Source organism: Neofelis nebulosa, chromosome 8 (genome assembly GCF_028018385.1).
Source record: "Neofelis nebulosa isolate mNeoNeb1 chromosome 8, mNeoNeb1.pri, whole genome shotgun sequence".
In the NCBI taxonomy this organism is placed as follows: Eukaryota; Metazoa; Chordata; class Mammalia; order Carnivora; family Felidae; genus Neofelis; species Neofelis nebulosa.
The window spans coordinates 60,466,926-60,537,158 of record NC_080789.1 but is presented as its reverse complement, the minus strand read 5'-3'; the positions used below and the strand labels follow the sequence as shown (position 1 = coordinate 60,537,158).

Genomic DNA, 70,233 nt, shown 5'->3' with positions numbered 1-70,233 from the left:
CATGGCACATATCCAGGAAAGAAGAGACATAAGACTGCATTATGCTGAACTTTGAAATGAGCGCATCCATCAGAAATTCTGGGTTTGCTACGCCACCTTAGATAGATAGGAAAGTTCCACTAGATTCTCATGTGACTACTGAATTCATGGTTCAAAGTTAACCTATAACAAAAAACTGAAATGCCATAAATTCCTTAATATGAAGTTTACAATCAATAGACTGATGATACAGATAGTTTGGAAAGCATTCATCATGCTCAAGCTACTCATTAGCCTCTAAACTCTATTCCCTAAGACACCAAGAATTGAAACAAATACAATGACCTTTTCCTTTCTTAAAAACAAGGAAAAGAGGAAGAGGGGTTAATGATTAAAGTGGGATATGTTGTTATTAAAGCATCCCTTAAATATCGCCACTAATGTCTCCTTTCAGTCTTCAAATGATGAGAGCAACTTATTACACAATATGGAAGCATGTGTAGAGTGGCAATAAAAATGACCATCCACCAAAGTTTGCTTTGTTTTAGGAGATTCAACACAGAAGTCTAGGACAGAATTAAAATGGCCAGCCCACTGAGGTGATTCTTACTCATTAACAACAGCAGGAGCAACCACAATAATCAGAATGTCTTATTATGGAAGCCTGACTTGAATCATCATGAGGAATCACAAACTTTCATCCAAGGCAGATTCAAATTAGTTTCTAGAAAAACACCATCCTCTGTGAAGCAGAAAGTATTCTGTTACAGTTTAAGAGTGACTCTACATTCCAGTTGGTTAACATATAGTCTAATATTAGCATCAGGAGAATTTAGTGATTCATCACATGTTAACTAACTGGAATTTAAAAACTTGAAACTACCAAAAAAAAAAAAAAAGAATATATGCATCTTTAGAAACAGAAATTAGACAGTGATCACCTATGGCTGACTGGACTGAGAAGAATGGAGATGACTGATAATGGGTATGGAGTTTCTTTGTAAGTATACAAATTCTCTAAAATTGATTGTGGTAATCGTTTTACAACGCTCTGAACGTACTAACAAATACTTCAAATGAGTGAATTGTAGGGGCACCTGGGTTCCTCAGTCGGTTGAGCATCTGACTTCGGCTCAGGTCATGATCTCGCGGATCGTGACTTTGAGCCCCACATCGGGCCTAGAGCCTGCTTCGAATTCTGTGTCTCCCTCTCTCTCTGCTCCTCCCCCTCTCATGCTCTGTCTCTCTCTCTCCTTCAAAAATACATAAAAAAAACATTAAAAAAAATTTTAAATGAGTGAATTGTATGATACATGATTTATTTTTAAAACTTAACAAGTACATCACAAGTAAAACAAACAAACAAAAAGAATGATCCTACAGGTTTATGACATGCATACGGTGAATTTCATGGTTAATTTAAAATGGCTAGTTACTAGAGGAAGAAAAATTGAGCCTGCTTCACAGATAGTTCTACCTTATATAATATAATTGCTACAGATAATCTGCTGAGTCAATGAATCCCATTTAGGAATGGCCCTAAACCACAGTTAGGATACAATGTTTTTCCAGTGGGAAAAATTCAAGGGGTATATCTTGTCCTTGTTTCTAAGAAGTTTGCAGCTGGTTAGATGTAAGATGTTACACTGTTTCATGAACATTAGTCAATGATGTGTTGGATAGCAAGGGGCTTAGAAATATCAGAGTATCAATAACAAAGAGAATTAGGAAAGTGGTACTTGAATGAGCCTCTCATAGTGGAGCCAAAATATGGTTTGTGGCCCATGTGACTTTCCAACAAATACTCATCTGAAAAGAGATTTATAGTGATCAAGAGGATAAGATGCCCCATTTTATGAAAGCTATGCAGTTTTCCTTAATCATTTACTTCAATATTTGATTAGTAGGCTCATGGATCAGAATATTTAGGGAAGGCTGGGTGGCTCAGTCTGTTAAGCATCTGACTTCAGCTCAGATCATGATCTCGTGGTTGGTAGGTTCAAGCCATGTGTCGGGCTCTGCCCAGAGCGTGCCTTGGATTCTGTGTCTCCCTCTCTCTCTGCCCCTCCCCAACTCGGGCTTGCTCTCTGTTGCTCTCTCTCTCTGTGTGTCTCTCAAAAATAAACAAACATTAAAAAAATGTTTTTATTGTATTTTTACTATATTTATTTTTGACAGAGAGAGCAAGCAGGGGAGGGGCAAAAACAGAAGACGACACAGAATCTGAAGCAAGCTCCAGGCTCTGAGCTGTCAGCACAGAGCCCAACACAGGGCTCAAACTCATGAACTGCGGGATCGTGACCTGAACAGAAGTTGGACACTTAACCCACCCAGGCGCCTCACATTAAAAAAATTATTTAAGATTATTTAGGTGTTTGTGTCCCAAGTGACTTATTAACAAATACTCATCTGAAATGAGGATAACATGACCCATTTTGTGAAAGCTATTCAGTTTTCTTAAACCATTTATTTCAATATTTGATTAGCAGGCTCATGGAAAATATGGCTATGGGGCAATGATTACATTTATGTATAAGTTACCTGGATGTCAAACCTGTTAGTACTTGGGACCAATGTTGAGCTTTTGATATTGCTCAAAAGCTAGAGGGAATAATCAACTACCATACAGAAAACTAGTAAGTTTAGACTCCTTTCTTCATGGAGGGGACTACAATGTGCCCCTCAGAAGAGATATTTATTCTAAATATATATTTGTTTTTGCTTTGCACAGGATTCCTTCCAGCAATACAATCTGTAGGTACCTATTTGTTTTCTCGAGTCATGATGACCTAAAAAAAAATTTATTCTGAAAATGGAACTCATTTGACAGTAAAAGAAGTGAGACAACACATTGATTTGTCTTACTATGTACTATGTCATCCAGAAATAACAAACATAAAAGTAGCTATGATGATAAATTTGGGGAAATATAAGAAATATGAGTACTAATTTAACAATTGGGGCTTGTAGGAAATGTCTACATGCCAAATATCCCCAGGGATCTTATTAGAATCACTGTTTAACTGGTATATTAGAATGGAACATACATGAGAGACAGATCAAGTATACCTTTATGCAAGAATATTTTGTTTCCTCAAAAATGAGGTTTAGGTCATCATGCCAATAACCAAATAAAGTGCTGACTGACAGAAAAAAAAATATATATATATATATATGAATATGTAATAAAAGGATATGTATCCAGAATATATAAAAAAGAAGTCTCAAGATGCAATAATAAAACAAAGTTTAAACAATGGATAAATATCTAAATATAAGTGTTATCAAAGATAATATACAAATGTCAAGTTAGCACAAAGATACTCAACATTATTGGTCATTAGAAAAATAAAAATTAAACCCTAATGGGGTACTGCCATGTATCTGTTACAATGAGTATTTTAGTCATTTAGCAAACTGTCTTTTTTCAAAGACAATATCAAATGCTTGAGGCAAAACTACAGAACTTTCCAAACTGTGGATGGATTACAAAATGGTGCAGTCCCTTTAGAAAGCAGTATAAGTTGCTGATAACATCCAACATACAATTAACAAAAATCCCAGCAATCCCACTTCTAGTTATTTTACTCAAGCGTTTTGAAGTAATTTCACACAAAGCATCATTATTCCTAGTCACCATAAATTGGAGACCACCCACATGTTCTTCAGTATGTAAATACATACACTAACTGTGATGTAGCCATCTAAGAGAACACTCCTTGGACTAGAAAGGAACCACACACTGATTGAGCAATAAACATGGATGAAACATAACTTCAGTTTATGTGAAATAATCCTGATCCAGAGACTACTTATTAGATAGTTCTATCTGTATGACATTCTGGAATGGCAAATCCGTGAGGACAGAAAGCAAATCCATTGTTGTCAGGGTTGAGAGAGACAAAGGGTTGACTACAAAGGTGCATCATGAGGGGATTCGTGAGATAATGCACCGATCCCATGTGGTTCTATGGGGTGGACACATGACCCTATGCAATTTTAAACACCCATAGAACCTAAAACAGCCCTAAGTGTGTGCGTTTCCTAAATGCAAATTACAAATAATCATCTAGGATGTTGGTGGGACTCAAGAGGAGCACACACTGTGATATGAATCTCACAATCTTACAAAGAATAAACTCTAGACTAGAGGACTGAGTTGGAAGGATCAGGAACTTATGTTCATTTTATATAAATTACTCATTACTCACTCATTACTCACAGAGTCCTTATTTACACATTTTCTTACTCTCTAGCATGTATTTATAAACCCGAAATCAATTCAAGGGACACTTTTTTGAGCTAGTCCAGGACATGGGCAGAGCAACAAAGGTTTTGAGTTACCCATCACACCTGTTTCCAGCTAAGTTTAAACAAGGTGATGCTCTGCCTTCTTGTTTCAGTTCTTGTACCTTAGGCAGAGTCCTTTTCATGGCCAATATGATGCCATACTTTTCACATCTTTCTGTTTTAATGATGGTTATTTCACCGCTTCTAATGGCCCCAAAGCACAGTACTATACCACTCAGTATTGAGAGCAAGAAGGGTGACTTACAGAGAAAATACCTATTGGGTGAGTTTGGGCCGGGCATGAGTTCTACGGTGTTTGGCTTGATGTTAATGAATCAACAACATACTACACTCAGAAAAAGAAAGAGGAAATTTATTTCTCTGCATGTGAGGCCTCTCCTAAAAGTGCTAAAGTAAAAGCCTTACTGTGTTATGAAGCCATAAAGAAGATGCAAAGCAGATAAATTTGTAGATTCATAACATGAAAACAGATTTTTTTTTTAAGTGATAATGACAGGGGTGCCTAGGTGGCTCAGTCGGTTGAGCATCTGACTCTTGATTTCAGCTCAGGTCACGGATCTCGCAATTCGTGGGACTGAGCTCCTTGTCTGGCTCTGTGCTAACAGCATGGAGCCTGCCTGGATTCTCTCTGCCACCTTATCTTTCAAAAGAAATAAATAAACTTTTAAAAAGTCATAATGACAGCATTATTGCCAACTGGAACAAGTCAAAGATATTTATGGTCCTGTTACCCATGGTTAGGAAATGGGAAAATTCTCAAAGAGTGACAAAGTGTGAAAAAATATTAAACTTACAGGTGAGGCAAGTTATGCAGATCAAGAGGCTGTGAAAGTATTTATTAAATATATCCAAGATGTTATTGAGGGGTTGGATTATGTAAAAGAGCAAGGTTTTAGTGCTGATGAGACTGGTCTGTTTTATAAGGACATTGGAAAACTAAGCCATATAGCACAAACTACATATATAATAACAAATAGTTTTTGTTGGTGGAGATACTGTGACAGAGGCTTGAAGGAATTTAACTTCCTGTTTCCCCTAGGAACAAAAATTCAATATTGCTAATTCACTGTTGTGGCAAATTTATGGACCATAAGCACCTGGAATAATGAGAATCCACACTCTCTACAAATATACTTGTGTATACACAGATATATGGATATAAACCTGTGTAGATGTGCATACGTAGATTAGTTCATACAAAGGTCTCCCATAACTGCCTACTGACAGACACTAGGAAAACCTCCAAAATTTTTTTTACAGATGGAATCAGGTTGAATGGACCCAGGAGCCAATTGAAAGGGTAGCCAATAGCCAAAACTGGAAACTATGAAAAACAAAAGAAAGAATGTAGTATTGAATTACAACCTAAAGAATAAAAATCATATTCAGTACTGCATACTGAAATAAATAAATGTATAATTAAATGGAAGTGGAAAGGGTTAATTTTTTTCTTACAGAAGAATGACAATTAGTAAACAGAAAAAAATAAAAAAACATACAAAACCACTGTCTTAAAATTGTTAGAGGAGGCAGTTAATTAGGTTCTAACAGGATGCCTGGAGACCAGCAGAGAGGAAGACATGGACAACTCTGAAGAAGTCAGAGGCCCATCTTGGCAGCACTCCAATACAAAATCACAAGGAACCAGATCAAACCAGACAGGCCCAAGATGGTTGACATACCAGGCCAAAGTTTACACTATTCCTTCGTTATACCACATTGCCATACTAAAATCTTCTACCTAACAGTGCCATGAACAAATGAGGAAGAAAAAGCACGTACAACCAACATTCCTGAAGAGACCACCCTGCCTCCAAGAAATCCTTGCCTCAAGTAATGAATATCCCAACTCCTTGTTAACAACTGTCAATAAAAGATAGAGACCCAAACCCAGGGATGTAGCTCTCCTTTGACCTCTCCTGCTTTCACATCTCAAGAGTGTACTATTTTAAACTTTTTTTAATCTTTATTTATTTTTGAGAGAGAGACAGCATGTGAGCAGGGGAAGAGCAGAGAGAGGGGAGATACAGAATCCGAAGCAGGCTCCAGGTTCTGTGCTGTCAGCACAGAGCCCGATGCGGGGCTCGAACTCATGAACCGTGAGATCATGACCTGAGCCGAAGTCGGACGCTTAACTGACTGAGCCACCTAGGTGCCCCGTCAAGAGTGTACTCTCACTTTAATAAACTTTCCTGCTTGTACTGCTAATAAGCTATGTTGTGTCTGTCCTTGAATTTTCTTTTTTTTTTTTTATTTTTTTAATGTTTATTCATTTTTGAGAGAGAGCGCGCACATGCTCACACACACGCACGTGAGTGGGGGGGGGGGGGCGGGGGAGGGGCAGAGACAGAGAGGGAGACACAGAATCCGAAGCAGGCTCCAGGTTCTGAGCTATCAGCACCAAACCTGGTGGGGGGCTCGAACCCACAGACTGTGAGATCATGACCTGAGCTGAAGTTGGCCGCTTAACCAACTGAGCCATGCAGGCGCCCCTGTCCTTGAATTCTTTCTCATGATGAGACCAAGAGCTTCTGGTGGCATCTTTTGGATGGACTGGGTAAAGGCCTTAGGACCCAAGGTCTCCTCATTTCTCACCAGGAACAAAATCACAATAATAGTTCTGAAGCAAGATCACTGTCAAATGTGAAAATTAGGGAAATATTTTATAAGACATTTGATCTGATTGAGGAAAAGCCCTTAAGATGTGCTACAAAGCATGGCTTCGTTTATGACAGAAGATAAAATGAACTAGGAGAGCCACACAAGCAGAAAGGAGTGTATTAATCATATGCCATATATAAATTTTGCTTGTTTTTTTTTCAGTTTTCATTTGTTCCTTTATAATTTTACATATATTTATTATTTTCCATTTGTATTTCTTTTGTAAAATGAAGGCAAACACTAGATATTCTCGTTTTTTCTTTTTTCTTTTTTTTCTTTTCTCTGCATACTGGATAACCAACTGATGAATAGTAACTTTCAATCACTGGGGGAAAATATGGTCTCAGGTGTGAATTTCAAAGTCAACTAAAGCTAAAATACAAACATGCGGGTCCTATCATGAGTAAAGTGATATGACATACCAAAAGTGTAACAGTCTTCAACCTTTAATGGATTTTTTTTTAAAGAATAAAAGATTAAGTTACTTGTTTATTTGGTTATTCTTAATTAACAGATTTATTACGTATATTCCATCAATCTTTATGCACGTTGCTATCTGTTACTATTGAAAAAGATCATTGTAGAGAGCAAATGGAGTCACTCATGTCAAGCAGTGACCCATGTCAAGCAATGACAAAGCATCCAAGGACACTGTAGCTGATACCAGACATCACTGACACCAGCACCGACTGACAACACCCAGAAACGAAAACCAGCAGAACCAGAAGAGGCCTACAAAACCCCAAGACTGATTAAAGTCCTTTAAAAGGGCAAGACTTTTGCAGGGAACTGTCAGACTCTCCAGACGCTGACCCTTTTATGTCTGACCACATTGAAAATGCAACCGCCGTCAGAGTTTCTGCCAACTGAAATCTGAACATAATAGATATGCTCCACTGCTTGAATTGTGCCTAGAGCTGACCTGGCCCAGACCAAGGCCTCATCTCAACTGCATGTTCATGGACTGACTTTGCATTTTGGTTCCTCTATTTATTACCCCTTGTTGTATATCTTGTTTGTTTTATGACTTTGTATTGTGCTTTGCTTTGTGTGACTTGTATGAAGCCAAGTTAAATGTGTACTGAAATGTCAGTGAGTTTGGAATCTGAAACCTGCTTTAACCTTGCTTTATGATTGAATAAAGCTGGTATTATGGAAAACACAATCATGAACAAACCTTTATAGTGTGCTGGCATCACTGACATGAAAACAGATTCTGCTAAAAGTTTTGAAAGCACATAAATTGTTATGCTAACTGGAGATATGGTATTGTTTAAAAGTGTCTTTCTTCTGGGAAAAAAGTGTATTTCTTTTGGAAACTGTACTTTGCATAGTGCCCTTCAGAAATCCATGCACACCTGGAACCTATACTTAGGGCGTTATGTGGAAACAGGGTCTTTGCAGAGATAACTGACAGAGAGCAGACTATACCACCCCAAAATATGTCTCTCTTGTGTAGGATTATTTTGAGCTTTTTTTTTTTTTTTTTAAGAAATAGCAAAAGTAAAGCTCTGAAAACTGAGAAGTCAATTTTTCTAAGACATGTACATTTATAAGGGAAATCTCTATTTATAAGGGTGTCTCTGTACCTTTCTGTACCAGAAAGTAGAGGATGATCAAATCTCTGGAAATTCTTATCAAATGAGAAGGTGGCCATTCAAATCTACATAACAACCATACCCTCTATTATCCTGCTTTGCCTGGTCCCTCTCCACTCCAGAACATCATCTTCTGTCTTTAACTGAAGAAGTTAGTTAAAGTGGTGTCATTGGGCCATTCTAAAGAGTCATTTAGTTTTCCTGAATCTCTCCCATGTATACAGGCGGTATACATGTTATTAAATTTCTGTTTGTTTTTCTTTTGTTAACCTTTTATTACAACGTGGTCTCAGCCAAGAATCTAGAAGAGTAGAGGGAAAGGTATCTTTCCACCCCTACATAATCAAGTTAAGATGAGGTCATATACATTAAAGCAATTTTCCATGGATCTTAATGCAATAACAGTTTCCCAATAGTGTATAATTGAAATAATATTTTGGCCTATATGTAAACATCATATAAATATTATTGTGACAATGTTTGTAATCAAACGAGCGTATTTATGGCACATCCTTGAAGTTCTTGATTTTTATCATTAATAGATTAATATACTTTGAGCTTAAAATAGCTGGTCTCTGAACAGTGTCTTCCTACAGTGTGTGCATTCTGTACTACTTAGTCACATACCTTAAAAAACTTCATGTTTCCCAAAGAAACAGTAAAAAGATTGTAAAATTTTTCTTCAGAATCTCTAGCAACAAGATTATTAAATAAGCCTAATTTCCATTTAATTTTAACTATTTATATGATTTATGGAATTCCAGAACTAAGTAGCAAAAGAGGACTTCAACTACTTCCACTTTAACTTCAAACTTTCTAACTGATGAAATTCTTCTTTCCAGCTTATCTCTTAACTCACACAAAGGCCCTGTGGGCAAAGCAGTCTTGAGGGGAACCAAAACTAACCCCTCAAGCAATAAGAACTGCCCTGAGTCAGCACTACTCTGCATGAATGGCCCCAAGACAATGATTGATTTCAATGGACTGCTTACCTGCACTTACCCACCCACTTTTGCCCACATTTCCCTGGCATAGATCTAGAAGTATTTTTGGCACTTTGGAGACAGACTAGCGGATGCTAGTCCACTGTCTTCCTGGTGTTGGGCTCACTGAAATAAATTCATTTCTTGTTTCACCACTATTCACTTGTTTGCTTTTGGATTTTGTCAGTGGTGAGTGGTCAAACTTGGTCTGCTTGGGAGCCCTGGAGCCAGGTGCCCATGTACCCTTGCACTCTGGCTCCACTAGAAACTAAATAGAAGTCTCAAAGAATTAATATAAATGGAATATTATAGATGTCTTTTCAGATCAATGCAATGAACAACAAGATGATGTGTAGGGTGAAGTCTATTGCTTGTACTTGACGTGAGAAAAGGAATCTAAGATTTCTAAGATAATATAGAATTCCCACCCATTGCTGTAAGAAGTGAAAATTATGCACACATACAGAGTCTTTGTCTCTGTATTTTCAAAACCTAAGCTTGAGACCAACACATAATAAACATCTATAAAGTTATTATTGAATGAATAAATGATAATGATTCTAATCATGGTCAGGTTTTCTATGTCATCATTTGGTCGTAAGATGTAAAACCTTAAAGACAAGCCTGACATCTCTTACAGTGTAGAATAATAAAGACTTCAGCTCCAGTCTAAAACATTGCAATTCTTTTTTTTTTTCAATATATGAAGTTTATTGTCAAATTGGTTTCCATACAACACCCAGTGCTCATCCCAAAAGGTGCCCTCCTCAATATCCATCACCCACCCTCCCCTCCCTCCCACCCGCCATCAACCCTCAGTTTGTTCTCAGTTTTTAACCGTCTCTTATGCTTTGGCTCTCTCCCACTCTAACCTCCTTTTTTTTTTTCCTTCCCCTCCCCCATGGGTTTCTGTTAAGTTTCTCAGGATCCACCTAAGAGTGAAAACATATGGTATCTGTCTTTCTCTGTATGGCTTATTTCACTTAGCATCACACTCTCCAGTTCCATCCATGTTGCTACAAAGGGCCATATTTCATTCTTTCTCATTGCCACGTAGTACTCCATTGTGTATATAAACCACAATTTCTTTATCCATTCATCAGTTGATGGACATTTAGGCTCTTTCCATAATTTGGCTACTGTTGAGAGTGCTGCTATAAACATTGGGGTACAAGTGCCCCTATGCATTAGTACTCCTGTATCCCTTGGGTAAATTCCTAGCAGTGCTATTGCTGGGTCGTAGGGTAGGTCTATTTTTAATTTTTTGAGGAACCACCACACTGTTTTCCAGAGTGGCTGCACCAATTTGCATTCCCACCAACAGTGCAAGAGGGTTCCCGTTTCTCCACATCCTCTCTAGCAGCTATAGTCTCCTGATTTGTTCATTTTGGCCACTCTGACTGGCGTGAGGTGATATCTGAGTGTGGTTTTGATTTGTATTTCCCTGATGAGGAGCGATGTTGAGCATCTTTTCATGTGCCTGTTGGCCATCTGGATGTTCTCTTTAGAGAGGTGTCTACTCATGTTTTCTGCCCATTTCTTCACTGGGTTATTTGTTTTTCGGGTGTGGAGTTTGGTGAGCTCTTTACAGATTTTGGATACAAGGCATTTGTCCAATATGTCATTTGCAAATATCTTTTCCCATTCCTAAAACATTGCAATTCTTAATAGTTTCGTCAGATTAGAGAAAAAAGTCACCCGTTCACAATTTAATCTGTTGCCATTATGAAACTGCTACTCTCTGTTACTTGATTACGTTTCTTCTCCTTACGCAGTTATGGATTATTATAAACATTTCAGGCCATTATCACTGAAATAGTCTATTCTAAATTTTACACTATTTGAACTATTGTTTAATGCTGGTGTCTTGAGAACACCAAACTCCATGGTACTTTTCATTTATTCATTCAACGAATCCCCCAACTCCATTGTGAAGACAGCAGATAAAATTATGACTAGCCTGAATAACATTCCCAAGATCATATCATATTGTCCACCAGCTTGTAAAGACATTGCATGAGCCTTCATTTTAACATAACTTATTTCATTTCAAATGTAAGGATAATATTTCTTTAGGTAGCAATACATAAGTTATCTTGGGGCCTCAGATCCTTAGAGAAATGTGAGTTGATATATAGAAATTAGTTGATGTATGTCCTTTTTGTAAAAATTGTACAGTGGATCCCGGAATTATTCTTTATTATCAGTATTTTGTGTATTTGCTTACAAATAGAAGATGACATACAGGAAACAGATTGCAAAGACCTTTGAAAAATACCAAAGTACTTACATTTAAACAAATTAAAGAAGCTATTAGAAATGGCATTGTCTAGGGGCACCTGGGTGGCTCAGTTGGTTAAGCAAGTGACTTCAGCTCAGGTCATGATCTCACGGTTCGTGGGTTCCAGCCCTGCGATGGGTGCTGTGCTGACAGCTCAAAGCCTGGAGCCAGCTTTGGAGTCTGTGTCTCCCTCTCTCTCTGCCCCTCCCCCACTTGTGCTCTGTCTCTCTCTCTCAAAAATAAATAAAATGCAAAAAAAAAAATTTAAAGAAATGGCATTGTCCAAACCAGGCATATTTACCATACTTATCATAAAAGTAAGTATGTCTTTAATATTTTCTCTCAGGAATACAATTTTGCTTTAATAAGATAAATTTATGCTTTGTACAAGTAATGTCAATTATGCATAATGCTATATATGAATAAAATTAAACCACACAAATTTATAGGAAATATAAAATTGAAGAACATTTTTTAAAAAGTTATTTATTTATTTTAAGAGAGAGACAGACAAACAGACCATGAGCAGGGGAGGGGCCTGACTCGGGGCTCCATCCCAGGAACTGTGAGATCATGATCTGAGCTGAACAAAGAGTCAGACACTCAACCAACTGAGCCACCTACGTCCCCCTAAAAGAAAAACATTTTTAAAATGCTACAATTTGAGAGTTTTGTGTGACATTTCTGTTCATTATAACATAAATATTTTGTGACTGACAGGACTACATGATGTTTTGTGTTCTTATATAGAAATCTTTTAATAACTATTTTCATATAGTCTATATCAGACACCAAGTAATCATTTTTGTACAAGATTCAAAATAATTTATTTCATGTGTTAACACTAAAGAGATATGTTTTACTTTTGCACAATGTGAATTTTATATAGTGAAGGTTAGCATCTATTATACAAAGGCAGAAGCCAAAAACATACATATCTGTGACCACAACGACTATAGATGATGGAAAGTAGAAATAATTCCCTCCCACCAATTTTGTAGGTAAAGCACTATGGTAAGATCATTAACATATTAAATTAACTAATTTATTGTGTAATTGTGAGTAAATATCAATCCTTTTAACAGCTCTGAAACCTCTGATGGATATAGAAAACAAAGGAGACATTACAGACTTAACCAAACTGTCTGGGCAGTTAAGCTTTTCTTTTTATTCTTTTTTTAATGTTTGTTTATTTTTGAGAGAGAGAGACAGAGTGTGAGTGGGGGAGGGGCAGAGAGAGAGGCAGACACAGAATCTGAAGCAGGCTCCAGGCTCTGAGCTGTCAACACAGAGCCCGACGCAGGGCTCGAACTCACAAACTGTGAGATCATGACCTGAGCCAAAGTCGGACATGCAACCAACTGAGCCACCCAGGCACCCCCAGTTAAACTTTTCTTAAGATGATCTTAGAGGATAGCATCAGTCCCAGAATGGAAAGACCCTTTCCCTGAGGAGAAGCACAGGTCCCATCACACCAGGTCCCTGAAGTTTGGAGTTTTAAAAGACAGCAGGCCCAGCTAGTGTAGAGCTCAAGGTGTACTGCATTGCTCCAGGCAGGCAAGTGACCCAGATACAGTGTGAATTCAGCGATCTAAAAAATGCCTGGGATGCCACAGAGGAAACAATTCACTCCTCTGAAACTGCAAGCAGTTTCACTGCTTAATAATTCACTCCCTGAGAGCAGCAAGCATGGACTCCCCTCACTAGGAACAAAGGAGCAGACTGGTGCCAGTTCCCTCCCCCACCCCTCAGCAAAAACCAACTTCAGTAAACAGCACAGCACCAATACTGGCAATTCAACCTGCTTACACCAAGTCCCAAGTCACTGTGATCCACCAGGACTGCTTTTCTAGGCCCAGTCTGCCTTAGGACGAGCAAAGCAGGCCCCTCCACAAGAAAACCAGCACAAACCACCACATACGCCACATCTACTGACCACAGAGTTGTGCAAAGTTTCAGCTTTAGTGGAAATACTGTGAAGTCTCTTTTAGCAAGCAGATCAGAGCACATCTACTTAAAACTTACCACACTCTGGCCAAGGCTCAAATACTTCCCACTGCAGGCAAGGAGAAACTCTGCAGAGAACTGACCTGAGGGATAGAGCAGCCATAACACAACAGCAGAGTGCACGAAGCATACACCAGAGACACTTCCTGAAAGATCAGGCCTGGGCAATATATGGCATCTTCTTCATAAAACCATTCCTCTCAGGAGCAGGGAACATAAAAAGGCTTTTCTAACTCATAGAAGAAGACAGATGCCTAAAGAAAATGCCAAGGCTGACAAATTCCTCCAAAAAGAAAGAAAAACAAAAGGTCATGGCCATGGATGAAATTGAAACAGATATAAGTAACATACAACATCCAGAATTTACAGCAACAAGGATAAGGGTACTAGCTGTCCTTGAGAAAAGCATAGAAGACACCAGGGAATCCCTTACCACAGAGATAAAAAAAAAGCTAAAGACTAACTAGGCCAAAATGAAAAATGCAATAACTGAGATTCAAAACCTGCTGAACGTGATGACCACAAGGATGGAAGAAGTAGAGAAATGAATAAGTGATACAGAAGATAGAATTATGGAAAATAATGAGCTTCACAAAAGGGGGAAACAAAAATTTGGATAACTAAAGTAGACTTAGGGAGCTCAGTGATACCATCAAGGGTAACAACATTCATATTATAGCAGCCCCAGAAGAATAAGAGAGGGAAAAGGGGGCAGAATATTTACTAGAGGAAATTATAGCTGAAACCTTCCATCATCTGGGGAGGGTAACAAACATCCAAATCCAGGAGGCATGGAGAACTCCCATCAAAATCAACAAAATCAGGCCAACACCAAGACATACTGTAAATTTGCAAAATATAGAGATAAAGAAAAAGTCTTAAAAACAGTAAGAAGTCCCTAACTTATAAGGGAAGACCCATAAGGTTAGCAGCAGACCTCTCCACAGAAACATGGCAGGCTGGAAGGGAGTGGCATGATATATTCAAAGTGCTGAATGGGAAAAAAAAATCTACAGCCAAGAATACTCTATCCAGCAAGACCATTATTCAGAATAGAAGGAGAGATAAAGAGTTTCCTAGACCAAAAAAACAAATAAAAAAAACAACTAAAGGAGTTCATGACCACTACACCAGTTCCGCAAGAAATATTAAAGGGGACCCTGAAAGGAAAAGAAAGACCAAAAGCAACAAGGACTATAAAGGAACAAAGAAAACCTCCAGAAACAATGACAAAACAAATAACAAAATGGCACTAAATTCATATCTATCAATAATCCCTCTGAATGTGGGAGCTCTGGGTGGCTCAGCTGGTTAAGTGTCTGACTTCCTACGAGGTCTTGATCTCACAGTTTGTGAGTTCGAGCCCCACATCGGGTTCTCTGCTGTGCACAGTCCTCTTCGGCTTCAGATCCTCTACCCCCCTCTCTGCCTCTCCCCTGCTCTCTTTCTCTCCCCACCCCCCCCCAAAAAAAACAATCACTCTGAATGCAAATGGACTAACTGCTCCAATCAAAAGACTTAGGGTGTCAGAGTGGATTAAAAAATAACACCCATCTATATGCCGCCTACAAGAGATTCATTTTAGATCTAAGGACACCTGCAGATTGAAAGGGAGGGGACAGAGAAACATTTATCATGCAAACAGATGTAAAAAGGAAACCAGGGTAGTCATATGTATATCACATAAACCAGATTATAAACCAAAGACTAACAAGAGATGAAGCAGGGCACTATAATAAAGGGGTCTATCTAACAAGAAGATCTAATGATTATAAATATTTATGCTCCCAAATTGGAACACCCGAATATATAAACCAATTCATAAAAAACATAAAGGAACTAATTGATAATAATACAATAATAGTAGAAGACTTTAACTCCCCAATTACATCAATGGGCAGATCATCTAGATAGAAAATCAACAGGGAAAGAATGACTGTGAATGACACACCAGACCAGATGGACTGAACACATATATTCAGAACATTTCATTCCAAAGCAGAATACACATTCTCTTCAAGTGCACATGGGACATTGTCCAGAAGAGATCACATACTGGATCGCAAATCAGGTCTCAATCAGTACAAAAAGATTGAGATAATACCATGCACATTTTCAGACCACAATGCTGTGAAACTTGAAGTCAACCACAAGAAAGAAATTGGAAAGACCACAAATACATGGAGGTTAAGAACATTTTACTAAAGGGGCGCCTGGGTGGCGCAGTCGGTTAAGCATCCGACTTCAGCCAGGTCACGATCTCGCGGTCTGTGAGTTCGAGCCCCGCGTCAGGCTCTGGGCTGATGGCTCGGAGCCTGGAGCCTGTTTCCGATTCTGTGTCTCCCTCTCTCTCTGCCCCTCCCCCGTTCATGCTCTGTCTCTCTCTGTCCCAAAAATAAATTAAAAACGTTGAAAAAAAAATTAAAAAAAAAAGAACATTCTACTAAAGAATAAAGGGGTCGGGGTGCCCGGCTGGCTCAGTCACTTAAATATCTGACTCTTTTGAGAGACAGAGACAGAGTGTGAGCAGGGGAGGGGCAGAGAGAGAGAGAGAAAGACACAGAATCTGTAGAAGCTCCAGGCTGAGCTGTCAGCACAGAGCCCGATGTGGCGCACGAACTCACAAGCCATGAGATCATGACCTGAGCTGAATCAGACGCTTAACCGGCTGAGCCACCCAGGTGCCCTATATCTGACTCTTAATATTGGCTCAGGTCATGATTTCATAGTTCATTAGATCAAGCCTCCATGCTGACAGAGCAGAGTTTCACTGGGATTCTCTCTCCTTTTCTCTCTGCTTCTCTCTCTCTCTCTCTCTCTCTCTCTCAAAATTAATAAATAATCTTTAAAAAAAAAAATGAATGAATCAGCCAGGAAATTAAAGAAGAAATTTTAAAAATAAATGGAAACAAATGAAAACGAAAACATGACAGTCCAAAACCTTTGAGATGCAGCAAATGTGGTCCTAAGAGGGAAGTATATGGCAATACGGGTCTTCCTCAAGAAGGAGAAAAATCTCAAACAAGCAACCTAAACTTATACCTATGAGAGAAAGAAAATAAACAACAAATGAAGCCTAAAGCCAGCAGCTGAAGGGAAATAATAAATATTAAACCAAAAAAAAGATATAGAAAAAAAATAGAACAGATCAATGAAACCAAGAGCTCCTTCTTTGAAAAATTAATAAAATTGATAAAACTTTAGCCAGATTCATCCAAGAAAAAGGACTGAAATAAACAAAGTCACGAATGAGAGAGGAGAAATCACAACAGAAATAGAAATAATTTTAAGAGAATATTATGAAAACTACATGCCAGCAAAATGAACAAGTTGAAAAAAATGGATAAATTCCTAAAAACATATAAATTACCAAAAGTTCAACAGGAAGAAATAGAAAAGTTGACCAGACTGATAACCAGCAAAGAAATTGAATCAGTAATCCATTATCTCTCAACTATCAAAAGTCCATGGCTTCACAGATGAATTCTACAAAACATTTAAAGATGAGTAAATACCTATTTTTCTAAAATTATTCCAAAAACTAGAAATGGAAATGAAACTTCCAAATTTACTCTATGAGGCTTTGCTTTATTTTACAATATATTTGGCTTAAAGAAAATAAAAATCTGTATGAGAAACCATACAATGATTACAGAGTTTGTTCTCTTGGGCATCTCAGCTGACCCAAAGCTTCAGGTTAACTTTATTTATGGCTTATGTATTAAATGTCACCAGAAACCTAAACACCATTAACAGAATGTCACCTTGACAAAATGTCATCTCAAGATTACTATGTATTACTTCCTGAGGAATTTCTGCTTCTTAGAAATTACATTCACCAGTGTATCTATCCCCAGATTTGGGGGGACAATCATTACTAAAGTTAAGACATTTCCTATAACAATTGTTTAGCTCAGCTATTTTACTTCACCGTCATGGGTATGTCAGAGATTTTTCTTCTCAGGGCCACGTCTTTTGATCATTACATTGCCATCTGCAGGCCTCTTCATTTCACCACCATCATGAACAAGAATATCTTCACCCTTCTGGTCTTTGGGTCATGGCTGGGGGGATTCCTTACCATTTTCCCACTACTCATGCTCATCCTCCAGCTAGGTTTCTGTGCTGCCAATGTAACTGATCATTTCTCCTGTGACTATTTCCCCATTTTACAATTTCATGCTCAGATACATGTCAGCTCAGTGTTAGGAGATGATTGGCCTTTACTTTGCTTTTGCTACTCTGCTCTTCACATTGGCATTAGTGATTCTTTCCTACATGTGCATTCTTAGCACCATTCTGAGAATCCCGTCTGCTACTCAGAGGAAAAAGGCTTTTCCACATGTTCTTCTCTCTTGATTGTCATTTCCATCTCTTATGGGAGCTGCATATTCATGTATGTCAAGCCTTCAGCAAAAGAAAGAGCATCACTGACCAAAGGGGTAGCTATTCTCAACACCTCAATTGCCCCCATGTTGAACCCTTTTATTTATACCCTGAGGAACCAGCAAGTAAAACAAGCTTTCCAAAACTTGCTTCATAAAGTAGTGTTTTCTAGAAACAAATGAAAGTATGTATTAACATGAAAGGATGTTATTGGGAAGATCCACTAAAGGAAAAAAAAATTTTGACTTCTACAATATGCTTCCATATCCATCTCACAGATACTTGCAAGGCTGTGCTCATTTGCTTAAGCTTTCTTGTACACTGAAAGGAATTATGTTGTGTTTTTTCAAACTGTGTGTGGGTTCCATTTTCTCATTGATTTACAATTCTAAATAGAAATCCAGTGACTATAAAATGTAAATCATTTTCCTGATTGTTCTGAATGATATAATTTTGTATATTGTAATGGCTAAAGGAGTAAACACTGTTTTCATCAACTTACACTTTTTGTTAACAATATCACAGATTCTTTTGTAAAGTTTAAAAGTATGAAATTATCTGTAACAACCATATTTTTTGCACACTATGTGCAGTATCTAATTCTTCCAAATCATTTAGTTGACTTGAGCGTTTATTTTACTACGTATGATTTGAACATCGTACGTCTTCTGTTTTCCAGTTATCCTTAAGGCATGCATTATGTATCTTTTTTAACATACTTTCCTTGTTTATTTGTATTTTTTTTTAAAATATTTAACACATGAATATTTAGGCAATTATCACTAAACTTAAGCCACCAGGAAGTTTGATAAAAATTTAATAAAATTTGTTCTATAGAGAACATTTGTATTGTGCTGTATGCTGAACTACGTATGTCCTCAATCATATCATATTTAATCTTCACAGCTAGATAGTAAATTAGACTAATTATCTCTTTTTTTACAAGTGAATAAATAGATGCTCAGAAAAGTTGTATAAGTTGCCTGCGGTCTTCTGCTATAACAGCCAATATCATAACTTGATTTGAAAAACAAACTGACAAAAACTTGTTTGCTTGCATAGCTTTTACTAAGGACCTACACAATCTTTTTTTTTTAATTTTTTTTTAACGTTTATTTATTTTTGAGAAAGAGAGAGACAGAGCATGAACGGGGGAGAGTCAGAGAGACAGAGGAAGACACAGAATCTGAAACAGGCTCCAGGCTCTGAGCTGTCAGCACAGAGCCTGATGCGAGGCTTGAACTCACGAACCGCAAGATCATGACCTGAGCCAAAGCCAGACGCTTAACCGACTGAGCCACCCAGGAGCCCCAGTACCTACACAATCTTACGGGTGTTTTTCACTCACATTTTCTCATTTGGACATGATCATATTATTATAGTGTAGTCCACGTCAGTACTAACTCCTAATATTATACTTGGCATATAAATTAGAACACTAATCAAAACAAGAAATTCTTCAACTGCTGTTGCTAGTGAGAAAAAGAATGATCAAGAAAAAATCTAAAGTATTAGCAGTATTACGATACCCAGACTTCCTATTAGAAGTTAGACTTCTAAAAATGGGGCGCCTGGGTGGCTTGGTCGGTTAAGCGTCTGACTTCGGCTCAGGTCATGATCTCACGGTCTGTGAGTTCGAGCCCTGCATCGGGCTCTGTGCTGACAGCTCAGAGTCAGGAGCCTGCTTCCGATTCTGTGTCTCCCTCTCTCTCTGACCCTCCCCCGCTCATGCTCTGTCTCTCTCTGTCTCAAAAATAAATAAACGTTAAAAAAAATTAAAAAAAAAAAAGAAGACTAAAAAAATGGAGTTAATGAATAGACTTAGTACAATGTAGTAGATTACCAGTTTAAAAAATGGCATTGAGTAGAGATGCATTCAGTAAAGATCTGCATTAGGAATTTAGATATGTGGTTGCTAATCTCTAAATAACAATGTCAAGGGAAAAAATATATTGCGGTTACAATTTACAACTGGATATATCAAAAAGTATAAAAATAAAATAGTATATTTTGTTTTATTATATCAATTAATTCATCCTCAGTTAAAAAAGGAACTTACTATCTACGTGTGTTGCCAATTGGATATAGTCCATGTGGTATTGTGTTTAAGAAAACAGACTTTAATTTTAGGAAGTCTAAGATCATATTGGACACTTGCTAGCTGTGTGAATTTGTGGAAGGTATACAACTGTATCAGCCTCAGATCTTCACGTGGGAATGTAGAATCAGAGAATAAAATTTCATAGCTGTGTTTAAAGGACTAAATGAAATAAATAATAAAAGTCCTTAAGTATCACTGAAATAAATAACGCCTTTGTGAAATCACAACTACCATGAATATCCTTCCTAAAGTTAGGAATTAATTCCAACTAAAAAAAAAAATAAGTAAAGAGGCTATTCATGTATGTTAGTAAGTGTTACATAAAAGAGCACATTAGTTATGCTATTTCAATTAATTGTCAAAAACACTGTTGAGGGGTGCCTGGGTGGCTCAGTTGGAATAAACGTCCCACTTCGGCTCAGGTCATGATCTCGCAGTTCGTGAGTTAAAGTGTCATGTCCGTCTCTGTGCTGACAGCTCAGAGCCTGGAGCCTGCTTCAGATTCTGTCTCCCTCTCTCTCTGCCTCTCCCCCATTCACACACTGTCTCTCTCTCTCTCCCGAAAATAAATAAAAATTGAAAATTAAAACACTCTTGAAATTTCAACTCCATGTCAAAGAAAACCGAAGCCTAAAAAAATCAAGTAACATCCAAAGTCACAAATTCTATTAAGTGGTTCATTTGCCTTTTCAGTCCATGTCTTCCTAATGGCAAAAGCCATACATGTTCTATGATAATAAACTCACCCTATAATGTCCTAAGCACAAGTTAGTAGTAAGTTTAAATGCCATAACTTTATTAACAATTTATTTACTTTTCCTTCCTTGTTCATATTTCAGATAGCTAGTTAACAAACCAAAAGCATGAGCCCTGGGTGTCATATGTAAGACGTGCATCACTGGGTTCTATGCCTGAAGCCAAGACTACACTGTATGTTAACTAACTTGAAAATAAAAAAAAAAAAGAAAAACAAACAAATAAATAAATAATAAACCAAAAGCATGAGGTTATGTATTGATATTCAGCATAAACTCTTATAGGTATGATGTTACTATTTCTGAAAACATTATTAAATGTGATTTGGTGATCTCTCTTTCCCTTGATCTGTCACTATACACAACTGTATGAATTCTAAAAACTGAATCTGCTCATTTTTAATGAAATGAATAAACGTAAAGTATTCTGATTTCTCCAGGGAAAAGGGTACTTAAAATAATTATGAAGAGAGTAAAAGACAATTCTAATAATTGTTCCAACCACTCAGTGGAGTCAACTGTGGAGATTTTGTTTAATTCAGGCAGAAAGAAGGTTTCACATGAACTCTAATTTGTCAAGAATGAATGAGCAGTACCAGAAATGAATTTCAGTGTAACTATGAAGCTGAACTAGATGCTGCCCATAATTAACTGAATTAATTTCTTTTCCTTTTCTCTAATATATTAAGCTGAACATGAACAACTACTTTATTAAACAATTTAATAAAGGAAAAAGACACAGGGTTACGTGATCAGTAAAGCAAATTGCTTAGGAGACACTCTCTGAACATGATGTCATTTAATGAGCTTTAAATAAAGAAGAGATAAGTGAGTAAATACATAAGATGAAAAAAAACCACTTTCAATATTAACGCATTACTAAGGGAGACTTCCACCCAACACAACAGAAAGAATTATTTTAAAATTTTTTATTTCATTTAAAACAACTGAGATGAAGTGGAACCACTCAAAAGGTCCTCTCTCAGACTGTCAAAGGGACATTATTTGGACTTTGATTCTCATGTATTTTTTTTTAAACAGAGTCATTTTCTTACCTTGAGCATCAGTGAATTTGCCATTAACCAGTTTATCAGAGGGCCATTGCGAATATTTACTTGATGGTCAAGATTTAGGGAGGGCAGGATATCGAAATGTTTTAAGAACTAAAGCCATGAAGATGCTTTCTAGCCTTATTTGCCAATGTTAAATGTTATTTTTAAATTTCAATTTTAAATAGCTCAGTGAATCTCTCATAGGAATCCTCAAAAGGCACATCAAACTTAATTGTGATGGAAAGAGTGGAAGGAAATGTGTATCTTAACAGAATAACCCATTACACTTAACTGAAATAAGTATAATTAAAATGTATACTTTTAATGTATATTTTCATAAAAAGTATGTTATTTTCATTGTATTATTTAATGTCCATTTAGTTGGTGAGATAACCACATGAAGTTAAATTATTCCAAGAGATTTTATTTGTATTATTTTGTATTTAAACTTTTTTTTAATGCTTATTTATTTTGGAGACAGAGAGAGAGTGCGTGCTAGTGGCAGGGAGGGACAGAGAGAGGGAGACAGAGAATCCGATGCAGGCTCTACTCAGACAGCAGAGAGCCCGATGGGGGACTCAAACTCACCAACCATGAGATCATGATCTGAGCTGAAGTCGGACACTTAACCAACTAAGCCACCAGGCACCCTTCCAAGAGATTTTAAATGCTGTAACTGGACCAGACATACAAGTGGGATTTAATCTAACAACAACAACAACAACAACAACAACAACAACAACAACAACAAAAATAGCTTAAATATCTTAAACTGTTCCTAGGTAGGAATAATATTGTGGATGGTAGGGCTGTTATTCTAATACTGTTGTATGTGCAACATGAGGAAAAGAAGCAAATGAAAATCAACGTGATATTATGATTTTATCTAATGCTATTCATAGCCAGGGCTCTAATCATGAAAAAAAGGAAATATAAATGTTTAACAGATAAAAGGGGGGGGGCGAACCTAAAAGTATTGTAGTCTTAAGTTTGAATGATACATTTAAATTATGCTCATAGACATTTTATTTGAAAATAAAATATATGTGCTTGCTGGCCCTCTCCACTGAAAATACCTAGAAAGGATGATCGAACTCATAGTAATTATCACAGCTAGTGCCCAGATTCTTAATGTTCCTAATCAATCCCAGATTTCCTAATCAATGGAAGGAGGACTCTTGAGAGAAATGACTCAGTCCAGTTCTCATACAGAAAAGTATAGCATGAGCCTGGGAACACTTGTCATCCAAGATGGGAAGGAAGCAATCAAAGAGGAAAAGTGTACTGCCCAAAAGGGAAGAGTTTTCCCCCAGCAGATGCACTCCAAAGAGATAGTGATCCCAATTTAAATCTCTCTTGAAATGTTTAAGTCAATCACTAATGTGACCTACAACAAAAGCAAAATTTATAAAGCCATGAATTCATAACAATACCCCCAAAAAGATACTAGAAAACCAACCCTAACTACAGAATACATATAAAGTAGGCATTCACCTGGAAAATGACAGATTAAGAACAGAACCGTCTTGCAGTACATAATGATTTAATGATCCAGCCATTGATAAACAAAGCCTGCTAAGAAAAAAACAAAAAAAAAAAGAAGAGGAAGAAGAAGACGACGACGACAATTAGACATGTATGCCCTGCTAAAAGTTTAAATTCCATTTCTAGAGTAGTCTTACAAAAAAACGTTCCCAAACCTAAACCTGGATTGAGCCTCTAGATCTAACTAGCAACTAGAGACAGTCATGAAGATGAGCTTGCAATCAAGTGAAGCATGACTGCACATTGCCCTCTATAAATAATAATAGATTTTCTTGTTGCCTATTAGTTGGGCTTTTAGGGTAAAAACAAAATACCATTTCATTACTGCAACAAAACTGATCTATAAGATTACCATATTATATACTTGAAAGTTGCAGAGGGGCGCCTGGGTGGCTCAGTCAGTTAAGTGTCCGACTTCGGCTCAGGTCATGATCTCACAGCTTATGAGTTCAAGCCCTGCGTGGGGCTCTGTGCTGACAGCTCAGAGCCTGGAGCCTGCTTCAGATTCTGTCTCTCTCTCTCTCTCTCTGTCCCTCCCCTACTCACGCTCTGTCTCTCTCTGTTTCTCAAAAACAAATAAACATTAAAAAACATTTTTAAATAAATAAATAAAAGAAAGTTGCTGACAGAGTAGACCTTAAATGTTCTCACCACAAAAAAAAGGGTAGGGGCGCCTGGGTGGCGCAGTCGGTTGAGCGTCCGACTTCAGCCAGGTCATGATCTCGCGGTCCCTGAGTTCGAGCCCCGCGTCAGGCTCTGGGCTGATGGCTCGGAGCCTGGAGCCTGTTTCCGATTCTGTGTCTCCCTCTCTCTCTGCCCCTCCCCCGTTCATGCTCTGTCTCTCTCTGTCCCAAAAATAAATAAAAAACATTGAAAAAAAAAATTTTTTTTTAAAAAAAAGGGTAAATATACGAGTGATAGATGTGTTAACTACGCCTATCCTGGTAATCATTTCATACATACAACTGTATAAAGTCAAAACATTGTACCCTTAACCTTATACAGTGTTACATGTCAATTATATCTCAATAAAACTAAAAAAAAAAAAAAGAAAAAAGTGATTTGGACCAGGGTATCACTCTCTATGACACACAGCCACATCTGCAAAAATTCTCTTTTACTGAGCGCTCCTTTAACTAGGATAAATAAATGAAGTCTACATGGTCATAAATTTGAGTTAGGCCTACCTATTTCTTCCATTTTTCTGCCTACTCTGTTCTAATTCCCCTCTTCCAGTAAGTAATTCCCAAACAAATGTGCATCCCTGCTGTGATTTAGTTCTGCACTAGTGACTGTATTATTTGATTATATAAAATCATTATGTATATTTTACATTAAATGCATGTTTTGTTATCTTATTTAGATATAAAACACATTTAATATTACGTAGCTACAGGGCACCTAGGTGGCTCAGTTGGTTAATCAGTGTAATAGCATTTTTTTAAAATGTGAGTATGATATGTGCATCATAATAGTTATTATTTAATTTAGAATTATGAAATGGCCTTACTTCTCAATGTCTCAACACTAACAAAGCCTAAGAATAAACAACAACAGAAAGGGTATATGTTCAAAAGTTCATATTTCCAGAAGCTTAAAAATAAATTAGATTCTGAGTTTTATTTTTGTAAGAAAGTCGGTTTCACAACTTTACATTACTCATGAAATATTAGGTAATTGTGATTAATGGAAGTAATTATTTTATAGAAGACAACATTTCAGGTTCTCTGTGGGATATGAAGGTGAACATAACCATTCTCAAGGGAGATTCACCATAGAGAAGAGCTAAAAGGCTACTGAGAAATGCAAGGCTTCCAGAAATCCCTCATGGTCTCCCATATAGCACAGATCTGGCCTGGACTTGGCTTTGTTCCCAGGAGATCAACGAACAACTTTCTTTTGAGGTCAAAACAAGTAGACTTGGAAAATTTGAGCTGTGAGTGCAACCAGAAGGAAGCCAATTTTAAGAATCTGTCCTCAGAACCCAACGATGTTATATCCCTGTCATTTCTCTCTTTAAATATTGCTTTAAGTTTTTATATCAACATTATTGAAGGGGACTGTCATATTATTTCAACATATTTTTAAGCTTTCTGACATTGTATTTTTATTTCCTGAACTATTTCCTTTGAGTCATCGAAAATAGAGACAAAACAAATCAAATCTGATCAGAGTGAACTTTGCTAAAGTCTGGCAAGGAAGCAATGAGGTGCATTCTAATCTTCACAGCCCAAATTGGACTCTTTAAAATTTAAAGGAGTTAACTGTCATAATTTTACAAAACCAAATCTACAGCATAGCACAGCTGGGAATTAACTGAATAGGTTAGTACCAATGGTAGACATTCTTCTTTATGTTTCTGGAATATCCTTATGGATCAGAGGTCTCATGTAAAACATAAGTGTGAGGCAGAATTACAAGAGAATCAAACACTTTTTCATAAAGCTAATAGCTCAGAAGGAAGATTGAAACAGAATATAGAACCGACAGAGCTACTAAGATCTGAGGCAACTAGTTACTTTCCCAGTTTGTACCACAGTGTAATACACAAAATGGATAAATAATGTATGTCCCTTTAAGCTCAAAAGTAAAAATGTTTCTATATGTACATTTCTAGCAAGTCACAGAAGATGTCAAACATTAATGATTTCAGTGGAATTACAAGACAAACCAGTAAGTGAGTATGTTCTGTTAAATAAACTAATTAGGTTATTTATTCAATCGTATAGTAAATACATATGTATTATTACATAATATAAAAATATAATGTTCTCACATAATCTTGATGACTACACCAAAAATATTAATGTAGAAGTAAATTAATAATTAGTAATTTATATCCTATTTTACTTGTTAAGAAAGTTATTAATTGATTATTTATATCATAAAAGTATAATGGTTATTACTTTAACCATTCTAAACTTCACTTTTACCTTGTGATGGAATTAAGATTATCCATTTATGCTTCTAGGTAGTGGCATCCTTTAATAAATACTTGACAGAAAAGAAAGAAAAAATGCATATCTCTTAATTTTTCAAGAAGATTCTAATGATTTGTATAAATTGGACAAAGCAAGAAGTACTGATTTTATTTATCATCTTTCAATGATGATAAATCATCACTCTCAATGATGTGAGTTACTGTATGAAGATTTCCAAACTTCTGGTACATTCCAAATAAGAAAACTAGTAAATAAAGCAAAACTCACAAATGTGTATGAAAACCAAATACAAACAATAGAGTTCAATTGAAAATAAGATCAGCATGGATTATAGAATATACTTTAGAATTGTATCCATGACGGTGATATTGATCATCATGAATTATATCTTTCATCTCCTCCCTTTAATACTCTTGCCACCTAAATATCTTTAAGAGGAGAAAAAGGAGAGGGAGACAGACAGAGACAGAGAGACAGGGAGAGAGAGACCGAGAAATGAACCACACAGTGATCACAGAGTTTGTCCTGCTTGGCCTTTCTGATGATCCTGACCTTCAGATTGTGATTTTCCTCTTCTTATTTATCACATACATATTAAGTGTCGCTGGAAACCTGACTATCATCACTCTAACCTTGGTGGACCCTCATCTACAGACACCAATGTATTTCTTCCTCCGAAACTTCTCTTTCTTAGAAATCTCATTTACAACTGTCTGTATTCCTAGATTCCTAGGAGCAATTATCACCAGGGATAAGACTATTTCCTTTAACAATTGTGCAGCCCAACTCTTTTTCCTTATTTTCATGGGGGTGACAGAATTTTACATTCTCACTGCCATGTCCTATGACCGCTACGTTGCCATCTGCAAGCCTCTGCATTACATGACCATCATGAACAGGAAACTCTGCACCTGGCTTGTGCTCTGTGCGTGGCTGGGAGGGTTCCTGACCATTTTCCCACCCCTCATGCTTCTGCTCCAGCTGGATTACTGTGCTTCCAATGTCATTGATCACTTTGCATGTGACTATTTTCCCCTTTTACGACTGTCTTGTTCAGATACATGGCTCCTAGAAGTCATCGGTTTTTACTTTGCCTTGGTTGCTTTGCTATTCACTCTGGCATTGGTGATTTTATCTTACATGTATATTATCAGAACTATTTTGAGAATCCCATCTGCCAGTCAGAGAAAAAAGGCTTTCTCCACATGTTCCTCTCATATGATTGTCATCTCCATCTCTTATGGAAGCTGTATATTCATGTACGCTAATCCCTCGGCAAAAGAAAGGGCATCATTGACCAAGGGAGTAGCTATTCTCAATACCTCTGTTGCCCCCATGCTGAACCCCTTCATTTACACTCTGAGAAACCAGCAAGTGAAGCAAGCCTTCAAAGATGTGGTCCATAAAGTAGTATTTTCTTCAAATATTTATTTTGGCAAACAAAGGACATGCTAAAGAGTAAGTAGGTAAAATCTTAAAATTCCTAAATGTCTGTATCCATATGCTTGTTCCCATAGTCTCTTATATGCCACCTTACAGTTAACTTAATGTTTTTCCAGTCCATTTCCACTTCCACACCCAGATTTCCCCAATGCATGGTTTATTCACTTGTTTTAAAATATGGTAAACTTTATTTCTCCTACAAAATTTTTGGGTATGGATTTCTTTAAGACATACCCTATAACAGAATGTGGAAAAATAGTTTTAATTCTATTAATAAAAAATCCCTAAAAAATACATATAACAGCATATCATACTTTGAATGTAGAGTTTCAAAATCAGTGTGTGATTTCTTTTGTGTTTTCAAGATATTCATTGGTAATTTCTTAACATTTAAAAATATACACTTCCTATATATTGTATGTTACATTCAGTCCTTAGAAGTAATATGGAGTAGTGAATTACACTTTAAATGTAGAGCTTTATATTTTGTGAAATTTAGTGCATATTATCAAGGAAAATACTGATCATGATATTGAGCACTATTTATAGAATTTCCATGTTCTGTGTTATTTAAATATATATATATATATATATATAATTCAAAATAAATGCAATAAAACTAAAAACATGCCACTTTCCTAGTTCATTGAGCATAGTTTGTCAGTAGTGCATTTATTTCTCCAGGGTCGGCTAATGAAGATTTCATTTGTTTGATTGGACCATTTTTCTCTGTTTCTTCACGTTCCTACTACCTTTTTATTGTTATGTACACATTTGAAAACACAACCATCTCTCACAGTCTTGTAAAACCAGATTTGTGCAGAGCAAGACCATCACCATTCAGTCCCCCTAGAGATTCTGGAGGCCTCGCAAGACTTTTCTAAGGATGTGCATTCTCAGAATTTCACATGGATATTCCTAGGTAGATTTTACTCATTTTTTGCTTTTGATGGAGCTTGTAATTTCTTTCTGAGCTCTGTTTCTGTCTGGGGTAACTCGGGTCCTGGAAGCAACAGCAGGCCATCCAGATCCTTTTTGTTCTCAGCAGCCCATAGTCACCTAGAGTATGTCAGGCTCCCTGAGTTAACAAACAAATGTTTTTATTTTACCTTCACTTATTCCTTCTGCAACACTCTTCCTTACTTTATGGAAATCTGACTTTGTGAATTATATTATTTTCCTTCTCTTTAAAGCATTTCTTTTAACATTTCCTTCAAGCTTGGAACACTGACAAAACATACACTTAAGTTTCTGTTTGTCCAAGGAATTCTTTATTTCTTCGGGGTTTTTTTTTTGTTTTCTTCTGTTTTGTTGGATTTTCAATTCTATGCTTATGTCACCTCTCTGTTCTTACATTCCATCTACTTTATCCAGGAGAGCCCTTATCATATTAGTCATAGTTGGTTTAAATTTCCAGTCTAATCATTCTAACACCTCTGTCATGTCTGGTTCTGAATCATTCTCTGCCTCTTCAAAACTTTTTTTTTTTCCTTTTTTAAGTCTGTACTGTTTTCTTGACAACCAGACATGATGCACTGGGTAAAAGAACTGGAGCAAATAGCCTTTTGGGGCTGTGATAGGCATCGGGGGAGGGGAAGGATTCCACAGTCCTATGATTAGGTCTCAGTCTCTTAGTGAGCCTAGGCCTCTGGACTGTGGACTTCGTAAGGGTTTCTCAGTTCTTTCTCCCCAGTTCAGTCACACAGGAAACTTAGAGTGGGCTAGAGTTGGGTATTTCTCTTGTCCTACGTGGAAGGCTAGAGGACACTGGAGTTGGGTATTTCTCTCCCTGGGTCAGTTAAGCTCTGATAGTGTTCCAGCAGGTTTGTCTCTGGCCATCTAAGATTTCTGTGAGGGCAGGCTCTCTCAACAACACAGTGCTCTGATGCATTTCAAAATGGTTCCTTTTCTCTTGCCCCTGACAGAAGCATGAGGTGATTTTTCTCTGACATTCACTATCTGAAGCTGGTTGAGCTCCTGGAAGCATATCTCAAAAATGGGACGGGGCCTCATATATCTTGGTCCCCCCAGAGCTTTTAACTCTGTGTTTCCTCCCTGAACCTCCACAAATTATCAGTTTACTTCCGGTTTTCCTGTGCTGGCACTGGACCTTGTGGTAGTTTTGGCTCCCAAGTCTCTGTTCCCTTAAACCTTCACTTCTTGTACTTATCTGTCTGATTTTCAATCTTAAGGACAGTGATTTGCCTTCATACAGACCTAAAACCAAGAAAAATACTGTCAAGTGAGAGAGACACAGAGAATTGGAAAACTGCGTAGTAATGTTGTGGGTACAAATTGCCTTGAGGATATACGCATTCACACCTTTTTTGGGAGTTTTAACTTGAGAGATTTCAGCACACATAGAGAATGCAGAATGATACAGTTAGTTTCCAACTAAAGTGTGGAATTTAGGGAGACTCTAACCATCTCTCCTAATTATTAAAAAAAAAACAAACAAGGAAACGCAAGCTCTTATACCTTAATAGGTCTTTTTAAATTGTTGCATTTTAAGTTGGGCATAGGAAGACACTATTCTCTTCTCAACAGAGCCATCCTTAAAATTCATATGAAATGGCAGAGGTGTCCTAAAAGTCATTTATTTAAATAAAATATTTAATTGGTGCTTATTATTTTATTCACATGCATCAGTTATTTCATTTAGCACAACAGCAAGTATTTGTTCATTAAATAGGTTAATTTTCACTTTCATGAGCCACCCAACATAGTTCAACAAAGATACCCAGGATGGGTTAAAATTCATTGAAACAAAAAGGGGCAGGGAGCATACTAAATTTGTGATCATAAGTTACATGTGACAGGGAAGAAGAAATATGGATGAGTGGTTAGGAAGGAAAGCCTAAAATGATGTTTTAGATTCTTGGATAAATTTTTCATTACTCCACCAAAAACATCACAGAAATGGTTGAGAGATCAAAGGATCTATACAGCTATTAGTTATAGAGGATTGTTAATCAAGAACAATGACCTTTATTTTTTTAAAGATTTTTTTAATGTTTATTTTTGAGAGAGAGTGTGTGAGCAGGTGAGGGGCAGAGAGAAGAGGGTAGATCTGAAGCAGGCTCTGCTGACAGCACAGAGCTGCTGTGGTGCTCAAACTCATGAACTGTGAGATCAAGACCAGACCCTAATCGAGCCACCCAGGCACCTCAAGAACAATGACCTAACTGAAATATCTATTACACACTTGAATTGCCATAAGTTTGTTTACAAAATATGTCATTGTGATGTCTTTTTCCTCAAGTAAGTGCTCTTCAGCCTGTTTTCTCCAGTCCCTAAGAAATACTCATTTCTTGTGAACCTCACATACTTTCCCAATAGCATTAGCACTATCCATCTTACCTCAAATGTACCTTCTAATCAACAGCAATATTTTTGGCTACACAGGGGAAGTGAGTGAGAAGACAGCTCAAAGATGTAAGAGAAAAAAACAAAAAATTTCACAGTATTATGATGCATTATATACTACAAATCAACAATCTGACATCTTTAAACTAAAAACTCTATTGCAAAACTTCTCTCAGGACACTGAACTGAAAACCTAACTATTTAATGAGAATGCCCAGAGTAAGGGATATGATAATGGACCAGTTCAATTCATTGAGGGAACTTTTAGCTTCTCTCTAAAATGCATTGATGATGATGATGATGATTATAATTCAGGAAGAGAAAATAAAGGGATTTCATGTGCTATCTCCTTGATTACTCCCAGGTATTGACAAAATAAAGCTTCTACAAGTAAAGGCTAACGTACATAGAAAGGAAAATATAAAAATACTATACGCGATAGAAAGCAGAAGACATATACAGAGAGAATACACTACAAGGTTTAGATGGAAGAAATTTTGAAGGAAAAAAGTTCTGTAGAAGATCATGTTTATTTTAGATACTCATACAATTTTGCTTCCTTAGCCCATGAAATATGTAAATCCAACCTACTAAATTTCTGCTCTGCCTTTTCCGTATTCTGTACACTGTAGAATCTGAGGACATTAACATTATGGCAATGAATTCATTATCTGTGGCTTGAGATGAGGAGTAGGTGGTTGAAAGGAGAATGTGAGCCAGAATGAAAACAGAAATTTGTCACACTGTTAAAGATTTAACATCAATGACTTTCAAATTTTGGAGACCTCCCCATTTGAAGGACATTTTTCCTGACACATCTGTCTTTCTGCATTTTACAAGTAAGTAATAATACAGAAAATTCAGTGAGAGGAATGAGAAAATGAGACACTTTTATTGTGGTTGGAAAAAGGACAAGGAGTTTCCCAATAAGAAGGCAACCCTTGAGAGAAGTATTTCTGTGTCAACAGGCAGGATTTCTAGTCCCGTTATCAAACATTCAGAAAAACCTGGGTTAAAATCCCTGTTTTCTCATTTAGGGTATATGACTCAGATAAGATTTTTAATAACTGTTTTAGATTCAGTTTCCAATCTGTAAAATAAGGATTTTGAGAAGAAACATTCTATGTAAAATACAGAGTGTGCCGTATGGCAAAAATGTACTTTAAAACGTGTTACCTACTTTTATTAAGTTGTCTTAAAGATCGCCTAAATTAAATCAGTGTGGTATAATATGTTTACTTCCGGAGACATATTCCAGCAGTATCCATGAATAATCCTCTAATCCTTCTATTTGTGCTTTTCCCTCTAGATTATACAAGAGAAGAAAAATATGAGAAACCACACAGAAATAACAGAGTTTATCCTCCTGGGATTGTCAGATGACCCACAGCTTCAGGTGGTGATCTTTGTCTCTCTGCTCGTCACCTACATGCTCAGCATCACTGGCAACCTGACCATTATCACCCTTACCCTGCTGGATTCCCACCTCCAGACCCCCATGTATTTCTTCCTCAGAAACTTCTCCTTCTTAGAGGTTTCATTCACAACTGTCAGCATACCCAAGTTCCTGGGCACTATGATTACAGGAGATAAAACCATTTCCTTTAATGATTGTATGACTCAGTTTTTTTTTCTCATTCTCTTGGGAGTCACTGAATTTTGCCTTCTGGCCGCCATGTCCTATGACCGTTACATTGCCATCTGCAAACCTCTCCATTACATGACCATCATGAATCACAGAGTCTGCATACTCCTTGTCTTTGCTTCATGGCTAATGTCATTCTTAATCATATTCCCATTACTTATGCTGTTCATACAGCTTGATTACTGTAGGTCCAATGTTATAGACCATTTTACCTGTGATTATTTCCCCTTACTACACCTTTCTTGTTCAGACACAAAATTCCTAGAGATAGTGGGTTTTTCCTGTGCTGTGCTTACTCTACTGTTCACTTTGGCATTAATAATTCTGTCCTACATATATATCATCAGAACAATTTTGAGGATTCCTTCTGCTAGTCAGAGGACAAAGGCCTTTTCCACCTGTTCTTCCCATATGATCGTCATCTCCATCTCCTATGGCAGCTGCATTTTCATGTATATTAATCCATCAGCAAAAGACAGAGTGTCTCTGAGCAAGGGAGTTGCTGTGCTAAACACCTCAGTGGCCCCCATGCTGAACCCTTTTATTTACAGCCTAAGGAATCAGCAAGTCAGGCGAGCCTTCATGGGCAGGGCAAGAAAGATTGTATTCTTCTCAAGAAAATGAAAAAAATTAAAAGTACTGTCATAAATTAAAGGCATAATGAAGAATAGTTAAAAAATAGGGCCCCTCAAAAATCTATTAAGTACACATAGCCTCACTGGAGTTATTTTTCATTGCTTTTATTTCTATTGCCAGCAGTTTACTGAGGATATTTGAATATATATATGTATTTTCTATTCAAATTCCATCCCTCTTTCATTCATTTCCCCACCTTTGAGCTAGTCTTTCCACTCTGTAACTATGAGCTTGGCCTCAGTTCCTTCTTTTAAATAGTTTTACCCATTGAGGATGATGTTAGCTGTGGGCTTTTCATAAATGGCTTTTATGATCTTTAAGTATGTTCCTTCTATCCCGACTTTCTCAAGGGTTTTTATTAAGAAAGGGTGCTGGATTTTGTCAAAGGCCTTTTCTGCATCGATTGACAGGATCATATGGTTCTTTTCTTTTTTTTTGTTAATGTGATGTATCACGTTGATCGATTTGCGAATGTTGAACCAGCCCTGCATCCCAGGAATGAATCCCACTTGATCATGGTGAATAATTCTTTTTATATGCTGTTGAATTCGATTTGCTAGTATCTTATTGAGAATTTTTGCATCCATATTCATCAGGGATATTGGCCTGTAGTTCTCTTTTTTTACTGGGTCTCTGTCTGGTTTAGGAATCAAAGTAATACTGGCTTCATAGAATGAGTCTGGAAGTTTTCCTTCCCTCTCTATTTCTTGGAATAGCTTGAGAAGGATAGGTATTATCTCTGCTTTAAACGTCTGGTAGAACTCCCCTGGGAAGCCATCTGGTCCTGGACTCTTATTTGTTGGGAGATTTTTGATAACCGATTCAATTTCTTCGCTGGTTATGGGTCTGTTCAAGCTTTCTATTTCCTCCTGATTGAGTTTTGGAAGAGTGTGGGTGTTTAGGAATTTGTCCATTTCTTCCAGGTTGTCCAATTTGTTGGCATATAATTTTTCATAGTATTCCCTGATAATTGTTTGTATCTCTGAGGGATTGGTTGTAATAATTCCATTTTCATTCATGATTTTATCTATTTGGGTCATCTCCCTTTTCTTTTTGAGAAGCCTTGCTAGAGGTTTGTCAATTTTGTTTATTTTTTCAAAAAACCAACTCTTGGTTTCGTTGATCTGCTCTACAGTTTTTTTAGATTCTATATTGTTTATTTCTGCTCTGATCTTTATGATTTCTCTTCTTCTGCTGGGTTTAGGCTGCCTTTGCTGTTCTGCCTCTATTTCCTTTAGGTGTGCTGTTAGATTTTGTATTTGGGATTTTTCTTGTTTCTTGAGATAGGCCTGGATTGCAATGTATTTTCCTCTCAGGACTGCCTTCGCTGCGTCCCAAAGCGTTTGGATTGTTGTATTTTCATTTTCGTTTGTTTCCATATATTTTTTAATTTCTTCTCTAATTGCCTGGTTGACCCACTCATTCGTTAGTAGGGTGTTCTTTAACCTCCATGCTTTTGGAGGTTTTCCAGACTTTTTCCTGTGGTTGATTTCAAGCTTCATAGCATTGTGGTCTGAAAGTATGCATGGTATAATTTCAATTCTTGTAAACTTATGAAGGGCTGTTTTGTGACCCAGTATATGATCTATCTTGGAGAATGTTCCATGTGCACTCGAGAAGAAAGTATATTCTGTTGCTTTGGGATGCAGAGTTCTAAATATATCTGTCAAGTCCATCTGATCCAATGTATCATTCAGGGCCCTTGTTTCTTTATTGACTGTGTGTCTAGATGATCTATCCATTTCTGTAAGTGGTGTGTTAAAGTCCCCTGCAATGACCACATTCTTATCAATAAGGTTGCTTATGTTTATGAGTAACTGTTTTATATATCTGGGGGCTCCGGTATTTGGCGCATAGACATTTATAATTGTTAGCTCTTCCTGATGGATAGACCCTGTAATTATTATATAATGCCCTTCTTCATCTCTTGTTACAGCCTTTAATTTAAAGTCTAGTTTGTCTGATATCAGTATGGCTACTCCAGCTTTCTTTTGGCTTCCAGTAGCATGATAAATAGTTCTCCATCCCCTCACTCTCAATCTAAAGGTGTCCTCAGACCTAAAATGAGTCTCTTGTAGACAGCAAATAGATGGGTCTTGTTTTTTTATCCATTCTGATACCCTATGTCTTTTGGTTGGCGCATTTAATCCATTTACATTCAGTGTTATTATAGAAAGATACGGGTTTAGAGTCATTGTGATGTCTGTATGTTTTATGCTTGTAGTGATGTCTCTGGTACTTTAAATAGTTTTAAATTCCAGGTTTTCCACAGTAATTCCTAGAGAATTCAGAGACAGAAAAAGAGCAAGAGCATTGGGGAGAAAACTGTGTTTTATAATTTCATCAGAAATACTCTTTAGAAATTCAGAAAATATTCAATCAAGTTTAACATTATTTTAAATTACTATACAGAGACTGTAAATACAGCTTGACAGTCTTATTAGAATATTGCAGTTACTATCCTCTCCATATTATAGCACTATTAGTAATTATATAAGAAACAGTACCACTGAAAGAGAAATGTAATTATATATATTTTGAGAAATCAAAAAACATCTTTCATTACCCAGTTTAAAATTTTCTGTGCTAAATAATTTATCAATTTAAAACATAATTAGGAAAACTTGAATTAATCCCTTTTTTTTTTTTGGAATTCCATAATTATCAGATACACAATACCAGTTCTTCAAAAAAAAAAAAAACCTGAAGAAATAAATATTCCTAGATACCAGATATGACTACATATGGTTCAGGGGAATATTTAAACAAGTGCTTAAACTTAAACTGCTCTTTTTGATAATCAATGGCTAAGAGTTATAACTTTCTCTTATCTTTACTGGCTATTTTGATATAACAGTTTACAGGAACAATTCATTGAAGTGCAAAAGATGCCTTCTTTATTTCATAATATACTTTGTTCATAATATATATACTTTGTTCATAGAAAACCTATTTAACAAAAATCTATTACAAGCCAACCAACACTGCTTTTATTCTGCACTCCACTGACAGTTCTATCCAGGGCATTAGCACAAGAATAATATATACATTCAAAACTGCTGGAAAAGAAGAAACAAATATTTCTTTGCAAAGAACATTATTTTCCTCCTACGGCCTTGCTGTATTTACACTAAATGTTTCTTAACCATGACATACTCCCCTCCCAGATATCTGCATGGAATAAACCAGACATCCTCATGTCCCCTCAATAAGGCCCACCCCAATGACACTATTTAAAATTTAGTGGCTCCCCACCTCCAAGGTTTTTAAATTTTCTCTTCCTTTACAAAACATTAATTTACAAAAGACCATATAATGTACTAATCAATTGTGTCCATTGCTTATTGTCTGTCTCACACCCCTCCCTCACCCCATGAAAGCAGGGATCTCTGTCCACTTTGTAGACACAATGATGTGTTCCAGCAGTGCTGTGCTGGGACCTGCCTTTACACTTCCCAACAGCCAACTGTGCTTGTGTCTCCTCAATTCTGCAGTCAGAAAGGCCACATCACCTGCCATGGTGGGAGACTTTACATCTTAAAAATTGATAAACTCTACTGATGCGCTCCTCACCTCCACTCGCTGAGGCAGCTGTTAAACATTTACTGGAAGTCACTATTCCTCCTCATTTAGAACATGTGTCTGCCATGTAGTGGGTATTCAATAAATATTTTTTGAATAAATAAGTTTAAATAATGTAGAATGGCTCCACTGTCCTAGCAATCAGAGCACTAACTATTTTGTCCAACAGAAACACATGCTATTTACATAATAATGTACATGACAGAGTTAGCTTCTAAAACAATGTTCAAATGTGTATATCATAACTAGACAACGTTGAATGAGAAAGAAATAATTGAATATTTCTAATGCATTTGATGTTCATTTTCTTTTATTTTACATTAGGCCATCCAAAAACTATGTACAAATTTATTTCTTTGACTTTTCATGAAGTCAATGATAACACTTCTTATTAGGTTTTCCTACTGAGCTTTCTAATAGTAGGAATTCCCATGATGAAAACCCTTATTTTTCTCATAGAAAAATTCTTAGAACTATTTGGGATACACCAAGAAATGTATGAAATCCAACATCACCTGTCAGTTGATACACTTCTGAAATTATAAATTCAACTTATAGAATAATAGGTCAATAACTGATAGTATTCAGTAAATGGGAGATCAATCACACATCCTGCAGGGGCAGGATAGCTTACCTAAAAAGGATGTTACTATATCACTGAAAACAATTAGTTATATGCACTGGAATTATTTAGTAATATGATGTCAGTTCAGGCTTTCAGAGAAAGTCTTTAATAATTTTTTTAAATTTATTTTATACAGAGAAAGCAAGAGGCGGGGAGGGACAGAGGGAGAGAATCCCAAGCAGGCTCTGTGCTCAGCATATAGCCCAAAATGGGGCTTGATCCCTTGGCCCTGAGATCATGACCCTAGCCAAAATCAAGTCTCAACTGACTGAGCCACCCAGGCTCAGAACTCTATGAGAGGTCCTTCTAAGAAAGTCTTAAATTATTTGGATCCCTTAACCACTTGATTTAATAAATTTTATTTTATGATTTTGAACGTGTTACAGTAAAACATTATTTGTAACTGTAGGAGAGTGAAACCTGGTAGCTGAACAATGTTTCATTGGCCTTAAACATAGTCACTCATCAACCTCACAAGACATGAAGGTAATTGACACATTCTTAAAAACCTGATGTCCTAGTATCTTTTGGATACGTAGCAGGTATAATCAGCCTTAATTAAAAGTAAATTATGAGGAGGTCCAGAGAAAAGCTAGACAGCTATTAGGAACTAGGAATAAAACAATAATGTAAGAACGTAAGAGACTGAGAGAATGATCAAGTAAGAAAGACATGCAATTCAGCATCTAGGAGTCTCAGAAAAGATGTGGAGAAGAAACCTGTCTAATAGGATATTTCAAATGAAGTGCAGTGCTTTGTGAGATAGAAACTCACTTCCTTTTCCTGTAAGAAAATCAATGAAGACTGCATTGTTCACAAACACACAAGTGGTGGTCAGCACACACTTAGCTAACTTCTTTCTACTTCAGAGTCTTTACCTGAATAATAGCACTGACCTCAGAGGGTTTTGTGTTGTCTGCTTGTTTGAAAAAGTTGAGATAATTTAAGTGTATGGTCAGTGCCTGGTAACCAATAAAAGCTCAGAACAAAACAGAATCACTATTTGGAAACAAAAATAAAGGCAAAGGAATAGAATTTTCATAAGTAGAAAATCAGTTTCACTATCTCTATTGAAATATATTGAATGAATATTTTCAATTACTGTTTTAATATGTATCAATTATAAATTCAACACATCTCAGGGTGCCTGGGTGGCTCAGTTGGTTAAGCGACCAACTCTTGGTTTTGGCTCAGGCCATGATCTCATGGTTCATGAGCTCGAACCCTGTGTTAGGCTCTGTGCTGACAGAGCAGAGCCTGCTTGGGATTCTCTCTCTCTCTGCCCCTCCCCTGCTATCTCTCTCTCAAAATAAATAAATATTTTAAAAAATAAATAAATTCAACACATCTCGGCATCTATCTATTGTTCTATGTGTTAGCTAGTTATTTGTTCATCCCTTCTCACTTCTTTCTTTTGTCCCACTTTCAAATATTCTCATCTTTCAATCCTGCATATTATCTGCATTTCTGGCATTAATGCATGCATGTTTTATGCTCACATTTTTAACTGAAGAAAATAAAGATAAGTCATCAAATGTGAAATTATATTACATATGTGTACATATATGTGTACATTACATATATGATATTCAAATATCGTATTCTTCTAGTAATAAAAACAGCATCTCTCATTGAAGAAAATGTGAAAATAGACAAGTTAAAAATATTCGATGCCGGATTCCAGATATTTATTTTATTGGTTCAAAAATATTCTCACCACAAAAAGATGTCATATGCACAAATATAAACCAGTATTTAATGGAAGTAAATAACATAATGAAAGAAAGTAGTCAAAAGGTAATAAAAGCCACATTAGCGGGAGCTATGGGAAGGGTTTCCCTAAATTCAAAGGCCCAATACAGGGATAAACCTTCTCATGTCTTTAACTGGTTGTCCATTTCAGAAGGCAATCAACTCACACTAGAAATCAACAGCAGTGTTTTCTACCATTTCATTCTGCTAAAGAATTCTTCTCGGGGTTGCCAGAATTCAAAGGATATAAGGGCACCAATTCTACTGAGGAAAAGTCCAAAGTTTCTGGAAGAAAAATGTGACTTCCTTGTATAATCAGAAGGGTGAAATTCCAAGTCAAGCTCCCACACATTCATTATAATGTTGTTTGTACATTTGCCTATAAGTTTGCTTTTTATATTTTTTAATCAATATTTATAAAAATGATTCACCCCTATCTTTAATGATTCTTCTCCTTAGCACTCAGTTTACTTAATCAATTCCCCTGGGCCAACAAAAAGGCACATAAAATCAGTCCAGTTCCATTTGTATGGCATGCCTAGAGAAGAACATTCCTTATTTTCTGTTCTTCAAAACAGCATTTGCAGGAAAATATAGCAGTCCCTGAACCTAAGGAAAATATTACTTAGGTTTTTATAGATGCATAATCATAGAATTACAAACTATTGATTTTAAATGTTTACACGAATAGAAAGAAAAATGATTTAATAAATCATTTTTTGTACTATATGAAAAGAGGCAAATGGAAGAGTACTTTACTAGTCAACCCAGGTGTAAGTGAATTAGTACATGGAGCTTGATAAGAGATGAAAAGCCAGAATGAGTTGTATTATGTTTTCAGAAATTCATAGCATCAGTAATGAAGGATATTGTGAGTCACATATAACTAATCTAGCAACAAAGAGAATTATGATCCTTAAAACCATGACAAAGCTAAATCAGTATACTTGTTTGTTTTAAAAATCAATACGCTGTTTTGAGAGCACAATAGAAACTAAATCTTTTGCTAATTCAATTTAGCAGCTCTGAAATTATGTAAATGTTTAAGCAAATCAGATGATAAAATCTGAGATTAAATCATCAAGAAGACCAAGAAGTAAGTCAATTTTTTATTCTTCAATATATATATACCTTCATTTTATTCAAATGTCTTTAAAAATATTATTTGTATATGTTTGTGGATTCACAAATCTTTCAATATTACAAATTAAATAATTGTTTACTACCAAGAGACTATTAATAAAATGCTAAAGAAGGAACACACAAATCAATCCTGGATTGTTCTTTCTTTCTAACTTGAAATCGTGGTCTGTTATAAAAATACAATTTTTTTTATTCCCTATTGGATCTTTCATACTTTCCCTTTTAAGAGTTACCATTTCTTAGAATAAAAAACTGTTTTCCTAGTTTAATATATCTAATTGCTTATTTTTTGTGTTAAATTCAAGTGTAAATATACTTATTACATTTAATTTTAAAGGTAGATCTATATTATAATCATTTTTGTTACATACATTATGTTGGGTGTTGGGTGGGGGATGGGCATTAAGGAGAACACTTGCTGGGATGAGCAGTGGATGTTATATGTAAGTAATGAATAATTAAATTCTACTCCTGAAATCATTATTACACTACATGTTAAGTAACTGGAATTTCATTAAAAATTTAAAAATTGAAAAAAAAATTCCCAATTGGAAAGGTTATCTGTTTCCCAGTAAATGCTATACTGATCACCTACTTGTTCATTTTCCATGACAATACTGTAAAAAAAACAAAAAATAGAATTCTACATTGTATGAATTAAACTATTTCTAGGCTATAATTATTTTAGTAATAGAAGAAGACTGCCTTCTTGTCCTTCTGGACTTTTATCGGAAAAGGATTTAAAAAGATAAGAAAAGGGAGGGTAGCATCAACCAAACCTTGAAGAAAGTAATTAACAAGAGAATGCGAACAAAACATTCCCATGGATAAACTTGTGAGATGATTACTATGGTGACAAGTTGTTTAACCTTGTGAGAGTTCCCTCAACTATGTGGGCTTCAAAATAGAAAATGTGGAGATAGCCTAAATGACCCCTGTAAGATTTCAAACTCTGTATTTAGATTATCCATAATCCAGACTTGTTTTATAGTACTGAGGAAAAGAAAAGATCAATCAGAATATTTTCATGGTTTTATAAAAAAGAATAATTAGATGCTTAATCTTAAAGAAACATTAGAAGAAATAGCTTCTGCTTAAATGCTAGCAAAAGACATTTTTTTTAATCCATGGCCTGTGATTGTGTATACTCAATAATAAAATATCAATCTTTAACTTCAGATCATGTTATTACTTGAATGTAAGGTCCAATAGGAATTGGACAGGGTTGCTGAAGGGGAACATGTGTTTTTGGCTTTCATAGATTATTCATCATCATGGATATTTAAACATTTTATATTCTATCCTCAATCTTCTTTTAACTCTTTTATTTTCTATAGGGGAACATACATTCTCTGTTTGAAAGTGGGGAAAAATGATCAGCGATGAAAAACCACACAGTACCCAAAGAATTCATTCTTCTAGGGCTATCTGATGACCCCAAGCTCCAGACTGTGATTTTTCTCTTTTTAATTATCACATATATATTAAGTGTCACTGGAAATTTGACCATCATCACTCTCACCTTGGTGGATTCCCATCTACAGACCCCTATGTATTTCTTCCTCAGGAACTTCTCTGTATTAGAAATATCCTTTACAACTGTCTGTATTCCTAGATTTCTGGGCACAATTATCACCAGAGACAAATCTATTTCATACAATAATTGTACAGCTCAGTTGTTTTTCTTCATCTTCATGGGTATAACTGAGTTTTATCTTCTAACTGCCATGTCCTATGATCGCTATGTAGCCATCTGTAAACCCCTACATTATGCAACCATCATGAACAAAAGAGTCTGCATTTTACTTGTCTTTTGTGCTTGGCTGGCAGGATTCTTAAATATCTTCCCACCAGTTATTCTTTTTCTCCAGTTAGATTACTGTGGCTCCAATGTCATCGATCACTTTGCTTGTGACTATTTTCCCCTCTTGCAGTTATCTTGCTCAGACACATGGCTCCTAGAAGTGATTGGCTTTTACTCTGCAATAGTCATACTGCTTTTCACTTTGGCATTAATAATTCTATCCTACATGTTCATCATTAGAACAATTCTGAAACTGCCTTCCGCCAGTCAGAGAAAAAAGGCATTTTCTACGTGTTCCTCTCACATGATTGTCATTTCCATCTCTTATGGAAGCTGCATATTCATGTATGCCAACCCTTCCGCAAAACAGAAGGCATCATTGACCAAAGGAGTAGCTATTCTGAATACCTCTGTGGCTCCTATGATGAATCCATTTATATATACCCTGAGGAACCAGCAAGTAAAGCAAGCCTTTAAGGATACTGTCCAAAAGGTTATGTTTTTCTCCAGTAATTGAATGCATTAGTAGCATTACAAGAATGAAGTGCTTGGAAATGCTTTCTATTATTCACACTTTCTCAAAACTCCCTTTCCTTTACTTGAGTTATGTGTTTTCCCCTTTTTTTCCATCCCCCTATTAAAATTTCCCAGTCATGGAACTCAATAAATTTGATAATGTGAATATTGTTTCAGAATTTTCTGTACATTCAGAAGTTTTATTCAAATGTATTTGGATGAAGTAATAAAATTGGGTTGATGATTATGATTTTGAATGGGAGTGGTTTGATTTTGAAGGGACATGGGCTTTAGGTTGATGGTAAGTGTGTAAGAGTACATGCAGATTTCTGAACTTTTCATTCTTACTAATGGAAATGAATGTCATTAGAAAATTTTGATTCTATTTGTCATTTCCATGAAATCAAATGAACACAACCATTAGGGGTTGGAAATAATATATAAATATCTACTTAAATATTTTAAAAATTAGAAACTCATACACATTAAAAAATCTTTATAATATTAATCATAGTGCTAACGAGAAGAAGAAAGAGAGACTGGGGTAGAAGATAAGATTTTTCAGCAATTCCTACACTCAAAATCTATTGTTTTCTTTGTATTAACTCATTTAATCCTGACAACAACCTTATGATGTACTTTCAAGTACTATTATCTTTTAGTTAGATGTATTTTTCTTTACGTAGATCAAATACGCCCAAAAATTAAAAACTGGGTAGAGAACAGGCAACGTAAAACATGGCAAATGTATAAAATGTATGAAACTATGATAAACTGGTAAAAGTTCATCTTTCTGGAGATCTGAGTTTTAATTGTCGCATCTAGAATCAACCTCAGGGTTTTTGGAAGTACGGAACAGAAATAACATCTATTGACAATATTCTAGACACTTTTTTTTGTATTAAGCAAATCACATGAAGTATTTATTTTACAAAAACTCTTTGAAAATGAACATCATTATTCCTAATTTATAGGTGAACAAACACAATGAAATTGAGGTTGAGACTTCAATGCTACAGAGATTGCAGCTTTCAGAACTGGGATGTAAATCACTTTTCTTTCATCTCAAAATCCAGACTACTGGGTTACTTTCATTTCTCATTGAATTTCACATGTAATAATTTATGAACAAAAGTTCATAGTCAATATTAGAATTGTTAAATTAAAGGACTTTTTAATGTGTGATGAACTCCAGGTTTTTCTTACTTATGACAGGCACTGAGGATATAATAACGAAAAAGAATGATTATTACCCTAAATTATCTCAAAGTAGTGGGGGAGAAAAACAACATATAATTAAAATTTAATTTGATAAATGCAGCAGCTTAGGCCTAAATAACCTATAGGCCAGGTGATGTTATCATCATCAAAGAAAATGGCAGTTTTCCTGCCTTTTTTCTTAGCACAATTACAGTCAACTTCACAATAATTGCTAAATGTTGGTTCTTTTTAACCCTAAAGTCCCATGCAGAAGAGGAAACTTGCCCGCTTTGGCTGTCATCTTAGTTTCCCTTTTATTTTATTTCTTGGTCATTAGCATATATGTTATACACAAAGTCACATTATTTCCTGAGTAAAAAAGGGTTTTGAGAAATAGGATTATGATATTCTCCAAGACACTCTCCAGCAAGGCTCCCTCTACCCTCAAACTGCATTGTGAATCAGGCATTAATCTTATACAAAGTTTAACCCATTACCATTCCATTTCTATTCCTCTCTTGGATCTATTTGAAAGAATTTATATCAATGACCACAGTCTATATTTCCAGGACTACTTCAGGCATTTACATCTAGTGAACACTGAGGTGTATTTGTCAAATTAAACCCATGCAAACAAAACAGACAGAAAGAAAACCCAATAACAATACTTAATACCTATACGTGGATAGTAACAGCTTCCTATAAGCAGAATAAGAATCTCACAAATATAATTTCTCCCTAATTCTTATATCATTGAAAATTCGTTTAGATGTTATTTCTAAAAATACTTTTAAAATGTTGCAAGCATGTGCTAGCCGTTTGGTTAATAAGATATACCATCTCCATCTTATAAAATTTCAGGCAGGGGCGCCTGGGTGGCGCAGTCGGTTGAGCGTCCGACTTCAGCCAGGTCACGATCTCACGGTCCGTGAGTTCGAGCCCCGCGTCGGGCTCTGGGCTGATGGCTCGGAGCCTGGAGCCTGTTTCCGATTCTGTGTCTCCCTCTCTCTCTGTCCCTCCCCCGTTCGTGCTCTGTCTCTCTCTGTCCCAAAAATAAATAAACGTTGAAAAAAAAAATTAAAAAAAAAAAAATTTCAGGCAATGCATCAAAAGGTGGACATTTAGATATAGAATGAATCTTTATAAAAACATATACCAAGGGCTATATCAATATGAAATATGGGATTGCTCACAATATTTGCAGTAATGAAGTAAGAACGCCAATTCAAAATAAGAACTATAATCAAATGGATATTCTGGACAAGGGGAATAATGATTGCAAAAAACACAATTGTAAAAGTGAGAGAAGTGAATGTGAACCACATGGAAATAAACGGAAGGTAACAAGTAGCCACCACTTCTTTTTTATGTTTTCCTTGAAAAGCTAATTTTATTGATTCAATTTATTATACACAGGTAAAATAATGCTATAAAACCAATACTCGCTTTCCTCATGTGAGTATTGTATGTTTTAAATGATATTAAACATTTTATCTACCCCTATGAGTGTTAACAATCCCCTCAAGTGGGTATGTTTCTCTTCTCCTTTTAAAGAATGAGACATAGAAATTCACAGGAAACAAATAATGTATATATGGCCAATATATATTAGAACCATGATTCAAATCTAGCTATGTCCCCCAAATAAGCCATTGTGCCAATTCCTGTGGGAAGGGAGAAATCTTGCAATATAAACATATACAAAGAAACAGACTTTCAGAATAGGATGGCATTCTTTCACGAAAGTACTTTCTTTCACAAGAGTACTAAATAAGTCCACCGAAATGCCACACTTGGCTTATGGGGATTTCTCTCAAAGTAACATCTCTCAGAAAATTAAAAATTCAGAAGACAAGCACTCCTTTGAAATTAAAATTAAATCCCTAAACCTAAAACCAGAAAAATAGCCAAAGAAACTCAGAATCCCAAACTTTTCCATTGGTAGTCTCAGATACAAAATATACCTGTATGATAATATAGACACTCAATTGGCAAGACTCTCTGTTATTTTTGGATTGAACACTGAGTTATCCACAACAACAACTGCAGCCATCACCATAGAATATGCAATTGATAATTCATTATCTCACTCATAGATATTACTTAGTCATTCTCCATCATTCTGATTTGAGTCAGAGTAAACCTCTGTATTCTTAAATAATCAGAACATTTTGGTGTTCATCATGCCCTACATCACCCTCTGATGGTAAATCTCCAGTGCTAAAGTTCCCAAGCTCACTTGTCTTTTTGGCTCCATCTATAAAACTGGACGAGGATTGTTATAATTTACAGTCGTATAGGATTACATGATCCACGTGGTACAGTATAATTATCAATATAATTAGAAGTTTTCACAATATACTTGAATTTCAGTTTTCATGACTATATTAATAGACCATGAGCATTTTTCTAGCAAAGGGAATACTATGCCCATTATTGCCTACCAAAGGGTTTATTGTAGTGTAGTCATTTACTCAAATATTTGTTAATCAACAAATGGATGAAAGTGTCAAAATGCCTACTTCCTATCTAAATGATTGGTATCTCCTGCCTTGAAATTATCATTCCTCTGCTGATATCTTGTTTGAATAAGTTTCTATATCTGGGTTTTCTAGGATTCCTTGTGTTTAGAACCAAAGACAGAAATTGCTATACCCCTTCAAACAATACCAACACCTCTTAAACTCCTTAGATAGGACCTATCTATCTAACTCAATAGACAGGACCTCTCTTTTATTTATAGGTCTACCTCCCAGGATCTCCACTGTAGATATATTTAGGGGAAAATCCTATCTTTTAATCATTAAGGTACCATATGGAACCCCATGATTAGACTATCATGGTTATCACAATTTTAATATTTTCTTAACTTGAGATGTTTTCATATAGACAATAGTGAAACATCACAATGGTGCTCAATAATATTACTTAGCATATATAAGTGGCTTCCTTGAGACAGATTTCTTCAAGTCTCAGCAGCTCATCTACTCTATCATTCACTCTATATAATCCCCAGAAACACAATTCCATTTGTGAGACTTTGGAAGAATTACGCACAACTCTCAATGAGTCAGCTTCAGCTTCCTAATATAAAAATTAAGGAGAATAATAGGATTTCCTCTGGTGGTCGTTGTAAATATTTATTTAGACAAGGCTTATAAATGGCTTACAAACATGCCTGGTACCTTCCAAGCACCTGATAAATTAAAACTAATACTATTATTTTACACAATGTCAGTTTTAACCACATGGTATTTACTCAAAAATAATTCAGCTTTATGTATCACAACAGTGTCTGCAGGAAAACTGTCCTTCTATAGTACATTATATGCTACTCCCACATCTGTAAATTGAGGATTACAATAATGCTTACTTGATTTATTGATGTGAATAATTTAAATTTATCTTTTGTCTATCACTACTCTAAAAACATTATGAACTTAAACATTTTGCATCTTCCAAATTCCATCAAATATGTCTATCTATATGCAAGGACGGCAAAGACTACATTTTAAGTTGTCCTTGAAGCTAGGGTTCTAAATGTAATTTTAGTTCTGCCAATCAGATACATTTGTAAAAGGTACAAACTTAGTAACAGTTAAATATCTGTATTGCTAGTATAGAGCATAGTAGATTCAGATGACTCTACATTTTGTAGCAATAGTACTAGATTCCTGAGGAGCAGCTCTCATGGGCTCAGTTTTGTGAGGCAGCTTTGAGATCATTCCAGAAAGCTCATCCTAAAATCTGCCTTCAGCTGTCTTGATAATTCCTTAAGCCATACATTATACAAATAGTTTTACAGTTAGCAATTTTATATCCATGCAATTTTAACCACCCATAGAATAGTAAACAACCCATAGTGTGTGAGTTCACCAAATGAAAATGACAAATAATCACCCAGGATGTCAGTGGAAATCAAGAGGGACATACACTGACAAATAAATCTATTTTATAAAGAATGAAGTCTGAAGAACCAACATTGGAGGGATCATGAATTTACATTCGTTTTATATAAAGTTGTTCCTCCTTATTCAGACTCCTTATTTGTACATTTTCCTACTCTCTAGCATGTATTTGCAACCCCAAAATCAATCTACGGGACACTTTTTGAGCCAGTCCAGGACATGTGCAGAGCAGCAAAAAGTTTGAGTTATCCATTACACCTGTTCCCAGCAGAAATTAAACAAGGTGATGATCTGCCTTCTTGTTTCAGCTCTCATACCTTAAACAAAGTCTTTGTCAAGGCCTACATAATGCCACATTTTTCACATTTTTCTGTTTTAATTATTTCACTGCTTTTAATGAACCCAGAGCACAGTGCTATAGCACTAAGTGTCTTGAGAGCAAGAACTGTGATGTGACTTACAGAGAAAATACCTATCTATTGGGTAAGTTTGGGCCAGGCATGAGTTCTAGGACTGTTGGCTTAATGCTAATAGATCAACAATGTAGTACATTCAGAAAAAGGAAGAGGAAATTTTGTCACTCTGTACGTGAGGCTTCTATTGAAAATGCTAAAGTAGCATCTTTACTGTGTCATGAAGCCATAGAGAAGATGAAAAGCAGACAAATTTGTAGACGCATGAAATGAAAACAGATTTTATACTTTTTTTTTAAATCCAAATTAGTAACATATAGTGTAATAATTGTTTCAGGAGTAGAATTTGGTGGTTCATCACTTACATAGAACACCCAGTGCTCATCACAAGTGCCTTCCTTAATGCCCATCACAAATTTAGCACATTCCCCCACCCAACACCTCCAGCAATTCTCAGCTTGTTCTCTGAAAACAGATTAAAAAAAAAAGGGGGGGGGGGCATAACGACAGCACTGTAAGTCTGAAAGCCAAAGAAATTTATGGTCATGTTTTCTCATTATTAGGAAATGTTAAACTCTACAGAGCTAGTGCTGTTGGCTAACATTTTTCAAAAGGTGACAAGGTGTAAGAAATGTTAAATTTGCAGGTTAGGCAAGTTCTGCAGATCAAGAGGCTGTGGAAGAATTTTTAAATATCTCTAAGATATCATACAGGAAAATGATTATGTAGAGCAGGGTTTCAGTGCTAATTAGACTGGTCTGTTCTAAAAGGACACTGGAAAACTAAGCCATATAGCACAAATTGCATATAACCTATATAATAACAAGTGGTTTGAGTTGGTGAAAATGATGTGACAGAGGCTTGAAGGAATGTACCTTTCTATTCCCCCTAGGAACAAAAACTCAATATTGCTAATTCAGTGTGGAAAGCCAATGGAGCATAACTACCTGGAATAATGAGAATCAACACTCTCTACAAATGTATTTGTATTTGAAGGGGGACCTGGGGGGCTGGGTCGGTTGGGCGTCTGACTTCAGCTCAGGTCATGATCTCATGGTTGTTGAGTTTGAGCCCTGTGTCGGGCTCTGTGTTGACAACTCAGATCCTAGAGTCTGCTTCAGATGCTGTGTCTCCCTCTCTCTCTGACCCTCCCCTGCTCATACTTTGTCTCTCTCAAAAATAAAATAAACATTAAAAAAAATGTACATGTGTATATACAGGTATATTGATACATAAATGCATGCTGATGCTTTGTATACATGGATTAGTGTGCACAGAAAGATTTCTCATCACTGTCCACTGACAGACCCTAGGAAAACCTCAAAACTCAAAAAAAAAATTTTTTTTAAAGATGGAGTCAGGTTGAAAGGATTCAAGAGCCATTAAAAGATCCAAAGGCCAAAGATAGAGAATTTAAAAAATAAAGAATCTAGTATTATATTATAATCCAAAGGATACAATTTATATTCATTAGTGTTGGGGCGCTTGGGTGGCACCTAGGTTGGTTAAGCAGCTGACTCTTGATTTTGGCTCAGGTCATGATCTCATGGTAGGTTTGTGAGTTCAAGACCCATATCAGGCTCTGTGCTCACAGCGCAGAGCCTACTTCAGATCCTCTGTCTCCATCTCTCTGCTTCTCCTCCATATACTCTCTCTCTCAAAAATAAATAAGTGTTTGAAACTTTTTAAAATAATCATTTGTACATACTATAAAGAAATGATTGTATAATTAAATAAAAGTGGAAAAAAGTGAATTCTTTCTTACAGAATAATGCCAATTAACAAATACAGGAAAAAATGACAAATACAAAATCACTACCTTAAAACTATAAGCAGAAAGAGTTTGGGGTCCCCTGAAAAAGATGAGACATAGCTTTCTTGACATAAGAAAAGTTGTTTTAGGCCCCTGCCATCTTGGGACCTATACCTGAGCAGCACTACTTGTCCAAAGCACATTTCTTGCAGAACTTCCTAGGATATGTTGAAATTGCAGAAGAGTAGACTTCAATAGTCAATAAAACAAGGTAAGAACAAATAGCCACTTTAAGGTCAGGAGACAGCACAGTCATATGAGAAACAATAAATCAGTGGTAGAACTCCCAGGGCTGATTCAAAAGTAAAGATTGGCCTGATGCATTCTTGTTATGTTTGCAGGATTTAAATGCCTTTGCACAATTTAAGAGATCACACCAACCAAAGCCAGAGAAGTGACCCTTGCCAGCCCTTGTGATTTCAATTAACTCAGTCACCTTGGAATTTTCTCCCAATTCCATGCTGAATTTCCCATTTTGCAAGCCTCTGGATGAATATGTATTCACCCTTGGTTTAAAATTTCTCCAGTTTTGTTGATGAAGGACACACCACTTTAGGAAATATCCCAGGTGTTCTCCTTTACTTGTTGCAAGTAAATCCCTTCCTTTCCTATTCTTTAACTTGCTCATTGTTTTTGGCTCAACATCCACCTAAAGGCAAACCCAGTTTCAAGTCACAAAACCATGTGATAATTCTGCAGCAAGATCATTGTAGAATGATAAAATTAGGAAAATATTGTTTAAGACATTTTTTTCTGATTGGGGGTAAGCCCTTAGATGTCTAAGAAGCATCGTGTTGCTTACAACAGAAGGTAAAATGAACTACTGAGCCACATGAGTAGAAAGGAGTTTATTAACACGCCATATATAAACTTGACTCATTTTTTCCAACTGTGTTTTTGCTTATTTATAATTTTGTATATATTCATTGTATTCATTTTTATTTCACAACTTTAAATGAAGGTGAATACTAGATATCCATATATTTAATATTTTTACTATGCATAGTGGATAGCCAACTGATGAATTGTATCACTTTAATCACTGGTGGTGGAGGGTGGGAGGGATGGTCTCAGGTGTGAATTTAAAAGTAAACTAAAGCTAAAATACAAACTTATAGGTCTTATCATGAATAACTTATATTGCATGCCATTGATTTAAGACAATCTTTAATCTTTGATGGATATGTCTTTAAAGGATAAAAGATTAAGTTTTTCTTCATTGATAAAGTTATGCTTAATGTAACAGCTTTATTACTTATATTCTGTCAATCTTTATGCATCTCCCTATAATCTATTATTGAAAATATTGATATAAAAGCAAATTCTGCTAAAAAGTTTGAGGCACGTAAGTTTCTCTGCTCCCTGGAAATACATTATTGCTTAAACTGTTATTAGAAGTATCTGTTTGGGTCCTGTACTGCTTTGCATAGTGCCCTTCAAAGGTCATGTCCATCTGAAACCTACAGATATGACCTTCTTTGGAAATAGGGTCTTTGCAGAAGTACTGAAGGGGAGCAGACTATATCACCCCCTGATATGTCTCTTTGGCATAGGATTATTTTTTGCTGGTTTTGTTTAAGAAATAACAGACAGGGGCGCCTGGGTGGCACCGTCGGTTAAGCGTCCGACTTCAGCCAGGTCACGATCTCGTGGTCCGTGAGTTCGAGCCCCGCGTCGGGCTCTGGGCTGATGGCTCGGAGCCTGGAGCCTGTTTCCGATTCTGTGTCTCCCTCTCTCTCTGCCCCTCCCCCGTTCATGCTCGGTCTCTCTCTGTCCCAAAAATAAATAAAAAAAAAAAACGTTGAAAAAAAAAATTAAAAAAAAAAAAAAGAAATAACAGACAAAGGAAAAGCTCTGTAAGCTGAGATGTCACTTTTTTGTAAGGTATTTGCATTATGTAAGAAAATTCCGTTTGTAAGGGTATCTCCCTCTCTGTACCAAGAAGTGGAGGATAATCAAATCTCTAGAAACTCTTACCAAAGGAGAAGGCAGCAATGCAAATCTGTACAACAACCATACCCTCCTTTACTGTGTTTCCCTTGATAACTTCCTATAACTGGCTCCCTCCCCACTGCACAACATCTTCTTTTGGCTACAGGTGAGGATATTATTAAAGGTGGTGGCTTGAGCCATTTGGAGGAATTACTCCGTTTTCCTGGATCTCTCCCATGTATACAGGAGGTACACATGCTATTTAACTTCTGTTTTTCTCCTGTTAATTTTTTTTTATTATGGGGGGGGTGGGGGAGGGGAGGGCTCTCAGCCAAGAACCTAAAAGAGCAAAAGGAAAATCATCTTTCCTCCCATACCTAATCAAGTTGAGGTCATATACATTAAAGCAATTTCCATGTATCTTGATGTGACAACAGTTTCTATATAACAAAATTTTAAATAATATGATGACCTACACATAAACGTCACGTAGATACTATTCTGACAATGTTTATAATAAAACATGAGCACAGGGGTGCCTGGCTGGCTCAGTTGGATAAACGCCCGGCTTTGGGTCAGGGCATGATCTCACAGTCTGTGGGTTCAAGCCCTGTGTCAGGCTCTGTGTTGACAGCTCAGAACCTGGACCCTGCCTCAGATTCTGTGTCTCCCACTCTCTCTGACCCTCCCCTGCTCGCTCTCACTCTTTCTCTCTCTCTCTCTCAAAAATAAATAAACATTAAAAAATTTTTTAAAAACATGATCACATGTATGGCATAGTATTCAAGTTCTTGACTTTTCTCAGGAACAGACTAATATACTTTGAATTTAAATAGCTTTTCTGCTTGCTTTACTAGTCTCTTTCTTTAGTGTGTACTCTTTATTACTTAGTCATATACCTTGAATAATTTCATGTCTCCAAAAAAAAATCTTAAAATCTTTCTTCAGAAATTGTCTAACATTTTAAGATCATCAAGTAATCCAAATTTCCATTGATTTTAAACTATTTATATGTCTTATGGAAATCCTCTTTTATTTTTTTTTTAAATATAATTAATTGTCAAATTGGCTAACATACAGTGTGTAAAGTGTGCTCTTGGTTTTTGGGGTAGATTCCCATGGTTCATCGCTTACATACAACACCCAGTGCTCATTCCAACAAGTGCCCTCCTCAATGCCCATCACCCATTTTCCCCTCTCTCCCACCCTCCCCCCATCACCCCTCAGTTTGTTCTCTGTCCTCTTTTAAATAGCAACTAAATATAAGTTCCAAATGATGAATGTAAATGGGATATTACAGACATCTTTTCGGATCACTGCACTGAAAAATAAAATGATGCACGGGATGAGGGACATATTGCTTATCTTGGACATGAGAAAAGGAATCTGAGGTTTCTAAAATAAGGTAGAATTCTCACCTTCTGTTGTAAGAAGTGAAAATTATGCACACAGTTGTCTTTTCCATCTCTCTACCCTCAGAACCTAAGCTTGACCCCAACACATAGAAAACATCCCAAAAGTAATCATGGAGTGAATAAATGGTAATGATTATAATCATGACAGGTTTTCTATGTCATCATTCAGTGTAAAAATGTAAAACCTTAAAAAACATGGCATTTCTTATGGTGTAGAATGATTGAGACCTCAGCCCCAGTCTAAAACATCACAGTGAATTCTTAATATTTTCCCTAAGATTAGAGAAAAGCCCACTTGTTCACAATTTAAAATCTATTGCCATTGAGAAATTATTTATCTCTTACACCATTAAATTTCTTCTCCTTGTGAAGTTATGGATTCTTTTTATAATTTACTTTTATGTCTTAACACTGTGTCTTAACACTGAGCAGGTATACTTAAGTTTTAGTTTTGCACAATGTGAATATTTTTATAATTTAAATTCTTCTATGTATTTTTTCTGCTCTGATTTCAGGCCACAATCACCAAAATAATCTATTCTAAATTATTTACTAATTTGGACTATTGTTGAATGCTGGTGTCTGGAGAACACCAATCTCCATGGTACTTTTTGTTTATTTACTCAGCTAATCCCCCTGAGTCCATTGTGAATGGAGCAGATAAAATGATAACTAGCTGAATAACATTACTAAGATCATATCATCTTGCCCACCATACCTGGAAAGATATTCCAACTATAACTTCATTTCAACCATAACTTATTTCATTCAACTATAACTTATTTCATTCAACTATAACTTATTTCATTCAACTATAACTTATTTCATTTCAACTATAACTTACTTCATTTCAAGTATCAAGACAATACTTCTTAAAGTGGCAATAGGTAGGATATCTTGAGAACTCAGATCCTTCGAGAAATCTGGGTTAATGTATAGAAATAAGTTGATGTAGGGGTGCCTGGGTGGCGCAGTCGGTTAAGCGTCCGACTTCAGCCAGGTCACGATCTCGCGGTCCGTGAGTTCGAGCCCCGCGTCGGGCTCTGGGCTGATGGCTCAGAGCCTGGAGCCTGTTTCCGATTCTGTGTCTCCCTCTCTCTCTGCCCCTTCCCCCGTTCATGCTCTGTCTCTCTCTGTCCCAAAAAAATAAATAAACGTTGAAAAAAAAAAAAAGAAAAGAAAGAAGTTGATGTATGCCCTTTTTATAAAAATTGCAGAGAAGCTCCCTGAATTATGCTTTATCAATATTTTGAATACTTGGTTACAAGTATAAGATTACAGAGAAGAAACAGATTGCAAAGACTTTTGAAAATTCCCAAAATTCTTACATTTTAACAAATTCTTACAATTTAACAAATTAAATAAGCCATTAGAAATGACAAAGACTAAACCAACCATATTTACCATAAAAGTAAGTATGTCTTGGGGCACCTGGGTGGCTCAGTCGGTTGAGCGTCCGACTTGGTTCAGGTCATGATCTCATGGTTTGTGAGTTCAAGCCCTGCATCGGGCTTTGTGCTGACAGCTCAGAGCCTAGAGCCTGCCTCAGATTCTGTGTCTCCCTTTCTCTCTGCCCTTCCCCCACTCATGCTCTGCCTCTCTCTCTCTCTCTCTCTCTCAAAAATAAATAAACATTAAAAAAAAAGTAAGTATGTCTTTAGTAGTTTCTTTCAGGAATGCAATTTTGCTTTAATAGGATAAATTTATGCTTTATGCAAGTTTTCTCAATTATGCACAATGCTATATATGACGAAATTAAACCACACAATTTATATGAAATATATAAATGAAGAAATTTTTAAACTGCAACAATGTAATAGTTTCATGCAACATTTTTGTTCATTATAATGTAAATATTCAGTGATTGATAAGACTACATATTTTTGTGTTCTTAATCTAAATGTCTTTTAACATTTTTAATATAATCAATATCAAGATACCATGTAATCATTTTTGTGCAAGATTTGAAACTATTTCATGTGTCTTAACGTTGAGCAGATACCTTTTCTGTTTTAATTTTACACAATGTGAATTTTATACAGTGAGGGTTAGCATCCATCATGTAAAGGCAGAAGACAAAAAAAAACCAAACATGCATATCTTATGACCACGAGGAGGACAGATGATGGAAAGTAGGAATAATCCCCTCCTAGCAATCAGGTAAAGATTTTAATGTGTTCATTAACACACTAAATTAATTGGATAATCCTCAGAAAATAGCATTCCTTTTGAAAGCTCTGAAACCTCGGAAGGATGTAGAAAACAAAGGAGACATTACAGACTTAGGCTGTATGGAGAGTTAAGCATTTTTTAAAATGATCTTAGATGACAGCGCGTCTAAAGCTTTTATGGAAAATAAAAACTTTAAACAGGAAAAAATCAAATCCTGATAAACATCAAGAGTTGCATTAAAGCCAAAGATGAAAAATAAAAGAAATAAGAAATAATCCTTGCTTCCCAAAAGCGTACCTTTTGTCTCCCTCAAGAAAACCATAGGCAATATTATGGAAAAGTGCTAAATGATTTTATTTTTTTTAAGTTTTATTTATTGTGGTAATCTCTACATCCTACATGGGGTTGGAACTCCCAACCCCAAATCAAAAGTAACACGCTCCTTTGAGCCAGCCAGGAGCCCAAAAATCATTTTAGAATTTACAAAATTTACAATTTACAATTTACAAAAATAAAATTAGGACTTAAGAAAAAGTAGTGCTTTATGCATCAGACAGCAGACTCATGATAGGTAGATAGTAAATACAAACATATTTAAGAATATATTTATAATCTTAGAAAAGACCATTATGGCAAATTACTAATGAAAACTAGAATGTCTTGTGACACAGACATTGGAATTCGATTGGGACTACCCTCCCATGCATTAAATGTGTCTGTATACTGTTATCAGGGAACATTATTCTACCAGATGGGCAAGTAAGTGGTCTCTGAAGATTGTAAAAGTTTGAATGGGAGAAGAAGACAAATGGTTATTCAAAATAGAAAAGTTAAAATACATATGATGAAGAAAGCAACAAAAAATACCTTCAAAATTTTGTAGTATGCTGGGAGTAAGCTGAGTTTTATTAGAAAAGGTTTTCATCTTAGAGGTTTTAATCTTTTTTTCTTGTTTTCAGGTATATACCAAAATATTCAGAAGGCAGGGATTTATACTGAGATATATGAGAATACAATGAAAGATATACAAGAATAATGAATTAATATATGACATACTAACATTTATTATTATATATTATTATATAATTATTATTATGTCAGTATCATGTTTCTCTAAAAATATAAGGCAGCAATGACTTAAAATTTATTTATTTTATTTATTTATTTATTTATTTATTTATTTATTTATTTATTTAAGTTGGAGTGCCTGGGTGACTCAGTCGGTTAAGCACCTGACTCTTATTTCAGCTCAGGTCATGATCTCACAGTTCATATAATCAAGCCCCAGGTAAGACTCTGCGCTGACAACACGGAGACTGCTTGGGATTCTCTCTCTCCCTCTGTCTCTGCCCCTTCCTTCCCTCTATCTCAAAATAAACAAACATTGTTTAAAAGTGTGTCTATGTGCTTGTGTATGTGTGTATGTTTTTCTTTTCTGGTGTCGTAACTTTTCTTATTTTTTCATCTATTTTACAGCTACACAAAAATATCATTATAAAGAAGGAAGATAATGAAAAATTACACCTCAGTAACAGAATTTATTCTTATTGGTTTGACAAATGACCCACAGTGGCAGGTTGTACTTTTCGTATTTCTTCTTGCTACCTACATGCTAAGTGTGACTGGGAACCTGATCATTGTCACCCTCACCCTTTCAGATGCCCACCTGCGGACTCCAATGTATTTCTTCCTTCGAAACTTCTCATTCCTAGAAATATCATTCACATCTGTCTGCATTCCCAGATTCCTTGTCACTTTTGTGACAAGGGACAGAACCATTTCCTACAATGGTTGTGTGACTCAGCTATTTTTCTTCATCTTCTTGGGGGTGACAGAATTTTACCTTCTGGCTGCCATGTCCTATGACCGCTACGTGGCCATCTGCAAGCCTCTCCATTACATGACCATCATGAGCAGCAGAGTCTGCACCCTTCTTGTCTTTAGCTCATGGCTTGCAGGATTCCTGATCATCTTTCCACCAATACTGTTGCTTCTACAGTTGGATTTCTGTGCCTCCAATGTAATTGATCATTTTATCTGTGACGCTTCTCCAATTCTACAGCTTTCTTGCACAAACACTCGCTTTCTAGAACTCATGGCATTTTTTTTAGCAGTGGTAACACTTATGGTCACCTTAACGCTAGTTATTCTCTCTTACACATACATCATCCGTACAATTCTGAGAATTCCTTCCACAAGTCAAAGGAAGAAAGCCTTTTCCACTTGTTCCTCCCACATGATAGTGGTCTCCCTCTCTTATGGAAGCTGCATTTTCATGTACATTAAGCGTTCTGCAAGGGAAAGGGTGACTTTAAGCAAAGGAGTAGCTGTGCTCAATACCTCAGTGGCTCCTCTCTTAAATCCTTTCATATATACACTAAGGAATCAGCAGGTGAAGCAAGCCTTTAAGAATGTGGTCCAGAGAATGGCCTTTTACTCAAATAAATGAATGTTATTATGAAAAAAGTATACCCTTAAAAGTAAAGCTGAATGAAGAACTCTCTGCCTTTCTCTACATAAATTCTTCAAACACCTCAATTCATTCTTTCAGTTAGACATATGTATATAAACAACGCCTCTTTTTCTTACTAGCCTAAAAACCAGGTCTTAACTGGCTTTCTGTATAGAAAATAGTCAATCTTATCCTGTGTAACTAAAATTCATGTGTCAATAATCTCCATTGTTTCTCATATCAAAGCAAAGCAGCTTAAACATTCATAGAAAAGATACAGATTGCTATACTATAAGAAGCTACTAAAAACCACAAGCACTATGAAATGTATTTTACGAGAAATAATAATATGTATCAATTAATATTTCTTAAATTTCTACTTCTGTGTCATCAATAAAACGTTTAAAATTAAAAGCATTATTAAAATATCTCCATGAGTTTATCAATAAAATGTAATTAAAACATGCTGAAAAATCAAATAGAAATTTAAGATCAAATCTGCTGCCAGCTTTATCTTTGCCATTTGAAATGAGATGGTATCTATTTTATATTAGTTTTTATAGGAAAATATAGAAGTTTCAGTACAAGACATGAAATTTACCTTTTTCTTCCACTGATATGTTCTTAAAAGAAAATAGATTAACTGAAGAATTCCCTCTCTGCCAATCATATTTGAAAGGGAAAAGCATGGTATATAAAGGTAAATTAAGCTATCCTGATAAATGTCATATTTATATTCAAACTCTTTCAACCGATACAAAAATGGTCTTTCCTACTGATATGAAACAACAATTTCATAATCTGGAATGATAGGACATAGAGACTCCAAAGAGTTTCTTGGAAATGATGATACATGACTTATTTATGCCTTAGTTTTCCTTATTAGCAAATCTACACACTGTGTTTATCTGTCCTTTGCCTCTTTTACAGCATGTCCTACCTCCCTCAATAATATCCAAGAAAATGACTCTGACAACTTCAGAATTGTAAAAAATGTGTCCAAGCCTGGCTCCTACAGTTAATATGCCCTTTGGCACCTATGTATCACTAAGAAAACTGGTTGTCTTAAGACAGCAGTTGTGAATATAACTAGATACTAGGTAAGTGGATTTGACTTTGGTTTCTTGATTTCCAGCTTGGTCTGATACATAGGTTAATGTAAAGAGCTGTACATAGTTTCTAACTCCCAGACAGAAATACCTTCTCTTGTATCTCATAGACAAGAGTGTCTGTGAACACTCACTTATTTCTTACCATTGTCCTTTCATGGAATGGGTTACATTTTTTTTAAAAAGGATTTAACATAATATTACCACAAAATGAAAATTAATTTATCATTTTATTCAATTATAAATTCCATATTGGGGCAATTTGTAAGAAATGAAATTATATAGGTTTACTTTTGTAAGAAAATCACAAGTAAGCTGAAATGCAAAAGCAAGAACTTATCAAACTCAATACCCAAAAAACAAATAATCCAGTTAAGAAATGGGTAGAAGGGGTGCCTGGGTGGCTCAGTTGTTTAAGCATCTGACTTCAGCTCAGTTCATGATCTCATGGTCCGGTCCATGGGTTTGAGCCCTGAATCAGGCTCTATGTTGACAGCTCAGAGCCTGGAGCCGGCTTCAGATTCTGTCTGTCTGTCTGTCTGTCTGTCTCTCTCTGCCCCTCCCCTACTCACACTCTGTCTGCCTCTCTCTCCCTCTCTCAAAAATAAACATTAAAAAAATAAAAGATAAAACAAAAGAAATGGGCAGAAAACATGAATAGACATTTTTCCAAGCATCCAGATGGTAACAGACACATGAAAAGATGCTCAACATCACTCATCATCAGGGAAATACAAACCAAAACCACAATGAGATACCACATCACACTTGTCAGAATAGCTAAAATTGACAACTCAGGAAACAACAGATGTTGATGAGGATATGGAGAAAGGGGAACACTTTTGCACTGTTGGTGTAAATGTGAACTACTGCAGCCACTCTGTAAAATAGCATGAAGGTTCCTCAAAAAGCTAAAAATAAAACAACCCTACAACCCAGCAAGTGTACTACTAGGTATTTACCTAAAGGATGCAAAAACACTGATTTGAAGGGGTACATGCACCCTGATGTTTATAGCAGCATTATCAACAAGAGCCAAATTATGGAAAGAGCCCAATGCCCATCAACTGATGAGTGGATAAAGATGTGGCATCTATATACATATATATATACACATATATATATGTATATATATGTGTATATATATATGTATATATATGTGTGTGTGTGTGTATATATATATATATATATATATATACATATACATACACACTACTCTGCCATCAAAAAGAATAAAATCTTGCCATTTGCAATGACATGGATAGAACTAGAGTGTATAATGTTAAGTGAAATAAGTCAGAGAAAGACAAATACAATATGCTTTTATTCATATGTGGAATTTAAGAAACAAAACAGATGAACATAGAAAAAAACAGAGAAGGAAGCAAACCATAAAAGACTCTTAATAATAGAGAACAAACTGAGAGTTGACGGAGGGAGGTTGGTGGTGTGATGGGCTAAATGGGAAATGGGTGATGGGTATTAAGGAGGCCACTTACGATGAGCATTGAGTGTTATATGTAAGTGATAAATCACTAAATTCTACTCCTGAAACCAATATTACACTGTATTTAACTTAAATTTAAATAAAAACATTTAAATTATAAAACTGATTATATATATATATATATATATATATATATATATATATATATATATATGGAGTGTATACAAACAACATGAAAATGTTAACTAAATGAATATATACTATACATATGGTATATATAATAGGTATTTAGGTAGACAGAAGAAAGAGAGGAAGAAAAATAAGAGGGAAGGGAAAGGTGATCCTCTTGATTGACAGAAACTTCTCTGGAAAAAGTTGATTCTAATATTCACATTGTTCATAAGCGTAAGGTGAAATATTATTGTAAAGTATTATGAAATAATGAAATTTTTATTGCAAATGTGATGGTTGGTGAGAAATGTATCATATATATGTTATGTTTTAGAGGCTTTCAAAAGTATTAAGTTCATATTATTTTTCACACTAATATTTCTAAAACACCTTCCCTTTAACGACAAGGGAAATTACATGTATGACACAAACACACTTGTGTCATAACCTTTTTTAAAATCAAATCACAGTTACTGTCACTTTACTGTTTTGTGGTTATTGAAAACATAAGAAATCATTTATTTTCATTGGTGAATTATCATCCTAAAAGTTGATTCTATTAAACATAAAGTGGGAGCTTAGAATAAAAATTTCTTAATAGAATTGCAAATTGGAATTTCATTGACTCCTATTCCCATGAAGCATTCCTCAAGCTCTAGAGATTACAAAATACTCTCCAAAAAGTATTAACCATTCATGGGCCATTGAATCTCTTGGGATCTTAATACCAAGTGATGATTGGCTAAAGAAAAAGTAATCACTAAAACTTACAGATCACAAAATCTAAGAAAGAATCACACAATCAGACAATTTTGGAAAAGCCTTCATTTTGTCTTATAAATGCTCAGGGGTGCCTGGGTGGCTCATTCAGTTGAGTGTCTGACTTTGGCTCAGGTCATTATCTTGCAGTTTGTGAGTTGGAGCCCCTTGCAGGGCTCTGTGCTGACAGCTCAGAGCCTGGAGCCTACTTCAGATTCTGTCTCCCTCTCTCTCTGCCCCTCCCCTGCTCGCACTGTCTCTTCCTGTCTCTCAAAAATAAATAAACATTAAAAAAAATTTTTTTTAATGCTCAGAAGGAAAAGTGAGCTAGATGAATAGATAATTAGAATAGAAAAGGAAGAAATCAGTTATTTTGTACCTTCTACAACATTTCTGCATTGATCTTAACCAGGCTGCCTGTACTTAATTAAATTCCTCTAAGTACTAATACAGTAAATGTGATAACATTTTTCTAAGGCATTCCATTTATGTTTTCTATAAAAGGCAAACTACATATTCCTTTTTTTAGAAGCAACTTTATAACTCAGGAGAGGTGTGATATTTTCCAGTTCTCTAGAACTACTTTTTATATTATCCATTTGCTTTCATAAATATTCAGCTATTTTTTAAATCTCTAATACATGCAATGCTAAGGGAAACTTTTCAATTCAATCTTTTAAGAATTCTATCTTAAATCCCTCCTTAAACTGAAGTCATTAATAAAGTTCACGAGGAGAGAGGTAGAAATGGGTGAAAAGGCAGAGGAGGAAGAGCCTAAGAGCACAGAAAGAATATCAAGTTTTGCAGTAAATAAAGTTTGAGTTGGATGCACAAATGAAATTATTTACCATTTAAAATAACATTCAGAGAATATCAGATAAATCATGGTCTTCTTCCCCCTTTATGTGACCAAACATGCTATTTGGCAAATTCCACATGAAAAGAATTATTATTAGAAACTATACATTAGTTAAGAATTAACTTTCCTGGGGAGTGTCTTTGGTGGCTCAGTCGGTTAAGCCTCTGGCTCTTGCTTTTGGCTCAGGTCATAATCTCATGAGTTTGAGCCCCATGTCAGGCTCTGTGCTGACAGTGCAGAGGCTGCTTGAGATTCTTTCTTTCCCTCTCTCTCTGCCCCACCCCCTCTCAAACTTAAATAAATAAACATTTTTTAAAAATAAATATGGATGACATAGTCTGAATGGCACTGCATCTCAAAATTAATGGAAAAAAGGGAAGGGAGAAGGAGCTATCAAGGAACAAAGGCCTTTCTCCTGGAATGCTCCATTCCTTCTTTATGTTGCTCCTTCCCAATTATATAAATATTGAGCAAAGAATTAATCTCTTACCTAATGAAAAAGAGTCTTTCCGTACACTCATCAAAATCAGTGACATCTAGAATCCACATACAAATTACATGATCTGAGTACATCATAAGCTTTGGAACAATATTATGTAGTCAATTCCATTACTATATAAGGGAGAGTATTACTCATGCAACAGAATTTTAAAGTTTTATTCTTAGTTTGATAGCAATAACCAAGAAAACCTTAGGCTAAAGCATGAGGTACTAATCCATACTCTACATTGATATCAGTCACAATAATTTTCATGCATTGAATAAAAGCAGAAAGTTTCTACAATTATTTGGTCACCGCATATGTATTATCACATTTCATTCTCACAGGCATCTTATCATCATTGTTGTATTTCAGGTAAGTAAAATCAGCCTTGCCTGTCATGTTCCCTGTCCTCCAACCACAAACCTCATGGTATTATTATGTTTCCATGACCATACAATATTGCAAAGGTTTTGAGGGGACAGGAACTCACGGAGAATTAAATTCCAACAGATGTCAAGTTCATAAATGGAAGCGCTGGGTCTGAAAGTCAGCTTTCTATATACAAAAGATGTACTCACACTCATAACTGAAAAACTGTAACTTTATAATTTTTAATCAAACAGATCTAAAAATAATTTGAAAATAAACTATATGACCCATTGCAGAGTTTAATTTAACATTTGACATTTTTATCATAAACATAAACAGATCCAAAATTAAATAATCTGGGTATGATGAAAATATTGAGATTTTAAGATTAAACTCTTACATTACCATTTGGTTTGTATTTATTGTCAAATGTATCCTATGTAGAGAAATACATAGGAAGTTAATGATGTTCATTTAAAATGATACCTAAAAAAACATGCATACTTCCACTTCCCAGGCTAACATACCAAACACCATATTAACATAGAACCCCCCCCAACTTTTCTGTCCTCCAAAATACAGATTTCACAAGACACATCGACTGTACTGACACTGCTTTGCTTTTCACACTACCAAAATTAACTCTTTATATTTTTCTTTCCTGGGTTTTGGTCAGGTTTTAGAGAATTAAAAATTACAAACAGTAAATTTCAGCTGCATGCTTTTATAAAATTTGACAGACATATGCAGTTGTGTATCCACAAGCACAGTTGAAATAAATATATTTTGAAAAAATATCCAAAATATTTTCTTATGTACTTTAGTAGCCAATCCCTACATCTTACAGCTCTTCAAGAATCCACTGATCCATTGTCCTATGGTTTTGTTTATTTTGTATTGTCATAGAAAATGAATCATATCGTATGTACCTTTTAAGTGTTCCTTTTTCACCTCATAAAATGCTTTTGAGATTCATCTATGTATGAATATATATATATATATGATTTGCATATATCATTAGTTTATTCCTTGTTTGTACGAATACATGGATTCACCAGTTGATGGAAATTATAAAGTTTCAGGTTTCATATTTAGGTAGATCTGTTTTGAGGTTTTTGTATAATAAAATATATATGCTGTGGTTCAGATTTTGCTTATGGAAGTCCAATTTTTCCAGCACCATTTGCTGAAAAATAATGTGTTGTCACTGAATCTTTGGGGTACCTAAAATATATATATTTCATATAATCACATTAGAAATAATGATTTAATAATTTTATGATATAAGAATTCACAAAAGTATATATAAATAAAATCATGTCTAGTACTCTTTTATTTCTGACATTCTAATACATGCATTAAATCTTTAAGTCTTTAAAGGATATATTAAAATTTAAATATTGCATATTTCCCAGTTTTGTTCTTCTTTTTCAAAGTTACTTGGAGTATTTTAGGTTTTTTAGCTTTCAATGGAAATTTTAGATTAGGCTTGTAATTTCAACAACCACAAAGACTTTCAGTTTCAGCTTGACGTGTAAAGAACTTGGAGTTCCCATTCTTAGAACATAAAATGCTAAACAAACTGAAATTGATGACTTGTCTTTGACCATTCAGAGAACTGAGGTCACAGGATAAACTGCCACCCTGCTAACTGAAGAGAGGAACAAATTCAGAGTCATGGCTAAGATCCGCTTACCTAGAACACAACTGCTAGAGCCATTAAATGGTAGGAATTCTTAAACGGTAAGTTTTACAAACTGCTAGGAGCCTAGTATAGACTAGAATTAGAGAATTCTGAATGACCTGACACTTACATGGAAGTTACCTCCAGGGGTAACTTTTTGTTTTGCGAAAAACAAAGAAAATCCCTTCATGCTAAAGGAAATGTAACTGATCTATTTTTTTAATGTTTATTTATTTTTGAGAGATAGAGTATAATCAAGGGAGGGGCAGAGAGAGAGAGGGAGACACAGAATGTGAAGCAGGCTTCAGTCTGAGCTGTCAGCACAGACCCCAGGCTTAAACTCATGAGCTGTAAGATCATGCATGACCTGAGCTGAAGTCAGATGCTTAACTGACTGAGCCACCCAGGTGCCTCAGAAAGTAACCATTTAAAAAAATTTTTTTAACGTTTTATTTACTTTTGAGACAGGGAGAGACAGAGCATGAACAGGGGAGGGTCAAAGAGAGGAAGGCACAGACCCTGAAACAGGGTCCAGGCTCTGAGCTGTCAGCACAGAGCCCGACGCAGGGCTCGAACTCACGGACCTTGAGGTCATGACCTGAGCCGAAGTTGGCCGCTTAACCCACTGAGCCACCCAGGCACCCCAGGAAGTAACCATTTTAAAACACACCAAAATTGTTCCTCATCACAAAAATTTTCAAGGAACTTTACTATATCCTTATCCCACCTGGGCAAAGCACCTTACTCACAGTCCAATCTTCTCTAAACTTCATGTCTCAACTCAAAGGCGAGTATTTGGGACAATTATACCACTGGAGAAACAGTCATGAAAAATCACAGTTTAGAGACACAGGCCTAAGATATTGAGGTGTAATCACAAGATTACAGAACACTATCCCTTTGCCACAACTACCATCACACAATATACAATACAGTAACAGTGGATTACAGCTGCAGAGCTCTTCTCATTCCTGGAAAGAAGCCTGAAGTCAAGAGGGGGGAGACAAAAGCAAAGACACTAAAAGATATGAAAACTTCAAACTACAGCTTCAGCAACAGCAAATAGTAAACACATCGAAGCAAAATTATCCTAGCAAGATTATACTGAATCTTCATACTAATGGCCTATTTACATCAGTTTACATTTCAATGACAAAAAAAATTTACAATACATAGCAAAGGAAACAAACAAAAACCAACAAACAAAAACACCGTACCATCTGAAAGGATAAAGCAAGCTACAGAATCAGAGTGGATATGCCACAGATGTTAAAGATATCTAGCAAGGAATTGAAAATAACTATGATTAATATGGTAAGGGCTCTAAAAGAAAAAGTAGAAAACATATAATGACAGATGACAAAATTAAGTGAAGAAATGAAAATTTTAAGAATCAAAGGAAATACCAGGAATCTAAAACACTGTAACTGAAATGAAGAATGCCTTTGATAGGCACATGAGTGGATTGAACCAGGCAGAGGAAAGAATCAGTGGTTTCTGAAGACAGCTCAATGAAAAGTTACCAAACCAAAATGCAAAGAGAAAAAAGAAAAAAAAAAAATTAACAGAGAATATGGGACAATCCCAAAACTTGTAACATAGGCATAACTGAAATACCAGAAAGAGAAAAGTGAGAAAAAAGAAATATTTAATGAAATAGTGGCTGTAAATAGAACTTTCCAAATTAATGACAGAAGCAAATACACAGATAAAAGAAAATTAATAGAACACCAAGCAGGACAAATAAAAAAAATTTTTTTCAACTACTCATATTATATTCAAATGCAGAAAATAGAAAGAAAATCTTGAAATAATCCAGAGAAAAATACAGCTTACCTAGAGAAGAACAAGAGTGAAATTACAACACATTTTTAATCAGAAAATATGCAAGCAAGAAGAGAATGGAGAGAAATATTTAAAGTGTTTAAAGAGAAAAAGCACTAACTATACACAGTTAAATTATACTTCAAAAGTTAAGGAGAAATAAAGACTTTGTCAGACAAACACGAACTGAGTGAATTCATTATCAGCAGGCCTGACCTGAAAGAAGTTTTTCAAAAGTTCTTCCATCAAAGGAAAATTATATAGATCAGAAACCCTATTCTACACAAAGAGGGACACTGCAGAAAAAATAATTAAAAGTAAAATACAGTACACTCACTATAAAAATAAATTAATGAGGACAGCAAGGTATTGTCAAAAGAATATCCATAAAGATCAAAATTAACGAAGACAGCATGGTATTGACAAAAGAATATATGTAAAGATCAATGAAACAGAATAGAGATTCCAGAAATAACACACATACAGTCAGTTGATTTTTGACAAAGGAACAAAGGCAGAAAGGAGAAAGGTTAATCTTTTCCACAAATGGTACTGGTAGAATTAGACATCCATATAAAAAAATAAATCTAGGGGCACCTGGGTGGCTCAGTCGGTTAAGCGTCTGACTTCAGCTCAGGTCATGATCTCGCGGTCTGTGAGTTTGAGCCCCGCGTCAGGCTCTGTGCTGACAGCTCAGAGCCTGGAGCCTGCTTCAGATTCTGTGTCTCCCTCTCTCTCTGCCCCTCCCCTGCTCATGCTCTGTCTCTCTCTGTCTCAAAAATAAATAAAAATATAAAAAAAAATTTTTTTAAATAAATCTAGACACAGACCTTTCACAAAATTAACTCAAAATGGATAATAGACCTACTATAAAACTTGAACAATAAGTAATTGGATGGTGGGTGGTAGAGTCAGAATTCTCACTTTTGGAATAGGAGGCTACAGAGAAGAAGGGAAGGAAAGTTACATATAGTAATATTTATACATATGTATTTATACACAGGTTATTAGGATCACATGTATTTCCTGGTTCTGTCCTCTTAGTCAAGAAACAATGACACTATGGTAGCAATCAACACACCTACAGCCCAGATCTTGGTTTCTAATACTCTTCGCCAATAAAAGTAACTGGGTACTGCAGAAATGTTTGATTACAGGGCTGTGGTAAGGAATATACAAGATGATCCTGAAGCATCTTACAGTACCAGAAAATAAGTAAGCGATTTTTTAAAACAACTATGATGGATGGATGTCAAATGAAAGAGTAGCCAACTTGAAAGGCCCCCAATGGCCAAAGCTAGAAAAATTTAGCAACAACATAAATTAGTATTCCCAACCATGCAGTGTGGACTGCACATATTACAGAGTACCGTGTGGAAAGTGGAGGTAGGTGGGATAGCACCCTTAACAGTGAAGTATCTATCAGTACCTAAGGTGATCAAAGTTCACACCAGCAGTGATAAATCACATTGATAGTACCAACTCATGACATGGATGTGATGAAAATGGTAAATTTAACTCAATGGTCTTCCCCAAAACACATGACCCTAATTTAATCCAAGAGTAACATCATATAAATCCCAGTTGATCAAAATACTTGATCAGAGTTCTCAAAACTCTCAAGATCATCAAAATTCTGAGAGATTGTCACAGCCAAAAGAAGCCTAAGGATGATTATAGTACTGTACTATCCTCAAAGAGATCCAGGAATAGAAACAATATATTAGGTAAAAATCAAGGAAATCTAAATAAATTATGTTCTTTAGCTAATAATAATGTATTAACCCAATAATGTATTAATAATTTATCAGTTCACTAATTGTAACGACTATACCATATTAACATGTTAATAATAGGAGAAACTGTGTCAGGGATATGTAGTAATTCTCTGTTCTATCTTTACAATTTTTCCATAATTCTAAAACTGTCTTAAATAAAAAATGTACCCAAAAAAACCCTGATGATATCTTGACTGGAATGTTGTTGAATCTATCAATACATTTGCTAAATATTGACACCTTAAATATATTGAGCCTTCTAAAGCATGAGGATTTCATAGCTTTCTGTTTAGTTATTATGCTATTTTTTTTATTCTCCATCACAAAGAATTAGTTTATTTTTTTATTGAAGCAGAAGTAACATTCGATGTTATATTAGTTTCAGGTGTACAACATAGTGATTCAAAAATTCTATACATTACCCATTGTTCACCAAAGTAAGTACTATACTGGATAATATTATCACAATAATATTGACTATATTCCATATGCTGTATTTTTCACCTATTTGACTTACATAACTGGAAGTTTGTACCTCTTAATCCCCTTTACCTACTTCACTCATTCCCCCCATTCACCTCCCCTCTGGCACCAATCAGTTTGTTCTCTGCATTTAAGAGTCTATTTTTTTGTTGTTGTTTGTTCGTTTTTTTTTTAGATTCCACATATAAGTAAAATACAGTATTTGTCTTTCTCTGACTTATTTCACTTAGCATAATAACCTGTAAGTCCATCCATGTTGTTGCAGATGGCAAGATCTCATTCTTTCGTATGGCTGAGCAGTATTCCATTATATATATGCCACATCTTTTTTTTATCCATTTACCTATCAAAGGACACTGGGTTACTTCCACATCTTGGTGAATGTAAATAATGCTGCAATAAGTATAGAGGTGCATATATCTTTCTGAAGATTACTGGATCATACAGTATTTTTATTTTTAAATTTTTGATGGACTTCCATGTTGTTTTCCACAACGGCTACAACAATTTTACATTCCCACCAACAGTGCATAACGGTTCCCTTTCTCTTCCACATTCTCACCAACACTTCTTATTTCTTGCCTTTTTGATTCTAGCCATTCTGATAGTTGTAAGGTGATACCTCATTGTGGTTTTGATTTACATTTCCCTGATGATTAATGATGTTGAGCACCTTTTCATGTGTCTTTGGCCATCTCTATGTCTTCTTTGGAAAAATGCCTACTCAGATCCCCTGCTCATTTTTTATTGATTCCTTGTTCTTTTGTAGATGTTGACTTTGTATAATTTCTTTATATATTGTGGATATTACCTCTTATTAGATTTATCATTTGCAAATACCTTCTACC

The 70,233-nt window shown here is 35.7% G+C and overlaps 4 protein-coding genes and 1 pseudogene across 4 annotated transcripts; all 5 read left to right on the top strand.

The window, feature by feature from the left end:
• The first annotated feature begins 17,612 nt into the window (after positions 1-17,612).
• On the top strand, positions 17,613-18,388 carry LOC131483829 (olfactory receptor 6C3-like; annotated as a pseudogene).
• An 8,708-nt stretch (positions 18,389-27,096) lies between these two features.
• LOC131483828 (olfactory receptor 6C3-like) lies at positions 27,097-28,056 on the top strand. The gene has a single exon (XM_058682216.1). It carries the CDS (start codon positions 27,097-27,099, stop codon positions 28,054-28,056), a length of 960 nt encoding a protein of 319 aa, XP_058538199.1.
• Positions 28,057-32,717: 4,661 nt separating this feature from the next.
• On the top strand, positions 32,718-43,279 carry LOC131519433 (olfactory receptor 6C3-like). Its single transcript, XM_058742469.1, has 2 exons — positions 32,718-32,806; positions 42,131-43,279. Exon 2 carries the CDS (start codon positions 42,176-42,178, stop codon positions 43,112-43,114), a length of 939 nt encoding a protein of 312 aa, XP_058598452.1. The 5' UTR covers positions 32,718-32,806; positions 42,131-42,175; the 3' UTR covers positions 43,115-43,279.
• Positions 32,726-33,679, top strand: LOC131519431 (olfactory receptor 6C1-like). Its single transcript, XM_058742468.1, has one exon. It carries the CDS (start codon positions 32,741-32,743, stop codon positions 33,677-33,679), a length of 939 nt encoding a protein of 312 aa, XP_058598451.1. The 5' UTR covers positions 32,726-32,740.
• A 14,197-nt stretch (positions 43,280-57,476) lies between the features above and the next one.
• On the top strand, positions 57,477-58,415 carry LOC131519434 (olfactory receptor 6C75). The gene has a single exon (XM_058742470.1). It carries the CDS (start codon positions 57,477-57,479, stop codon positions 58,413-58,415), a length of 939 nt encoding a protein of 312 aa, XP_058598453.1.
• The last annotated feature ends 11,818 nt before the right edge of the window (positions 58,416-70,233 follow it).

Excerpts from the sequence above, each read along its gene's own strand:
- LOC131483828 (XM_058682216.1), top strand. The coding sequence starts at position 27,097 with ATGAACCACACAGTGATCACAGAGTTTGTCCTGCTTGGCCTTTCTGAT.
- LOC131519431 (XM_058742468.1), top strand. The coding sequence starts at position 32,741 with ATGAGAAACCACACAGAAATAACAGAGTTTATCCTCCTGGGATTGTCA.
- LOC131519433 (XM_058742469.1), top strand. The coding sequence starts at position 42,176 with ATGAAAAACCACACAGTACCCAAAGAATTCATTCTTCTAGGGCTATCT.
- LOC131519434 (XM_058742470.1), top strand. The coding sequence starts at position 57,477 with ATGAAAAATTACACCTCAGTAACAGAATTTATTCTTATTGGTTTGACA.